This window comes from Equus przewalskii, chromosome 3 (assembly GCF_037783145.1).
Source record: "Equus przewalskii isolate Varuska chromosome 3, EquPr2, whole genome shotgun sequence".
Taxonomy (NCBI): domain Eukaryota; kingdom Metazoa; phylum Chordata; class Mammalia; order Perissodactyla; family Equidae; genus Equus; species Equus przewalskii.
Window position 1 is genome coordinate 82,029,637 of NC_091833.1, and position 72,089 is coordinate 82,101,725.

At 35.7% G+C, this 72,089-nt stretch overlaps 1 long non-coding RNA gene across 2 annotated transcripts; it reads left to right on the plus strand.

Moving 5' to 3' along the window:
* Positions 1-6,369: 6,369 nt before the first annotated feature.
* LOC139082662 (uncharacterized) lies at positions 6,370-45,378 on the plus strand. Of its 2 annotated transcripts, none has more exons than XR_011538870.1 (4): positions 6,370-6,412; positions 42,963-43,040; positions 44,389-44,427; positions 44,856-45,378. It is a non-coding gene; the product is annotated as an uncharacterized lncRNA (long non-coding RNA). The 2 variants fall into 2 exon arrangements; XR_011538871.1 differs by lacking the exon at positions 6,370-6,412 and adding an exon at positions 24,435-24,509.
* Positions 45,379-72,089: the final 26,711 nt, after the last annotated feature.

Consider the following 72,089-nt stretch of genomic DNA (forward strand, 5'->3'; position numbering starts at 1 on the left):
GTCTGGAAGTTTTCTGTTTCATACCTGATTATGTAGTCTTATAAAAGAATATAGGAAAGGAATATAGCAGAACAATGAAAATATTTTAGAGGATAGTTCTTTGAATCATTTGTTGGCCCAATTGCTTTTCAATGATAGATACTTATAGAATAATAGATGGAGCTATGCCATCTATGGTATGTTTCTACTCCGTGTCACAGTAATAACAATAATAGTTTCAGTTAATAACGTACAATATTTTAAGTTAACTAAATGCTTTAACATATCATTTACTCCTCACAGTAATCTTTTGTGTTTAGTGTTCTCCACATTTAAAGATAATAAAATGAAGAAGAGAGGCTCAAAAATCATAGCTGTTGATACTAATAATGAAAATGATAATAATAGCAATAAGGATTATAACAAAAATCATTTACTGAAGTGCTTGCTATGTGCCAGTCCTTCAGCTCATTTAATCCTAACAGTTATAAGTTATACGACAGCTGTTTACTATTTTTCATATTTTACAGTGGAGTCAATGAAGATCCAAAAGCCAGAGATTATACAGGTGTTAATTCATAGAGCTGGATTCAAATGCAGGTCTTGTTACAGAACCAGGTTTGTTTTACCTGCACCATGATTATGCCAATCACCGAGACAATGAGTTTGCAAAAAGAAAGGATTTAATCACAAGACAGCCAAGTGAGGACGTAAGAGAATCTGCCTCTCCAAAAATGAAGACTCAGGGATATTTGTGGGTTAGGCGGCAAGGTGGTGCAAAGTGTGGGACTGGATGATTGGAGGTAAGGAGAAGCGAGGTAATTGACGATCCGTGCCTGTGTAGTCCCACTTCATGGCTCTTCATAGGATGCATGTTTACAAAATGGCAGTATTCTCATGATCTGAAGGTGGAGTTTTTAGCTTCCTCATGTCAAAGGGTAGGTTAAGGGTCATCCACACAGGCCCAATTGATGAGTTGGTGGTCTCAACTGGCCTGAACTGGACAAGGAGTCTACTCTCAGTTCCTGAAAAACTTGAGCACCCCACCCGTTACCATGGTGACCCAAGCCTCAGAGATGTTATCTGCAGGGTGGCCTTTAGTAATGCCTTATCTGACCACTTTTGCAGACAGGCAACTACGCATAGTTAAAGCAAGTTGGCCCCAGTTTCAGTTTCTGAAATGGTATAGAAATTACTCAAACACAGGTTTCAGACTGCAAATTTTCACACTTTCCACCACACTGTACTGTCTTTTCTGTTTGTACTGCAGACGTTACATGATTTATTGACTGTACTGTGAGTCATCTTTTATGTGTATTCATCTCCTCTTCAAAATAAGACATTCAGCTCTCTGAAGGCAGAAACCATGCCCTAGTCACCCTTGTATCTTCACAGTTCCTAAGCTGGTATCCTTAATAGTATTAACAAGTCTGATTCTAGCCACGTTGGGGGAGTCCCGTGGAAGCGCTGAAGATCTTATCATCTTATAGTAGAAATAAACCACTACACACTTAGCCAAAATCAAGTCATACAGGGAAAGATATGATAATATCAACTGAAGTCACTGTCATTACAAATATCATGAAGTGCATTTTGTGAGGGTTAATTTTATGTGTCAACTTGACCGGGCCATGGAGTGCCCGGATATTTGGTTAAGTATTATTCTGGTGTGTCTGTGAAGGTGTTTGTGCATGAGATTAACATTTAAATCAGCACACTGAGTAAAGCAAATTGCCCTCTTCACTGTTTGTGGCCCCATCCAATCAGTTGAAGGCTTGAACAGAAAAAGACTGACCCTCCCAGGAGCAGGAGGAAATTCCTGACTGCTGCACTGGGACCTCAGCCTTTTCCTGCCTTCGGACTCAAACTGAAAATCTAGCTCTTCTTGGGCTTTGAGCCTGCTGGCTTTCAGACTGCAACTTACACCACCAGCTCTCCTGGTTCTCAGGCCTCCAGACTTGGACTGGAACTACACCTTGGCTTTCCTGGATCTCTAGCTTGCTGACTACATGTCTTGGGACTCCTCAGCCTCCATAATGATGACCCAATCCCTTATAAAAAATCTCTCTCTATACACATTAAAAATTATATGTATGTTTATAAACGTATATATGGCAGAATCTGTTGGCCCTGTGTCTCTAATACAGATTCCTTTGACAAACATTAGTTAAGCATTAACTCTGTTTAGGCACTGCCTTAAACGAATCTAGTAAATACATGCCATGTGTAGGATTTGCGTTAGGATCTGGAGAAACAATCAGAAGGCATTCTCCCTGCTGTCAAAGGATATTACAAACCAAGTCAAGGCCACAGAACACACACATAAAATATAAGCAACAGCCAGTAGCATATGCTGAATGTCAAGTAAGTAAAACCTGCAGTAAATACTATTGGAATCTTGAGAGGATTTTGCTCGCTTCATGGATAAGGTGGCCATCCATCCCAGTTTAGCAGGGACAGGCCAGTTTATGCCTGTTGTCTCAGCCCTATTATTTATAGCCCCATTTCAGTCTCCACAGTGTTCCAGTTAGACAATAAACTATAAGGTCACCTTACTCACAGATGGGGATAGAAGAAAAGGTATCTTTAAAAGGTGAATTGTAGGCCATGTCTTAAAAGAAGTAACAGACGTGAATCACAGATCTGGCATTTTGAAATGCATCTTTCATCATTTCCTTAAATTCGTGCCGTGAATTGCTTCAATCCTGCTGTCTGCCTTCATTCTAGGGAGTCCTAGGAGAAAACAAGACATATTTTACGTGAAGGGAACAGAATGTTTCATGGATGTCTTAGCTGTCCTTCTCCCGGAGGATGAGAGTTCAAGTTCGGCCTCCCTGTGCCTGTGTGTGTGGTAGGGAGGCATGTGGTACCACAAGTTCCTTCATCTTTACAGTTGCTGAGGCAATTACTTGCTAGGAATTCATATTAACCAGAGTAAATTAGGTAAAAATTGACGTATTTAACTTCCATTCACTCAACATAATTGCTTGCTAAATTAAAATTGGCTCACATTTGAGAAAATAATGTAAAAATGTCTTTAGTGGACATATTTGAATGCTTATCAACACAGATGAAAAGAGGAAACATTTGGGGAATGCTAATATAACATTTAAGTATTATTGCATGTAAATCATGTTCAACTTTTCAGAGCATTATGAAGATGCAACCCTTGGCAACTAATGCCACACCCTCTGAGAGAACTGGCTCTTGCATTAGTGTTCGATAAGGGCAGACTTTTTAAAATAAAAGAGAAGTAGCGGTCATAGATACATATTTCATGAAGGGAAAGTGGTGTATTGTAGTCTTCATGGCTACATTTATACAAATTTTAAATATAGATTATACGATTTCACAGTGAGAGGGCCAAACTACCTCCCAGATCGATGGGTGTCTATTTTTGAATGTGAACACTTTCAGAACAAATGCCACACCGTATTCATCTTGGTATTTCTCATATGTAATAGAGAGCCTGACATATGTTAGTTGGTTAAAAACTGTGTTGAATTAACTTGACTGAATTATGTATTTTTTAATGACTAAACTATGCACAAAGGTAGGTATAAGTGATTGATTTCTAAAATAGATTCCTAAGAATTTTCTGTGCATATATTTGACTTTTGGACATATGAATTATACTTTTGAGTCATATATGTACTTACGTATCATGTACTTATGATCACCAAATCAAATCATTGAACTTCTCTGAGCCTCAGTGTGCCCATCTGCAACATGTTACTAAGATTGAGGATTGCTCTAAGGATCTCCAGATCTTGCAAAATTAGAAAAGTTCAGAAATTTCAGGAATCTGACCATTGAGTGATTGAACAACAGATAAGTAGCATGTGTGACATCTTTCAGTAATGTATAGTTGAAGCAAATGAAATAGAAATGTATTCTTCAAATATTTAAATGATAATTCATATTTTAATGTGCTTGGAAAAGATTGGAATTAAATTTTCGTAATAACAGTTTTCTAGCTGTTAACCTTAGTTAATTAGAAATCCAAGAATGTAAAAAACATTTCATCAAGGAACAAATAAGACTTGAATGAAGAAGTTAGAGGCTAAAGCACTAACATAATTTACTTTTCTAATTATGAGAATAGACTAACTGATAACTATGGATTAATGTGAAAAGCTTTTCCCAGGATGAAACTGAGGCTGAATTATCTAGTTTGGCAGTATATCATGAGGAAACACAGCAGAGAATTGCCAAATATTCACATCACTTTTGCTGTCATAGCACATATAACAGTAACTCTTGGCCTTTTTTAGATAACAAATCTCCTTTGAGAATATGATCAAAGTTACTGGCCAGTGTATTAAGCATCTTTTGTTAGATTATGCTATGAACAACTCCCAGATTTGAAGGCCTTATGTGAAAACATCTATTTCTTGCTCAAGTTTCATGAGGTCTGTAGGGCCACTGTGATTATGTTCCAGACTAGTGACCAATGATAAATCTGCACTAATATGCTTTCTCATTTTAGGACCCAGGCTGAAGGATCTTCAATTATCTGAAGCTTGCTATTCTCAGAGCATAGGGCAGTAACACAAGAGAGCCTAAACTAGACCTTAGAATAATGTTAAACTTTCTGCTTAACATGGTCAATATCACATCTACTAACACACTCCTTGTGAAGACTATATCACATGGTCAAGCCCCAAATAACAAGGCAGGCATATGTACTTTTCCCACGTAATTCATTGGCAAATCTTAAGACAGTGGGCAGCTGTTATCATATTATCATGGACAGGGTGGGGTTGTAAACATTGGAAACAGTAATATAGTCTACCACCATCTCCACAGGAAAATGTAACTGCAAACATATATTCAAAATTTCTAGGAGTTCCAAGCCACAGGTTATCTCTCCTTGGCAAATAGCCAAATGGCAAGGTAGTACTTTTCTTCTCAAATAGTTCAACATGTTTGGCAAATAGTCTTGAAAAAGATTACATTATGTAGGACTTTTCAAAAGATAATTTTTTTCCCTCAATTTACTGACTTAGTGAATTATTACATTTGTGAACATTTCCATGGAAAAGATTGGTTCTTTGAATGAGATATTATATAGATTTACAGAAGGGAAAAGACTGATAATTAGGTCTACTTGAAAACTTTTTGAGTAACAATGAGATTGTTACAGAACTAGGTTCATTTTTGCCCGTTATCTGGAAAGTCAAACACCAAGATGACGAGACTGCAGCATAGCGAGGATTTTAATCACAAGGCAGTCAAGTGAGGAAACAGGAGAGCGAGTCTTCAATCCACCTCCCTGAAAATGGGGACTCAGGGATATTTATGGAGTGGGGGCAAGGTGGTCTGAAATGTGGAGAGAGGTGATTGGAGGTAAGGAGAGGTGAGGTAATTGATGATCTCCGCAAGCATAGTCAGACTTCAGGGCTCTTCATAGGACCAGTGTTCACAAAATGGTGGCACTAGCATGATCTGAGCCTGGGGTTTTTAGTCTCTTGACATCAAAAGGCCACGTATAGGGCATCTGTGTGGGTTCAGTTGATGGGTTGGTGGTCTCAACTGGCCTGAACTGGACAAAGGTATCCTAATTCCTGAAAGACAATTCAAACAACAATTACCATGGTGACCTAGGCTCCACGAAGATGTTATCTATAGGAGCCTAGTGGGAGTCAGAGAGCATATTGCCTAACCAGCACAGTTATCCATGGGCAGGTGAATAACTAAAAGCAGTAATCAGTAATTGCAAAAAAGGAAAAAAAATTTTTAGTTACTAGCAGTTAATTATCAATGGCTAACTGTTTATTGGTTTCAGCATCTTAATTTAACCTTATAAAGTGAATTGTGAATATTTTATTCACATTGTTTTTCTAGCAAACATGAAAAGGTGGTGTGCTAGTGAGCAGGTTAGTATGATCTAACAGAACTTGGATTAACCCCTAGTCTCACTAACTTTAAAGCTTGAAAATCATTTTTTATCATACTCTCTCTGAAGGGAGTAATGGAATGATCTTATGTAGAGCTGGGGTGAGGGGAGGGTGGACAAAAATAAAATCAAACAAAAAACCAAAAAATAGTTGAATAAATTGGAAACTCAATAGCAGTGATTCCTGTCAATAGGGGTCAATGCTAAAGTTAAAGGCTCAGTATTTCCAGAAGACAAAGAGTGCAGGGAAAGGACCAGGCCACACCTCCAACATGGTTTACTGACTCTAACAATAAGTAAACCAGGCTTATCACATGATTTTTGAAGTTATGCCTATACTATGAGGTGCAAATGGAAAAAATGACTATTTTGTAGATACAAAGGGCAAAATCAGGCTGGCCTATACAAACTGAAGAAAGACGAGTTTTGGCTTAATGCTAGCATTTGCTAATTATTAACCTGTGTAACAATTGCTATGTTCTTCCTCAGTAGGAATGGCTCACATTTTCCAAGAAGCCTTCTTTCATTGACTGGGTAGGTGGCTGAGTGCGATGACTTCTTAGACCACTTTTACTACTGAGATTCTATATCTCAATTTCTCTCTTTGTTTTTTCTTTCCCATCCTCTCTCTCCCTTCCCTCCCTCCTTCTCTCTCTTTCTTCTTCCGTCTTTCCTCACTCCCTCTCAGCTTCCCCCAATTCCCAGTTTCTTTCTTTCTTCCATTTGTCTCTTTAAAAATTAAAGCAGAGGGTCCAGCCCGGTGGGTAGTGGTTAAGTTCACGTGCCCCACTTCAGTGGCCTGGGGCTGTGGCTTCGGATCCTGGGTGTGGACCTACATGCTGCTCATCAAGCCATGCTGTGGCAGCAATGCACATACAAAAAATAGAGGAAGATTGGCACAGATGTTACCTCAGTGACAGTCTTCCTCAAGCCAAAAAGAGGAAAATTTGCAACAGATGTCAGCTCAGGGTTAGTCTTCCTCCCAAAAAAAAAAAAAAAAATTAAACCTAGATGAAAATGCATTTTTTTCTCCTCTCTGAGTTCATCTGTTATTTTGGTATATTTTGATCAGATTGTTAAGAATCTTTCTTCAAATAGTATTTTGTTTAAACATGAAGCTTTTGTCATTTCTTTTATACTACCTGTACAGAGGGATATTTCCCCTTAAATAATTACTTTTAGAAATCCATTTTAAGTTTCCTATACATTTAATTGTAACTGTATACTTTAAACATTTAGTTATAAATAATTCTATTTAAGTTTTTTAAATGAATAAACATGAATATGAAGAGAATTCCCAAATCTTATCTTATTGATTTGACAATACCAGGTGGGTCTTCACTTGAAGACAAAAGAAAACTCAATGCTTTAGCAGCGCGGCTTTCACCTTGAATCGTAGTATTATCCAATGAACTTAATAATATAATGGACTTGATTACTATAACCTGACCACAAAAGATCCAATTTATTGTTCTTCCCTTGTGACACTTATATAGAGTCATTATATAAACAAATCATATAAGCACCTTAGGAAAAGAAGAATTTACAGGTTTTCTAAGAACTGTGTAAGCCATTTTAAACTGTATTCATTGTATGTAAATCTTTAAAGGAATTTTTTTCCAGGTAAATGAATATTCTACTCAATTAAGTTGCTTTATGTTAACTACATGGACCAGCAATTTCAAAGACTTAGAAATCGATAAAATATACTTAATAGTAATTAATTCTGAATGTTTTTGATGTCAAAACACCTAAAAAACCTTATAATTAACATTACAAAGTTCTATAAAAACACGCTCTATTTCTTTCCAGTTGTTTATATTCTTGAAAAGTGAATTTCTATCCTTTGACCGTGAACGAAGATATTTTTTCTTTTAGTCTTCGTCTCCAATACTGATGTGTCTTACAACATTCTTAGCTCCCCCAAGAACTTGATCCAAACCTAGACAACATCTCAAATTATGAATCTTGTTAATCTTTTTCCTTTGATATAAAGTGTGGCAAATATAAATGCTTACGTGGCCAGATAGGTGAGGGAATGTGTTTAAGGATAATACACGAGGGAGCAGTGGAGGCTGTGGTGAAACGGGAGCTTGCTTGTCCCATCTAAACAGGAAAGTCACTACTCAGTTCTACCTGACTGTCTTCACATAGACAAGGGGACCTTTGTTGTAAGATAATCAATTTTTCAAAAGAAGCCACAAATATGGAATTTTATATGAAAACTTCAAATAATAAATATCGCCCACTAGCATTTCTCTCTTTTTATCTTAGTTGTACAAGCTAAAGGATATACATTTAAGGCAAAATCCAACTGCCAGTCTGAGACATCTACTTTATACCCACATTCACATTTACTTGCTCAGGGTTCTAGTGTCTTGGGATTAGACCTTATGTCTTATGATGACATTTAGATAATGAGATGAACCAAGCACTTGTGGCTATAATAACATCAATCAATTATTACATATGCAGCCCAATAGAAATGACAGCATGTATATTCAATTAGTTATTGAACGTAGATGCTCTGTAGTTTGAATGCTAATTTGGAAATTATTGGAACTAAAGTGGTCACACTCTATTTTTAGATATTTGTCAATCTCCAAGAATGAGTGCAAATCAGTTCCCCATTTTGATTGACTGTGTTAACATTTTTCTGGATTTAAACGATGAAGGGTACTAAGGCCACAGCAAAGTTCAAAAATCTTAACAATAATGTTTAATTTTAATGTTACCCCTTGTGCCTTCAAATTCTTTGAATCATTAACAATTATATCATGATAGCATAAGATTAAAATAAATTTTAAATAAGAATTTTGGGTTTCTATTGGACTACCAGGTGCTTGAATAAATCCCTTGCTAAAATTAATTTAAATGCTGGATAAAATTTAAAATGTATTATAATTTAAAAATATTCATTTTTTTCTTTTAATGAACCTATATGTTGTCAAAATTTGAAAAATATCCAGGACAGGGAACTTAGAATCTTAGGAGAGCGTGTAATCAGGCTTCACAGTGAAACCATTAGTGGCACGGTGGAACCTGATTGTTCACTTTCTTGGCTTATGGTGCTTAGTGGACACGGAGTGATTTAGGGTCCTCAGAACACTTCTCTTGTCTTTTTCAGAATGACGCAGTAAGAAATATTTCTAAATGTGCATTTGCAATGAAGTTTATAGTTTACACAGACCCAGGCTTAGTGAATTCATTATAAGGTGTGTAAAATTAATAAGTGGGGTAAGTTGTCTCGCATCCATATTCCACGACTTGGCTCATGTTTCCTATTTGTCCATAGATTTCACTTGCAGTATAGAGTTTTTATTGAAAGGAGCAATCACTTTAGATATGACTCTGAATATCCTAAGAAAGTAGGAAATGAGAAGCTACAGATTTGAAAAATAGATAAAAGACATTATTTAGTTTTCAGAAAACTCCTTCCTTCCATAAAGTCAACAACCTATACACATTTCTTTTATAAATAACTTTCTCCCTTGGAGTTGAGCATTTATCTAAGGATGGAGGATTACTGGACAGTGAGGAAGAGGACAGAAAATCTTAAAGCATTAGGAGTAACAGGAAACTCAGTCAACAGATATTTACTGAGCATTTATTTTCCATGAATCACAATGTGGTATGCTATCGGATATAGAAAAGAAACTAAAGACTTGTTCGTAAAAGATTGACCATACAATTGAGTGAGAAAAAACTTCAAGAAGGTTGAATAATAATACAAGAAATACAGAAATAAGTAATATGAGTTAAGACAAGAGAAAGAAATGTTGAAATGACTAAAGAAATAGAATTAAGCTAAACAGATGTTTTAGGCTTGAGTCCTCCCCAAATTCATATGTTGAAATCCTAACCCTTAGTACTTTAGAATGTGACTATACTTGGAGCTAAGGCCGTTAAAGAGGTAGTTAAGGTAAAATGAGGTCATCTGGAGGAGGCTTAATCCAATATGACTGGAGTCCTAATAAGAAGAGTAGTTTAGGACACAGATACACACAGAGGGAAGACCACGCGGAGACACAGGGAGAAGATGGCTATCTAAAAGCCAAGGAGAGAAGCCTCAGGAGAAGCCAACACTGTCAACATCTTGATCTTGAACTCTAGCCTCCAGAATTTTGAGGAAATACATTTCTGTTGTTTAAGCCACCAAGTCTTTGATAATTTGTTACGGCAGCTTGAGCAGACCAATACAGCAGACAACTGGATACAGAGGGCAGAGAGGCCTCACCTGAGAGATCTGCTGACTCTTAAGAGATATTTACCTAGAAAGAGGACTTCAGGGAGGAGATGAAGTGGCAGAATATAAAGAATAGGGACATTGTGTTTACAGCAATGTAAGAGAGCTTCTAATGTGGAAACAAGGAAGCTAAATTGCATTAAAATTTATACTATAGAGGAATTGAATAATATGACGATTCAATTCATATTTATTGAATTGAATGGTTTGTTCTTTTATTTCCATTTTCCTTTTTGCTAATGAACATATTTAAAGCATTGATTTTTTTAGTATCCAGCTTTAGCTGAATTTTCTACATTTTGAAATATGCATACCTAATTCCTTTTGTTTCTTTTAGCATTCAAATCCTCAAAGGCTCTTTAAATTAAAGTAAGTCATGAGGTGAGGTATGACTGAATGAAAGTTACCGATGATGGTGTTACAGAAATGAAATGGGCTTTGCTTAGAATCATTTTGGCAACATAGAATAGGATTGTTATCTTGAACTTGTCTTTCCAAATTAAATATCCTAAGATCAGATTAAAAATTACTAAAAAGAAACCTAAGTCATCGAGGAATAAAATGGATAAATGGTTAAATAGTCTTGTTATCTTACAATTATTTAAGTTATAATTTGGCATTTATTGTGACATTGGTTTTCTACAATGCCAGATTACTAGAAATTTCCAGATTACTGGAAAAAATTTAAGTTCATTTTGATTTATTAATATTTGAAGGTACTTTATTAATTAACGCTCTGTCGTTGAGTAAAACCATTGTACCTCTTAGTGAAATACAATGTTCTATATTCTTTGACTATTTACTTAGCATTGAAGTGGCCCAATTGATAACAAAACCAGAGAACTATGCATTAGAATGCCGTCTAAGATACCTGACTTTCTTCCCAGTAGAGGAATCTTTGTAAGCTTTGTACACAGCTGTCTAACTGATGGGTGATTAATTATCCAATGTCCAATAGGAAATCTGTAAGGATGGAGTTTTTTCACTATATCACAATTTAGCCCTTTGAACATTTTCTAAATCCTGAAATTTATAGCATCAACATAAGGTAAGCTGCTCATGAGATATACCATGGTTTATTTGTTCCTGTATCTCCAAAGTCTATTCCTGGCCCATAATGGGAGCTCAATAAAAATGTGTGTGATTAGGTTGAATTGAATAGCCCCAGATTATCTATTGTTCACAGTTCAGTAAAGATTTTTACCTTGGAGCAAAGCTGAGCGTTTCTCTTTTATCTGTAAGAGTTCCAACTATGTGTTCAAGGCCTGGGGTTTCTACTCCATTCTTAAATGTCTTTGGGATTCTAGCCTATTCTTAATTCATGCCAAGTCAGAACATTTACTGATCAAGTTTTAATGACAATCTTAAAGGTGTTGAAAATAAGTCCTGAGATAGTGCTTTGTTTGGCTCCTTTCAGACAGCGTTTGGGTGCCCTCTTGTCTTCCAGGCTCTGGTGGTTTGCGTTCCCTCCCTCTCTTGGAGCTAGAGGCTACATTTTAAAGGACCTTTGTGGTTAATGGCAGGAAGCTTACAAATAGATATCAATACATAGTCTAGGAGAGTCATTAAGGGAAATATTTCCACTTAATTTTAATCATCAGCATAACTATTCTTGTGCCCATGACATAATGACTTCTCCTTGAAAAAGGTAAACACTTTTACAAAGCATGTTGAATTCTGAGAGACTCCTGGCCCAAATCCTTGCATATTTTCTAGAGAAGGAAAACAACAGGTTAGTAGGAAGACTATTTCAAATGAGGCCTTTGAAGAAAATCCCTAATGGATTAAAATTCTATATCTGGGCCAAGTGAATGAAGTACTAATAAAGTGATATACAGATTGAAACACTCACAGATTAATATTTAGGAGGTGAATTTAGTTCAAAAAGAGGAAAAAAACAGCAATGTACTATTTTCAATAGGTAAAAAAAGCAATTGAGCTTAAGCGTATACTTGTTCCAATGCTAGAGATGTTATTCAAACAGTTTTGGAAATTATGCTATACAGAAAAATGTGTACTAGATGGCAGTCTAAGTACCCTTTTCATTTATGTCTCAGTCTGGTTTTTGGATTCCTATCCATAAGTGGAGGAGAAAAGAAAGTATTATTCATTATTTCAGCAAATAAATGCTTGTATTGTTACATAATAGCATAATGTTTAAATAATTAAACATATGAGTTGGGATTCAAATTTAAAACGTCATAATGCATCTTTTACTGGTACGTCATCCAGAATTGTAATTGCATCTAGATGCAAAAATGCCCTTTGAGACACCTTGACGCAGGTTAAAATTGTGTTTGTTAGATCCTTAGCGCCCTTTCTTTCATGCAATTCCTCATTGCTTAGCCTCAGTGTCTGATTTTAAATAAATCAACGATAAACTGAAATTAGAAGCAAAACTCATAGATATTTTAGAATTTTTCAGGAACTTCAGGATTCTGAGGGTGCAGGTGCAATCAACTTGCTGCCACATCTTAGATTATTAGTGAGTGTTTTAATTATGTATGTGGATTTATGCTGTCCTTACAGCTGAAAAACTTTGTTTATTCTTAAAATCTTATGTTCATTCTCAGTCTCTCTTTCCAGACTGGTGCAGAATGTTTAACTCTTACTTGCTTTATATATTTACCTTCTTTTCAGGTGTTTTGTCTTTTCCTGAAAATTATACAGGACCAAAATATATTTAAATAAAAAGTTAAAGTCGTACCTGTGGAATTTTATTTTGCTTTTACTGTATTTGATCATGGTCTTGTCTTTTTGGTTTTTTGTTATTTTTATAGAAGGTGTTTGTGAGTGTTGGAATCATTTTCTGGTATGTAATCCAAGCTGGCTGTTTGAACCCAATTTACATATTTGTTTTGAAGATGTCTAGAAAGCCATAGACAACCCCTCTATTTCCATTTGTGTAAAAGCCCCAAAGCTCCAAGTTACTGGGTAGTTGGCAAAACTGGAAACTAAGTGGCCCGGGCTATTGAAGAAGCTGAAGAATTTAGGGGGAATGATAGACCTTTAAGCCTGTAGCTGAGAAGGTATTAAAAATAATAGCTAACACCACTTTTGAACTTACTAAATGCCACGTACTACACTAAACTCATTAAATGGATAATTTCATTTAACATCCAATCCCTTGAGGTAGGCACTGCTATTGATCCCACTTTATAAATCAATAAACTGAGGTTCAGCTTGGTTAAGCAACTGCCAAATGTCATGGAAGTAGTAAGTTCTAGACCCAAAGCTTGAATCCAGGCAGTCCAGTTTCAGACTCTGAACCACTCCAGAGATTTTAAGCACAAAATTATACTGTCATAGTTGAAATTACAGGATTCAAAGAGCTATGAGGTTCTAGGTAGAGATGATACTTGAAATGAGTTTAAGTAGCATCCTTGTGGTTCCTGATAGTCCTTTTCAAATAGGGCCTGAATATTTATGTAGATTGAGGATATAATGTCTAATCCCATGGACTGGTACTAGTAAGATTTATGCAAGTTGACTGACCAGCCAGTTGACACTTTTTAGCAGGAAACACAATTGCTTCTCAGGAATCCAGGAAGTGGTCCATGCACATATATATAGCTACCATAAATACTGATGCTAGTTCTACAGCAAATGATTAATTAGAAGACTCACATACTATCCATAAGGCAGGTTTTCGTATATTCTGCACACAATTTAAAGAGAGAAATAGTTCCATGGGCCTTGTTCCACAGCAGCAGTATCACCATCCCGCCCCACGCTTCCTATTTCACAAAAGCAACTATTTGCAACTCTCATTCTTTTAGTATTCCCTCTGTATCTCTACTACTTCTTGATTTTCCTTTTTTTGCATTAGCAATTTACTTCCCAGTATGGAAGAGGAAGATTAACTCTTTTTCATGCAGAACCCCACCACCCTCCCCTCCCTTTCTATCTCCCCATCTTGCCATTATCATTATATTATAATTTTGGTACCATCTATATTTAATATTTACATTATTATAACTTTCATGATTATGTAGCTGCCTTCCCAACTGAGCCATATGGTAGGACATGATTACGTTTCATTCGCGTAGTTTTGTTTTTCTTCCTTAGAGATAATAATTGCCCTTATTAAATGCTTGGTTAGTTTTCCAAACACTTCTCACTTACGTATTCCCAATTTGTTCCCTAATTTTGTAATTTCCTCTCATTTCATTTAGTCACATTAGTTATTCTATCAGTTTCATATTTTTGAAGAAATTCTTTCCAAAAGTTTCTTGTTCCAACCTAGACTGGTTCATTCCTAGGTCTGATGGTTTTTATATTAATATCTCCATATACCATCACACTAAGAATTCTATTCTTTGCTCCCTTAATTTGAATCTCCGGTTTCCTCGATCCCATGATATCCATAGTTCTGTTTTCCTTCTTGATATTGCTGGATCAGATACCCAGGAACATCCTAAGCACATGGAGGTACATTTGTTGACAGCTTAAGTGTATGAAAATATCTTTTTTGTTTGTTTGTTTGTTCTATGCTCACACTTAGTTGTTTGAATAGGATTCAAAGGAGGAAAACATTTTTCCCTTACAGTTTTTAAGATTTTTCTCTGTTGTTTTCTGGCTTCCAGCATTGTTGTTGAGAAATCCAATATCTTCATGTGAAGCCTCCTCCCCTCTCAGAAATTTCATGGGCCCTTCCCTTTATCTTGCTTTCTGAAACTTCACAATGACGTAGATTACTGAGAAGGGCCACTGTACTGCAAAATTCCAGGGCGCCATTACAGAAGATGCATGTTAAAGGATGTTCCTTCTCTTTGTTGTCTACAATTTTACCCCTAAAGTTGTGCATTTTACAACCTGTATGGCCATATGAGACAATCCTATTTGGTGGTGCTATATTCATCATTGCACTGGATACCAGGTGAGTGTTTCCATATGGAATCTTATGACTCTGAGCTCTGGAACATTTTCTTGAATTGTTTTGCTGTTTCTTTTCCTTTCTCCCTCTCCATTTTTCTGTTGTTTCTTTTGAAACAGGATGTTAGGAAACCTGGTTTGGTCTTCTGGTTTATTTTATTTTCTTTCCTATTTTTTTTTTTTTTTTCGGTGAGGAAGATTGGCCTTGAGCTAACGTCTTTTGCCAATCTTCCTCTTTTTGCTTGAGGAAGATTGTCACTGAGCTAACATCTGTGCCAATCTTCCTCTATTTTATGTGGGATGCTGCCACAGCATGGCTTGATGAGTGGTGCTAGGTCCACACCCAGGACCCTAACTTGCAAACCCCAGGCCACTGAAGCAGAGCACGAGAACTTAACCACTATGCCACCAGGCCAGCCCCCTTTCTTATTTTTTGTGTCATTGTTCTACTTTCAAGGAGATTTCCTCGCCTCTATCTTCTATTTATCCTATTGACTTTTTTCATTTCTAATATATGTTTATTTTCCAAAGATTTGTCTCTTTGTTATCTGTTCCCTTTTTCTCAGTATATTCTTATTCCTTTTATTTCTCTGAAAATATCTAAATTTGTGTGTGTGTGCAATTTTCTTCTCTCTTTGTAATCTCTTTTCTGTTATTTATTTGTGTTTGTCTTGGCTTTTGTCTTTAATGATAGACCTGTGCCTCAGATTCTGTTCGTTTTTGACTGTAGACTGATATTTAAGAGGGATACTAAAAAACTGATTGGGTGCTGTATTCATGTGGCAAAGACTAAGGGCTTCCTGTAGGGTCATCCAGCAGGGCTGCTTACTGGGGAAATCCTTGATGTTATTACCTTCAGGACTTTTCTCTTGGGCTGGTCAGTCTCCCAGGAAAACCCTTTCAAGTGGCTTGTAGGACATAAATTATGGCTTTCAGTTCTGGGATCCTGGTAAGATAATATATTTAGTGTCTAAATTTGCCCTCAATTTCCTTGTTTTTAGTATAGCACTCTAGTGTTCAACTTAGATCAAAGATATTCTAATTTGCCCTCTTCTATTAACAAACCACCAATCATCTGCCTAGGTGGTGTGTGTGTGTGTGTGTATGTGCATGTGCATGTGTATAAGGTAGCAGATCCTTAGCTATGCAGAGGAAGGGAGGTGATCTGGGGGTCTAAAGGGACTTTCAACTGATCTTCCTGATTTTATTCTACTACCTTTATTCCAATTTTCATAAGTACCTGATACAGCCAACCCCTGAGTCTTTGGTTCTTTAGTATGTATTGGGTCATCTGAGAGATTTGCAGTTTTCATTGTTGCATTAGGATTCAGCTTTCTTGGATCTATTTAATCAATTACTACTTTTCCATCTGGTTTCAGCTTCCAGCATGTTTCTCTCTTTGTTGGTTGAATTTATTCCTTTTTTAAAAATAGCTTTTTAAAAATGATATTTCAAGAAGGATTGGAGGCTACTGCTTTAGGTAAACTTGTCTCTTTAACCAGGTGTTGCAGTTCTTTTTTAATTTACTGTGTTTGAATAACAAAGATAGATCATAACAGTGTGTCTTATTGTTGCTTTTATTAATTAGGGATATATTTTGTATTGCATGTCAAAACAACATTAAACTATTGTAAGCATTTATTTTCATAAGTTATTGTGGTATACTCATCATATATAGCATTTCCTTTTTATATAGTTTCCAAATCTCTCTTGAAATTTTCCATTTCTTCATGCTTGTTGTACATGTTTTCCACTAGGCTCTTTGGACTTTTATCATTTTTAATTTAAATTCCACCTGGGCCATCTCTGTGTCTGCTTTCATTCACTGTTTCCTCTCTTGATCGTGGATCACATTTTCTTGCCTTTTGTTTTGTTGTTGCTCTTTGCTTAATTTTCTTGAGGATGGAAAAGACGTAAATATCTTCTCTCCTGTAAAGAGCTTGGGACTTTTTGGAATTTATTTCAATTAGGATTCTTTGTGTCGTTAGCTCATCATTGAATTTTTATAATGATGATTTTGTGGCAATTGTCTCTTGAAATTTTTTGCATTCAAATGGGGGCATGAATCTTGTAAATTATTTTGAAAAAGTGATTTTGAATTCAACATGTGCTACCTGCAAGTGTGCAAACATATTTTCACTTGAAGGGTGGTGATGCCTGTAGCCTTTGTAACTTTTGAGGTAGGATGGCACAAAATAGACAAACAGATCAGTGAGAGATTAACTTTTGTCCCTCAGTAACAACATGAGTGCCCACAGTGATTTTGAAGAATGACGTTGTACTGGAAGTACAGATTGCAGAACAGCTTGACAGAGAGGATTTGCCACTAGAGATGTAAGCTGTTTGTGCTTCTGTTCATAAGTGTTCATGCTCATAAAGGTTTGCTTCAGGTTTCCAATATTACAAACAGCAGTTGGAGCTCTTGTTTGCATGCCTTTCTTAAGTGTCAAAGAACTGATGTTGATTTGAATCATATAGGGAAATATTTTAAAAGATGAAAAAACCTCTATGCATAAATATTTATTTTGTAAAAATAACACTTTTAATATTGAAAAATCTGAGTCAGAAAAAAATTACAGCATTTCTGAATCAAGTGTATAACATTCTTTTATCACAGCCCAAATAATGGCCTTCTAAGCTCTTTTCAAATGCATCAGCGATATATGTGAAATTGGAATTAAAATAAGAGAACTTAACATAATTACATACTTCAGCTAGTTCACTGAGCAGAAATTGTTGGCACCATCTTGCTTGATTTTTCAAACTAAAGCTGCCATGTTTTGTATTATGAGCAGTTCAGCAGCTTTGGGCATCTGTCCCTCCCCTCCAATTTAATTAGACTGTCTGTTGCAGACAAATCAGACTGTGTTTTTTTTTTCTTCTTCACCCAACTGCTATAAATGCCAAGTCAAAATATGAATAAGAGGAAAACAAGATGTTCTGCAAACACATGCCACTGTATTGAGCAAAAACATGATAGGTGGACCTGCTCACACTCTCCAGGAGAGATGGGAGAAGTGAGGCCTGCAGAACAAGGTTATAAAAGGGTCAGATTGATGCTATGGTCTTTGTCGGCTCCAATAGAGCAGGGACTTGATTCTTCCCCCAGTGTAATCTTGCTTTGACACTGCAGCCAACACAGATTTATGATTACACATTTTCCTATCATGAAGGGAGTGAGAATCGCAGTATAAGAAATACAAGAGACAAATAAGCTGGAGATTCTTTTAGAAATTTATAGTCTTATACGCTTTGCATGCCTGTGAATGGTTTGAACCATTATGCCCTAATAGGTCACTATAACATCACATTTTAATCATTTTAATAATCTGTAGTAAGGTTGAAAAATAGTTGCTTTTACATAAGGAAAATATCTACAAGCAGCCATTAGTTATATTCTGTGGAGGATAATAGCTGAATATGGGATGCCTTTTTCTAGATTACTGTCTAAGTCAAACAGCAATCCATAGAAAAAACTGAGTCCTAAAGTTAAGTGTCACAGCAGGAGTAATGCAAAGTTAAAGCCTTAAAGTGGAGAAACTCTCAACAGGTAAGTAAAAAGCAGTGGGTGTCAGGTAGATAAGTGATAGGGAGCAGGAGCATAGACACAACTGTGAACCTAGTATAAATGAGGTCAGGCAAGTCGAGTCCAACGCTGCAGGAGGGTGTGGAAAGCAAGAGGGTCTTGATTGCTAGAGAACGGTGACATCAGAGTTGTGAATACAGTTCTTCAGTAAATAAATCTGAAAAAAGATTTACATTTCCATTGGACTTTATTAAGAAACCCTGAACAACTGGGTCCTCCTTTTTGAGAACTCAATGCTGTACTTGACTAGCAAATTATTTCACTGCTTTCTTGAAATTATTGTTTTTCCTAATAATTGTAATGTACTTCATGAAAACTATCCAAGCCTTTATTGTTCAGTTTCCATTGGCATGTTGGTAAAGAAGCTGATTGAAATTGAGGTTTCATTTTGCACTCATGCGAGAAAATGTAAATAATTTGTTCATCTTGAAACTTACTATCTTTTAATTTGTCTTCGTTGTATGTTTAATGCACTTGGCAGATGAGCTCTTTGGACCCGAAATATGCCTCCTGCCTGTTTGTTTTTGGTAAACTTCTTCTTGTCACCAAACAATATGGTACTTCCTCTTATGAGCTTTCCTGATTCCCAAAGAATCAATTACTCCATAGCAATTTTTGCATATAATTCTATTATAGGCACTATTATTTCCAAAAGACCATTCACATTAAGAGTTGTGATGCCAGTACAGTTCTGAGTTCATGTGAAGGAGATAGATATCTGAATGGCTCTGGCATCCTGAGGACTGAAAATTGCACACCCCAAGCTCAACTTACAGGAATAGATCTTTTCATTTGTATAGGCTGTATTTCTGTGCAGAGACCATGTCTTCTACACCAGCTTCTCATCTTATCCCTCCTCCAATCACCATAACAGACTCTTAGGGTGAGTGTCAAGAGAGGCGGAAAGGAAGAGCTTTTGACATTTCTTTCTGAGAATTCTATCTTATTTTCTGATTTGAATTCTGTGAGATCTTGGCTCTTCTTATTACAGACAACACCTGGACATACAGCACTATAAATGTTCCCAGGGGAGCAGATACTTCCAATATCTTGGAAGCAAGTATTAAATTAAATCCATTTGTGTCCAGCCTACACACATCAAAATATGAATGTGTACTCGATACAATCCTTCATAGCCAATTGAGGAAAGTTAAAAATTTACAACTCAAATAAATAATTATACATATTTGATTTGCATCATATAGAAAGCTATGAAAATTCTCTGGCTTAAAAGAGAATGCAGAGTCCCACCAAGGAAATGAAGATGTTTGAGAAGAGGTTGTCTATGGTAAAGGCTTTTTCTCACCTGAAAGACGTGAGAGAATAAAGTAAGTTAGTCTTAGTATCCTACCTTTTAAATCTGCCTTTCAGTTTCCCTTAGTGTGGGTATCGAAGTAATATATGTATGGGACTATGGTAGTTTTTAAATAAATCTTTGTGGAATGAAGGAATTGGTAAAGCTAGACCAGGAGGACAATTGGGAAGCTTTAGACATGTTATTCTTTCTTTATATCAAGGATGTAACAGTTTCTATTATTTTCAATTTGCAGGTAGAGGGCTTTGTAAATTACAAAGCTGTTGACCTGAGACCAATTAAAAGCAAAGTTATGGAGATTCTTTCTATCATTAAAACTGTGATAATAAATGTCAATCTCTTTAACAGACAAAAACTGAATTTAAAAAACTGAATATTAATAGCTCCATTACTTGAGATAAAGGGTTTAGTTCTGCCAGGTCCATGGGTTTGCTCATTAAAATCATGTGCTGAAATATTTGAGATAATTATATTATCAGAATTCTGGCACTGCTTCCTGAACAAGAAAAACAAAGCACATATGCTAGGCAATGTGCTGAAAATCCTAAGTTTTGTGGCTAAGTTTTGCATGTTAAGTATATACCACATATTTTTCATACACCACACAGGCCACAAAATTAATCTGTAGAACGATAAATGAGTGGTGGTTTTAGCATTCTTCAGAGAATTCAGATTTGTCTCAAAATGCAAATTCTTAAGAAGGCATCTCCATTATATAGAAAGTTTCCTATCAAATTTTATACAATGGTGAATTGATCTCTCCTTGAGTAATTGGTTTTGTTGTGCTTCTGTGATGTCATACAAACTCTTGAAAACAGATATTACTTAGGAAAAATATTATTTTACTTTAGGGAAGCATAAACAACTTTTTGAAGATGCTAAAAGTTTAATTCTGCCTTTCGGAAAGCCCTAAGAAGAAAAGAGGAGAATGTTGGATAATGAAACTTACTTGTTATACTTGCTTTTAAGGATCTCTTTCATGTGTTCATTTTAATGACAAGAAACTTATTTTAACAATGACATTTGAGCATTGCATTTCTAATAATACCTCAGTATGTTTTTCTTCAATCTTTTTATGAATTTTAAATGATTGTGTTCTCTTTTTGATGACAGAATTCCGAAATTTGACTTCCCATCTCTCTTGATATCAGATTCTTCTGTATGAGTTGCTTTGACGCAAAACTTCTCCCACTAAACACCTATCATTTTTCTAAACTCCGTTACATTTTCCATTAGTTTTTTTCCTGGATAGTCCAGTATGATTCTCCAGATTCACATTTATTTCCTTGTACACTTCTGAAATGGAACTGTGTGGGTGTTTCAATTCTGAATCCAACTTTCTATAATGGACCACCCAACTTAAATATATTTTCACTGGTGACTAACGACGTGGACCTTTGTCTCCCACTCCTCCTCCCTCCTTCCCAACACATGGTTCACCAGATTTGCTCATTATGTCCTGCATTGTTAGATCTAAAATGTAGTTAAACACGGAAACAAAACATGGTCTATGTATTCAGAAGAGAAAATGAAATGATCTGAGGATGTAGTCTTATACCTGTTACTAAAAGTCATGGTATAAAAGTAGATCATATACTTTCTGAATTTGTTCTCAAATGTATGACACCTTTTATAATTTTTTTGGAACACTGCTTTTTTTGTTCAAGATTTACTTACCTTCTTTTAGTTTCAGGAACAGCCTTGACAACTTCCCACAAAAGTGGGCATGAGGTCTAGCATGTTCTTATCCAAGCAACCCGAGTTCTCAAAACACGCTTCAAGTGGACCCAGTCAGAACATATTGTGGAGACTGACAAGTTACATGGTGAGGAATGTTCTGAAACAAAAGCACTAAGGATCACTTTAATCTTGAATTTCCAGGAGACAACTTTGCTACCACAGGGACATAATCAAACATAGCGTGAAGCCAACAAAGAAAGCAGACTTGAGAGATGGAGAGAAAATTTCAAGGACTTGCTGAATCTCTGGATTCAGCTTTACTTGAAAATTATTCTTGAACTTTTCAGTTATATAAGCCAAAGAATTCTTTTTTGTTGTTATCTAAATAGATTTCTGTCACTTGTAACTAATATTTTAATAACCAAGATTACTCCAATTGATGATGATGATGATAAAAGCCACAAAATAATAGAGATTTGCTTAAGGAATTGTTCTTCTTCCCTTGTCATGAAAAGAATATTTACAGAATTTTTATCGTTTTTGTCATATTTGAATCATTTTTTCCTAAGCTGAATTTGCAGAGCCATTGCCAGTGAGTTCCCATAACCAATTAAACATTGTAGTGTGTAAAATATTGCATATCATGGTCAATTCTCCCACAGCAGGGGTATCTTTAGCACATGAATGTATAGTTATTCATTCTGAAAGTTCAAGGAAAGAGTGTCAAAAGTATGCTACATTTTTTCAGACGTCTCAACTCAGACTGTAATCCTATTTTTATGAAGAAAAAACCCGCAGAGACTTAATTGTAGATAATTTTTGAGAAACTTTGTGTAAAGTCCTCAGATTCTGTCTGTGTTTTATCACCTGTAAAATAGGGGATAATATCTAAATGACAGAGGGTTAATACAGATTAAATGAAACAACATATATGGAAGCAATTGTGCACTTGACACATAGTAGGCACCCAACTGAATTTTACTTCTTGTGGATCATTGAGATCAGAACCAATCTGAAGCAGAGGTATAGCACAAAAGAATAACATTTGCTTTTTAATACATAGTTAATGTCCAGGTCACAGTTTGTAATAAAAAGATGGATTTATTTTCAGCCTATATGATCTGTATTCTCAACTACAAACAGAGTACTTCTACATTGAAAGGTGAACAACGCAGCATTCTTAACAACAGCCGAAATATTGCCCCTATAGGATCACATTCAGGCTTTAAAATGATTGATCCATTAGGTCTTTGCACATAGCTGAAAAGAAGCAAAACAGGAGAACAAACGTCTTGTTACATCACAAAGTAAGCCATGTTAATTGCATACAGAATTTACAAACTTTAAAGACACTTAGAGACCAGCTAGTAAACTTCTTCCTCACTTCCCACTGTCTACTACTATAATGACTCTATTAAAACATAAAATAATGTATCCAGTGCTCTGATTTCTGAAGGAATGGAAGAGCTTCCAAAGTAAATTAGGCTATAAAATATTTTTAACACTTTGGACCATTAAGACCTGAAGAAAAAGCTCAGCAGAGCCTGTAAACAATATCCCAGGGTTTATACAAAGTCAACAATGAATAATTCATCATCAGAAGTAAAACCTATTCCACTTTCTTTTGTTACCTCTAAGAAAATACGTACAAGATGAGGTAGTGTTTAATGGAACCAAGGCAAATCATTCAGGTTATAGGCTCACCTGGTGTGAGCTTGTATGTTCCTTGAAGTCAAATATGTAAATATAAATCTCATCTCAGGATTACTTCTCATAGGAGGTAGGCACATATAGATCTTTACCAGAATAGATTTGGTCTTCTGGAGAATATTAACAGTGCCCCTTTCGTGATCCCTTACCTACAAAAGTGTGCCTGAACATTTAGAAATGCAAAATTGCCTTGTTGATTCCTACAGACAGAGCAATGATTTAGCACGTTTACCAACATGGATGTGTCACATGTACTGTAAATTACTGTGTCATATCCATCTGACCTTGCAGGATATAAAATAATACTAATGTCCAAAAGAACACTTACATAAGTACTTTATCATCTGCAAAGAGCTTTCACATGTGTTACCTCACTTATCTATAAATATATCACAACTGGTCAAAAATCTCCACATAGTTCTCCAGAATCATTTTTTTAATATAATGTAGTTAATTATTGATGTCTCACTCTTGTATCAGTTCCATTCAAACAATATTGATATGAGCTTATTCAAAGGACTATGTATTGGAAGAACGTGAAGACGATAATGGTATCTGGATTATATAATAATGATCATGATGCTCACAGAGATGGTCATGCTGATTGTAGCATTTATTGAACAACTTCCATGTGCTATGTTCTCATATATACTAGGACCTCTCATATATACTAGGACCTATTTCTGGATTATCTAGTTTGTTTCACTGCTTTATTTTTCCACTTCAGTCCCAGTGATGTGTTAAGTACAAAAGCTTTATCATATCTTGTGATATCTGATAAGGAAGCTTCTATTCACTATCTTTTTCTAAAGTTTCTTGGTGATTCTTAGGCATTTATTTGTCCATATAAACTATAAGTTCCGTTTTTTTTAATTCCTCTCAAACTCCCTCTTTCCTTCCCTAGAAGTTCAGCTCTTTTGGGATTCTGTTATGACAGTATTAACATTTGCTCTTTAAATTTTGGAATTAATTAATGGTACTAAGTCTTCCTGTTCAAGCCTATGATATGGTTTTAATTGGTTCATTGTGTTTTATATCTTTCAATAAGATTTTATACATGTAGGTCCTGTGCCTTTTCTATTAAATTCATTCATGTGCATTTTATAATTTTTGTAGCTAATATGATTGAAAAATGTTTTCTTTTCTTTCTTTTGCTAGATATTCATTGCTAAATTAGAAACAATATCGAATTGCTGACTTCTGTTTATCAAATGTGCAGGTACTTTATTGTCTTATTTATTCTATTAATTTATTCTTTGACAAGAGTTCTTTGTTTCTGTCTACTTAAAAAATCAAATCATCCATAAGTCTTATTTCTTATATTTCATTTTTTATGAATATCATTTTATTTTATTACATGATTGCATTTGCTAGAAATGTTGAGGCAATGTTGAAGAATAATAGTGATGGTGGGTATCCCTACATAGTTCCTGAATTTAAATGAAATGGTTTTGGTGTCTATCTATGGTAACAATTTTGATATTGGTAAAGTCTTTATTCTTCTGCTGCAATTTAATTATAATTTTTATTAGAATTTCTGAAAAAATTAATATATGTGTGTTTATCACATGGTCATATTAATTTTATCCCTAAACATGTTGATATAATGAACTATATTGATAGATTTTATGATAAAATTCCTGAAATTAACACTACTTGGACAAAGTATAATGATATTTTGATATATTAGTAGATTTCTTTTGTTAGTGTTTAATTTAGGAGGCTTGGAAGGAAGCTGTGGGGTGTTACTGGGAGCACTTACCAAGAACACCAGGAAGTCTTACCAGGCTCTGTAGGCCACTCTCCATCCTGCCATGATGGTGTGGAGGCCATCATACTTGCCTGTCTAAACACCGAGCCTGGAGAAATGCAACACTCCACCTGGTCTGCGCCTCGTCTGAGCCTCTTTATACTTTTTTATTCATGAACACTAACCTCCAGTAGGCTCTTAGTGCTCCCTGCAAATCGTACTAGTTTCCCTAATCCATTCGCTCTCCTGGTTGTCTAGTTTATACCTCCTCCTATCCCCCTAAATGTAAAATCCTCTCCCAAATATTCATCTCAGATAGTTTAGATTTCATAATGGAAAGAAGAGCTGTTACAGTGAGGTCTCAGTAGTCCCAGACTTTCCTGCTCACAAATGCTCCAGGATCATTTATAGGTTGCTTATTCTCATATGCAGACCATGAACAAAGGGACATTGCAGTAGGACATGATTTGAGGAAAATTGAGGCATACAAGCAATGAGAAAAGAAATTAGTCTCTCATTTATTTCCATCATTTCAAACAGGCAGAGCAGTCTTCAAAAGTTTGAACAAATGTAATTTCAAGAAAATTGAAGGCAAATTTGACAGACAATAGCTAACACTGAAACAGCGCTTTGTATGAACTGGCACTGTTCTGACCGCTTTATATATAACATTTGGTTTAATCCATATAGTAACTTCATAAATTAGAAACTATTAACATCCGCATTCTATACATAAGAAATAGAAAGCACAGGGAGGTTAATTAATTTTCCTGGTGTCGTGCACTTACTACGAGGTGTTGGCAGGATTTGAACACAGGTAATATGGCTCTTATTCCTTCTCTGTGAGGAGGCATGAAGGGAGGGAAGCAGTGCAAGAGGTGAGGAACATTCAAGGGAAATCCTCCTGATGAAAGTCAGGAGTGGGGAAAAGAGCTGCTCTGCTCTTTACTCCCATAAACACGTAAGGTTTAGCAAAATGGGAGTTTATTGTCTCTCTCAGGAGAAGTGATCAGAAGTGTATTTGGAAAGTCTCCCATTTTCAGGGTGTCACTCCCACATTCTAGCCACTTTTCTTTTGAGCATTTTCTTGGTATTATGTGTGGATAATATAAAGTTTCCTCCAAAGTTCTGAAATGGATCAGAATCATGTATTAATTACACCCAATCCAAGGCCACTCAGCCCCTAAAGCCCAATTTCACCCCCTGTTCTATTCCTTATCCAGTAATATTTCCTGCCACATAACATAGTATATTAGGGATTCTGCAGTGAGATTAAGTAACATTAAGATATTCCAAGATGCCAACGTCAAGATGTTAATATTTGAATGCAAACCCCTACTAATTTTGTGGAAAGAAATTAAAGACTAAATATACAACCTACTTTCATACTCAAGAAATCAGGTTCTCCGACTCTTTTAAACAAAATTCAAAAAGACAGAAGTGCAAAATTCATCCTCTCCAACTTCTTCAGTTCAGTCCCAGCTAGAAGGATTCTTCACACGTGGGAAGCCCTGGGTTCTATCAGGAGATAGAGCTCACACTGTTCCTCTCTGGAATGAGTCAAATTCTTTTAATGGTCTGAGAACCTGTGTTAGTTCAACTACAATTTGTAGGCCCTCATTTTTAAAAGAGTTAGTAAGACACAAAAATTATCGTACTTCTTACATTAAGGTACCAAGCCAATCCTCAGTTCCAAAAACAGTTACGCCAGAAAAAAAAATGTTCCCAGAATCTGATATTAATAAGGCCAAAGACCAGAGAATAAACTCCTTTTGAGTGAAGGAGAAAAATTTCTTAGCTGTAGCCCTGCCAGGACACCACTTAGTGTGTTCCAGGTGTTCTAAATCCGTGCCATGTGAATTTAAACTCAGTTGGGAGAACTCTTCGAGTAAGAAGTTAATTCGGGTGCTCCGCACTCACATTTCTGAGGGGATAATCCATTTGTGCACCCAGCCTCCTGTCTCTGAGAGTGACGCTTAGCCTGCTTACAAAGTTCTGAAGTTTGTAAAGGTGGCAGCTCAGGGGCCAGGTGCACACTCTTCTAAATATGCATTTTCAGTCCCCTACCGTAGTGGACATTTCCAGTGCCTCTTGCCAAGAAACCTGCCTCCTACCAAAGTTTTCTCCTTCAACCCGGAGTTAACCAGTCTAGTGCCACCCTGAAACTAAGAAGTAGGAAGTGATTATGAATTTGTGGACTATCCTCCTACAGTTATTTTCTCGGCCCTACACGCAGAATGGAATTTGGCACATCTGGTCCAGAGATGGCTGGCAATAACAATCTAATGCTAAAACCTCACTCGTGCTGAGAGGCGTATGCAGGACTTCACTCCCTGGCAATTTGAAAGCAGTAAATATAGTTTTGCCCACTGAGATCTAAGAGACCTGTACTCTTCCTGCAGGAGAACATTGGCCTCAGCCATATCTCCTTAGAAAAACTTGTGCCCTCAGAGGAGACTGCAGCTTCCCCACTCTGGAACTCAAAGCCCTGGAGCTTTGAGTCTTTGCCCGACTCTGCACCTCTGCTGCGAGCTGAGTGACCTCATCCCACTTCACTGAGGTGCTCACATTCTCTCCCTCATTTCAAACCATCTCTCACAGTCCCCCTCTCATTAACATCCCCCCTTGAGAACCTTTCCTGAAGCCCAGGGGCCGTTTTTAAATCTCTGCCTCCAGGGAAATAGCTATTTGCTTTTGGACAAAAAGACCACAAGCTACAATCATCTACCACAGCCCAAATAACATAAAATTGGGTTAAAATATGTAAAACCTCTCCTGAACCTAAAACTGGCCTCTACAAATCACCAAGGTCAGAACATGAAGGCCAAACCACACATCCTTAAACCACCAAGGCTTCTCCATGTACATACTTTGCTGCCCCAAATTCTGCGATTTTGGTTTTAATTTTCAATATCTCTAGCCAATGCATTTAACATTGGCATTTTGACAAACGTATCATAAAATTACTATTGTCCTCCCTTACCCTGATGTGAATCTGAAGAAGTCAAGAAAAAAAAATTAAGGCCACAAAATGGAGGCCAAAATAATACCAGAGACCAGGTTGGCAAGTGTTGCTCTCAATTGGTTAACCAAATGCTGCTGCTAATCCTGGATCTCAGAAGTAGGCAGATTTACCCTCCATTCATGGGCAATATAGAGGAATAGAGGAAAATGTGTGGTTTTTGAGGATAGGCTTATTAGCAAAAGAGAAAGGAGTGAAACTAAATCAAGCATGCAATTATTCTTCCCAAAGTAACCAAGTGGTTATGTCACTTCACTTCTACTAGAGTGGAGTGAATGAGGCAGTGACAAAGGGCCAGAGTGTGCAAAGGGAAAATACCTGCTCTTGGAAGCCTGCAGTGGGAAGCAGCATTGCCCTCCAGGCCAGGAAGGTCAATATCATGCCAATGTCACATAACTCACACGAGGAAACCAGGGATGTCTGATTCTAAGACCCCTGCTGTTTTCACAGAGACCTGCTGTCTTTGTCTCTTGATAACTTAACAACTTAGTCGTGTAGCCTTATTGGAATTTTTTGATGTTTTTACTGGGGCTATGAGATTACATTTCAAGTATGGGTTCAATAAATGATAGCTACTATTACTACTAGTTGTCATTGTTATTATTATTATTAATGTTTAAACGTCTAACCTAAGGGTATTGTTGAGCTACTTCGGGAAAAATGTTACATGTAGGAATATTTGAATTAATTCATGAAAGAGTATATTTGTAGAAAGATCTTACTTTCCCTTTAATTTCTGGTTATCTCAGATGTTAACCTCTCTAACGCAAACAAATTCTTTGATTAATATATGCTAAAGTGTTGGCAACACTTTCTAGATAATGTCTACAAGGCACTCTCACAGTTAGTGTTTGATCCTTTTCACTCTTGCATCCCATTATTTACCAGTAAGCTAACAAATTAAACTAATACAGTTTTCAAAAACTGTCTCTTAGTATACCCAGTATGAAACTAAAGAATTGGAAAACATTTTAAGGATGGTGAAAGAATACTGACATTGGTAGTATGCCTGCTTTGTTCCCAGAACATTACACATGGTCACTCATGTTACTCTGATGTTGAATTTAGTGGTTAGGTATTATTTCCTCCACTTCATGGAAAAGGCACTTGAGGCCAGAAAGGTCAATAACATGCCCAAAGTCATATAATTCACATGAGGAAACCATGAATGTCTGGTTCTAAGACTCTTGCTGTTTTCCCAATGACCTGCTATCTTTGTCTACTAGTACCTTAACAACTCAGTCTTGTAGCCTTACTGGAATTGTTGGTTGTCATTACTGTCGTTATGAGATTACATTTTGAGTATGAAATTCTACATATTTACTTATAGCTCAAGAAATGCCTTGCGAAGATTACTTCATTTCCTATAATAGCATGCTCTGAGGCCACTGGCAAATTATAAGTTGAAAGGCAGAATTATCCATTCAATTATTTTATCATATGTTTTTGCTTATTTCATTGACCAATAATTAAAATCAATTCACTGGGGGTTAGGCAACATACTGGAGATTCTTAAAATCATTGAAATTATTTGCAATTACAGTATTCCTTATTCAAGAATTATTATAGGAGCCCCCAATCATAAAGTTTTCAAAATTACATCAATTTTAAATTTTTAAAAATATGATTAACATATTGATCTTATAATAATAATGCCTAAGATGTTAAAGAATGCATTCATACACATCCACTTTGTTTAAACTTTATATCACTCTGTGAGATAAGTGTTACTGTGCTCTTTGTCAATGGTGAAAACTGAAGTTAAAAGGTGGTAAGTGGTTCCCCAGGGCCATACACTTAAGAAATGGCAAAAGGCTTAAACCTAGATGGTTATGACTTCTAAGCTCATGTTGTTTCATTAGACACCTTCCTCTACGCCACGGGCAAAGAGGGACCCACATGGGCTGGCTGAGCTCCATAGACCTGATTAATGTCGAGTTCTGACTAACATGAGGTGTGTCCTCAAATCGCACGCTCCTCAAAGTTCTCTGGCAAGTTAGACTGTTAAGTGGTGGTCCAACATATCCATAAAGATTCATTAATGCATGTTTAAAAATTTCTTCTAGAAAGGCAATGCATTATTTCTACTTAGAGGCATAAATTTCATATTATATCATTAATAGAACCCAAAAGCCTAGACATATAATAGGTTCTACTCAAGGACCAAACAAACGTGGTGTCTATTTTCTAGCACCTTCCCAACTGAGACTCTTCCACAGTAATGTGACTGAAGATTTAGTGTAAATAAAAATTACCAAAAATTAGTATAATAATAATGAATCTTCTGCATCATTGACATTAGGTAAAATGCTCTCTGGCTTCTTTATCATTTTCAGGTTTTCTTGCAGAAAGCAAACAAATTATGAAACATCAAATGCAAAATCTAAATGCATTTATGTTTCAAAAACTCCAACATCAGAGAGAGATTTCTCACAGGTGAATAAAACTCTTATTACTTAAAGTATTCATCACAGGAAGGTAGGGTCTTGGGTTCAAGTCTCAGCTCAGCAATCAGGAAGAAACCTGTGAAATTAGTCGTGGCACTACATCTCTTTGGGTCCTAGTTTGCTGGTTTATGATGGAGTTAGAAGCAGAGTCATTCAATGCCCTCAAATGTCTCTTCTATGATTTGCACATGGAGCACTGTTGCCATTGTTTGGTATTTCTAATTGACACTCTATAGAATCAAGAAGGAGAATGCCATTCTCCTATGATCATTGCTTTTTTTTATTTGTCTCCACTTAAAGGTAGAATTGCAACTACAGCTTAACGTGATTATTGCAGAAAAATATAATGGCCACACATTATCTCAAGGGTCATTGAAAACAAGATAAAAGAATCATGTGGCTTTAAATGTTCATGTGAAAAGAGAGATTTCCAGATGTGGAAAGTCTGTATTTCCTATACCACTGTACCAGTAATGATGGAGACAGGAAAATTGTGCCCCTTAGAGAGAGAGAAGAAGGCTCTCTTGAAAAGGACTCCTCTCTGAGGGTATTGAGTCTGCTTCTCTTACTCACCATCTTTGATGCTTAGCATCTAAATATTTTTTGTTTGTTTTATGTAAGGGGAAAATAATGATATTTTTCTTGGGATGTGATTGGTAGTTTGTTTGTTTTTCCATCAAACTTATTTTATGGAAGAATCTGCAGAAAGCATGAAGCTTTTAAAATTTCTAGATCGCTGAATGGTGTAAAAGGATATTTATCCCATTGCTATCTTTCTTTCCCACTTTTTTTCACATAGTTCTACTCTCTTTTCTCTCTCTATGATGTCTTCCCTCACTTTTATTGATGAATGAATATTGAATGAGCCAATGAATAAATCTGACACTGTGGAATGGAATGGAGGGAAAGAAAGTGGGGAAAATGTTACCTGAAACATAGTTGATAGCGGAAAGTAGAGTTGGAGTGCCTAGGTATTAGAAAGAAGGGAAATCTGTTTATATATAATAGAAAAGTTATAAATCAGATAGATCAGTGCAAAGTACTGAAAAATCTCCATGAAAAATACAGTACCAGGAGCTGTAGTTGCCTTATATATACCCATAAAGATAACAAGAAATGACAGTCAAGGCATGCGCATCATTTAATACGTATACTTGCAATACCAATGATATCAACAAACACCTCACCATTTAGCTTTCACATCACTGCTAAACACAAAATGGTAAGAGAAGGGTCATCGTTTTCTCTTTGTGTTGGTTTTTCTCACTCAGCTTTATTCAGCATCTTTCTCTATCCTCTCAAGAGACAGGTTATATACCTGACCCACATTAGAAAAGTTAGCAAGTGAAATGAGATTTCCCCTAAGCCACTAACTGTTCTTTGGAATATATTTGAAAGCTTATCCTTTAATATAGTAATATGCCTTTCTCTATGCTTTCATTACTTTGCAATTGAATCCAATCCCCACAGTCAGCACAGAGGCTCACAATGAAACAGCATCTCACTACATCATGAAGAAACTCATTGGTGTTCTGACACACACACATACCTACACACATTTTCTATATACTGCCAAGGGGTTCACCTGGCAAATGAGGAAGGAGAAATTAGATCCAGACTGAGAATTTTGATGTAATTAGACCTCAGCTGCGTACACCCTACTACTCTCAGTGGAGCTCAACTTACAAGACATTTATGTACCCACCATTAATCACAGATTTCCCTCATCTAGGACAACCTTCCCAATCATTTTCACTTTCTAAGTCCTATCCATCTTCAGAAACCAACTGTATTTCTTTACAATCCATGAGACAGCTCCAGACCAATCCGAACCCAGACAAGTCTTTCTTTTCTGAACTTATGGCACTTCTAGTTTTTATCAAAATCAATCATTTGTAAATGCGTCAGGCACATTCTTGTGATACCCATGGAACTCTTTCAAATACTGTTCTATTTAATTTTAAATTGTATAAATTGGAGTTTATTGGCTTCTTCCCATATATATTAGTCTTTGAGTAAGATCCACTGCTATAAGCCAACAGTTGTGTCATGAGTAATAGCTCCAGAAAGGTGTTTTCTAAAGCTCATGTGGTGTTGAGCTTTACATTTTTCACTAGAGCAACAAAAGGAAAAGGAAAGAAGAAAATATTAATAATGCAGGTATAGAGACCTAGGCAAAGAATAAAAGTCTGCTCTAGATAAGATTCAAACTTCAAGTAAGGGCAGTACTCAGGAGAGTGGAGCACAGAACTGAGAAGGTATGAAGGAAATGGAGTCAATAATGGGTCCCAGGGAGACAAGAACTGAGCCTCAGTGAGTATCTAGCAGGTAACAGGAACAGAAGTGCACAAATAACTCTGGAAGTAGGCTGGATTGAAAGGGTCTCTGCCCTCAGAGACTGTAAGTGATGGGAATGGATATATAAAACATTGAGGTTTAGCAGAACTTAGAGTTTATACATTTACTCTCTTGAATTGATTTCTGGAAGTTTTTTTCTCCTAATCTTTCTTTCACCTTATGTTAATATCATTTGTAAAAAAGTGATTGTTTTCTGTTCAATATGGCATATTTCTCAGACACGCTGAGTACTGCAGGATCAGGCTTAAGCAGTAAGCTTTTCCTCAAGCAACTTGAAGGTTATGATTCCACACAGTTATGCCTTGTCTACAACTCGATAATGAAATCCTTGTGATCAGCAACTATTTTTGGTCATCTGTTGTGGACTGAATATTTGTGTCCCTCCAAAATTTGTATGCTGCAACCCTAGTCACATTGTGATGGTATTTGGAGGTGGGGCCTTTGGGAGGTAATTAGGACATGAGAGTAGAGCCCTCCTGAGCAGGATTAGTACCCTTATAGGAAGAGGTCAGAGAGCTGTTAGCTCTCTTTCCAACATGTGAGGGTACAATGAGAAGTCAGCCACGTGCAACCTGGAAGAGGGCTTTCACCAGAACCCGATCATGCAGGTACCTTGATCTCTAACTTACAGCCTCCAGAACTATAGAAATAAGTTTCTATTCTTGATAAGTTATCTAGTTTTATGGTATATTGTTATAGCAGCCCAAGTTGACTGAGACATCATCCTTATATTCCCCCAAAACCTATCACAATATGTTTAATATGGTAGATAATTAACATGTCCTTCTTAATTCTACATGCTTACTATTTACATATTATGAATATTCAAATATTCTTTCCTAAATGGTGTAACCTTGTTCAATTAATTAAAAATCATTAAAAACTCAGTCACGTCATTAACACATCTTGAGTGCAATGAAAAGTCAGAAGGGTGGAACTGATACTACACCAAAGGCTGCTTTTTCACCATTATTTCACAGTTTTGAGCTGCGTGTGGAGTTGCCTTTGAAAACATTTGTACTTCTCATTTAGATGAGCTCTATGACATGCAGAGACAGATGAAAAACAATCTCTGTGTGAAGTCGCATATGAGGGGTTAGTTCTAAATTTACCAGCCACTAATTCCTTTGAGTGATCATATTTGTTCTTTGATTACACATAACCTTACTGATTTCAAAGCAAAAGAGCAGGAGGAGATGAAAATGCTTGAATCACACAGCAGCCTCAGGTGGTGCCTCTGGCACTGAAGAGCTGACATTCCTATTCCAAATCTCAAAGCATATTAGACCTAACTAGGCTTTGGGCAAATCTGATACAGTACCAACAGCTGTGGCAATACAGGACTAAATACCAAGCAGAAGACAGTATGTTTAGTGTGTATAGGAGCCTATGCATCCCAGACAAGGAGCATGAAGGGATGAAATAGGAACTCCCTGACTTATGGTTTCCTGGGGAAAGTTTAGTAGTGTTGCACAGGAAGTACCATGGTGGCAATGCCCCTGAAGCATGGGAATGCTCTCTGCCAAGCAAGAAGGGAATCCTCCTTCAAAAAGGGGATTAAAACTCTGGCTATTATTGATTGAATAAAGAACTATGTTCCCATAGAGTGGCTCGAGATAGACAGAGCAATCTAGTAAAAAGACAGAAAGCTGCAGAGCATGCTAGAGAAACTAAAGTCTCCCTGAGAAATTAACAGATACAGATTAAATAGTTAAAGCCTTATGTCAAGAAAGCACATAAAATTATACATTAAATCATTTTATTCTATAAACATAAATTTATTCATTTTTGTTTTATATACTGGTTTACATTTATTGAGTTATTACTGTCTGCCGAGTACTAAACTGAACATTTCACAATTTTATTGCTTTTAAGCCTCATTCACAATCATAGGAAATATGTACAATTACCAACCTCATTTTTTTAAATGGATAACTGGAGCTTAAAGAAGTTAAGTAAATGGCTCAAGATCATACAACTACAATTTCAAGACTGAGACTTGAAGCCAGTCTGACTAACTCCATATCCCACGTTCATAATTACTAAACTGAACGATCTCCGAAGCAAGAAGCAGACATTTTAGCGTGGACTGTGATGGTCTCCAACAAAACTATGCACTACGGAGAGAATTCAGATGGGGCAAAATCCATTTCTTTATAATGTGGCACTGGAGACCTCTATCAGGAATTACTGTATGTTCCCCTTCCACTAACTGTATATGTATATCATGTGTCTCAATAGACATACTCAACTATAGTGTGTCTCAATTTGGGTTCAGTCATTCTCAAAAAAGAAAATTATCTTTATAGGTTCTTGAGTTAAAAGAGACCTACCAGATATTGTCGTATAAGGATGCTGTGATGTTAATTTTATGTGTCAACTTGACTGGTCATGAGATGCCCAGATTAAATATTATTTCTGAGTATGTCTGTGAAAGTGTTTCCAGATATGATTAGCATTTAAATCAATGAACTCAGGAAAGTAGATTGTCTTCCCCAATGTGGGTGGTCATCATCCAATGTGTTGATGACTTGAATAGAGCAAAAGGCAGAAGAAAAAGAAATTCACCCCCTTTTTTTCTGCCTCACTGTTGGACCTGAGAAGCCTCATCTCTTCTTCTGCTCTCGGACTAGGATTTACACCATTGGTTTCCTGGGTCTCAGGCTGTTGAATTTGGACTGAAATAGACCATTGGCTTTCCTAAGCTGCAGCTTGCAGGCAGCAGATCATGGGACCTTTAGCCCACCATAATTCTGTGAGCCAATTCCCCATAATAAGTCTACCATCCATCTATCTATCCATCTATATGTCTGTCATCTATCATCTCCTATTGGTCTATTTATCTATGTATCTATCTACCTATCTATCTATCTATCTATCATCAACTGTTGGTCCATCTGTCTATGTATCTATGTATCTATGTGTCTATCATCTCTTCTTGGTCCTCTTTCTTTGGGGAAATTTAACTAACACAGACACTTAGGTTAGGGGATAAAAATTTTGATGCCCAGAGAAGATAAATTAAGTAAACAACAATACTTGCGAATCCTGCCTTAGCAAGGCATTTTTTCTGGGAGTGCTGTGAGCTACAGCTACAAATGTGAGTAGTCAGTCAATAGCATTTTTAACAAAGTCTGCTATGTTTTGTAGCAATTCAATTAGAAAGAAATTCCACATCTTTTTCTTTTCCCCTTTTGGAAACAAATTTCCTTCATTTTACTAAACTTAAGACTGGTTGTTCCAGGATATAAAAGCATCTTGACATTGGCGAATTGTATTCAAGTCTTCAAATCTTGCCAACCTTTTGTGGAACACATTGCATTCATACGTTAACTCATCTATTCATTCATTTAGTCATATCACGAGAACGTGTGGAATGCCTATTCCATGTGAAGCATGCTTTACTTGTTAACAAAGAAGCGATGTGCAAACAGGCAAATTCCTTGTGCTTGCAAACACATAAACAAAAACGCAACATAAGGTCAGTTGTAAGTGATAAGAGAATAAATAAAGCTGAGTAAGGAGAGAGAGGGCATCTAGGAGATTGGGGGTGCTATTTAAAATAAAGTGTTCAGAGATGGCCTTGCTGAGGAAGTGACACTTGAGTAGCATCGAAAACAAGACAAGGGAGCAACAGAGCATAGCTCCAGGGTAAGAACATTCTGGGCAAAACAAAAAAAACACCAACACCCTGACGCGGAACCCTACTAAGTATATTTAAGTTTCAGAAAGGAATCTAGAGTGCTAGAACAAAGTGAGAAATAAGGAATGAAGTCAGAATAACAAGCAGGGGCCGGATCACATACAGGCCTGCACACTGTGGATTTTGTTGTAAGAAGAACAAGAAGTCATTGAGAGTCTTGAGTAGGGTTTGGCGATATCTGATTTGTGTTTCAAAAAAACATTTTTATTGTGTAGAATATATTGTATGCTGTATTGATAGGCCTCTACAATTCTGGAGTTAAAGACTCCATACACACTCATTACTTGCCTTTCAGAAGAATGTTGGGGTCATTTTTAAGTAGAATTATATCATTGTCAGTTGCTCTATTGATGAAGTTCTTTTTCTTTCAGTTTTGTTGAGTATAACATGCATGCAGAAAAGTACATAGGTCATAAACATACAGCTCAATGAATGATCATAAGGTGAATAAATCTGCATAGCTATTGTCTATGTCAGCAAATAGAGATTTCCATTACTTTCAGAAACACTACTTGTGTCCACTTCCAGTCATACTCCTTCTCTCTTCCTGAAGGTACTACTATCCTGACTTCTAAAATCTTAGAATGGATCTGTCTGTTTTAAAACTATGTACAGATGGAATCATCTATTATGTACTGTTTGGGCCTGGCTTCCTTTGCTCAACATTGTTTTTGTAGGATTCATCCATGTTGTTGTGTATAGCTACAGATTATTCATTTTCATTGCTATGTAGGATTCTGCTGTATGAGCACACACTTATTTATTCTACTATTGATGGACATTTAGGTTGTTTCAAATTGTTGTCCATATTGTATAATGATATTGAATATGTCCTTCAGAGCATATGTGTACATATTTCTGCTGGGTAGGTACATTGAATTGGAACTGCTGATTCTTAGTTTATTCATATGTTCTGCTTGAAGAAATGCTGTGAAAGTGGTTGAACTGCTTTAAACTCCCACCAGTGATACAAGAGAATTCCAATTACATCACATCCTGACCTACATGAAAAACTATCAGACTTTTATTTTTTTTTAATCTGGTAAAATTTACATACAATAAAATTCACAGAGTACAAATTGATACATTTTAATAAATATATATGGTAGTTAACCAATTAAAATGTAGAATTTTTCCATTATCCCAGAAAGTTCATTCATGTCCACTTTCAGTCAATCTCCTATCCCTTCAGAGGAAACCTTTTTTTTTTCATTTCTGTCACCATAGATTAGTTTTGTCTATTTTTGAAATTCATAGAAATGGGATCATACAGAATATAATGCTTTGTATCTGTCTTCTTTTATTTAAAATTGTATGTTTGAGATTGATCCATGCTGTTGTATTTAAGATTTTGGTAAGCCTTAAAATCAGGTAATGTATTTTCTCCAATTTTATTCTTTTCCAAGATGGTTTTAACTATTCTAAGTTCTTTGATTTTCCACTTAAATTTTAGAATCTACATGTTAAGTTTGTTTGGGATTGCATTGAATCTATAGATCAGTTTGGAGAGAACTGATATCTTAATGATATTGTCTTCAGTTTATGGAGATAAAATATATCTCTATTTATTTAGATCTTCATTGATTTATCTCAGCAATGTTTTGTGGTTTGCAACGCAGGAGTCTGGCATAACTTTTGTTAAATTTACTCCTAAGTATTTGAGTTTTATGATGTTATTACAAATGATATCAAAAATATTTTCTAATTGTTTGTTTCTAGTATACAGAAAATAAAATTGACTTTGCATATTGGCCTGTAGCCTGAGATCTTGTTGAATTCGCTTATTAGTTCTAGGAATAATTTTGTAGGTTCCTTAGGATTTTTTAAATAAATAACCATGTGTTATCAGAATAAAAAAGTTTTGTTTCTTCATTTCTAAATTTATGCCTTTAAATCCTTTACTTGCTTTATAAGAAATTGTGATTTCAGATGTTAAATCAATTTTGCATTCCTGTAATATTCCCACTTGGTCATAATGTTTTATGATCACAATGCTGCATTTAATTTGTTGATTTTATGTTAAGGATGTTTGCATCTATGTTTATATGATATTCATCTCTATTTATATATATAAAAAATATATTTATTGTGTATATATGAACATGCGATATATATGGACATATATGTATATATACATATAGTCCATGTGTACATATATATATGCATTAATTGAAAATTCATGAAATCAATTGATCAGTTTGGAAAGCCTTGAAAGCTATCATAATCAATCTTCAACACCATTAGCAAGTATATCCCTCCAATTACTAAGGCTACATTTAAATTATCTCTAAATCCTTTCAAAGTTTTCTGTAAAGGGTTTCTTGCACAAATTTAATTAGGTTTATTGCTAGATTTTGATTATTTTATTTTACTGTAGATATTATTTTTTAAAATTTTATTTTCCAGCTTTTACTGGAAATGCAATCAACTTTAGAGATGACTTGTATCCAGCAACCATACAATGTTAATTTTAAGTAATTAACATGCAATATTAATTTTAATGCCATCTGTGTAAAATAATGAGATTTTTATTCTTTGTTTTCTAATGATAACAGGAAATGTTGATCCTAGGCATCCTTGCTGTATTCTAAGTCTCAGAGAAACAAAAAATCCAAAATTTTATCATCACATATGACACAGTGTAGGTTTTTTATAGATTTTCTTTATTAGATGAAGCAGTTTTCCTTGTAATTCTAGTTTGCTAACTGTTTTTTGTCAAGAATGAGCAATTAATTTTATCAAATGATTTTTAAAAAATGTTTTGAGATGATTATCAGTTTTTTATCCTTTGCTTTGTTAATGTGGTGAATTACATTGTTGAAATTTTGAAGACTAAACAAGACTTGCATTCCTAGGGTAGAACCAACTTGGCTATTATATGCAATATGTATATGTACACGTATAAGAAACGCAGACAGCATTATTTCTATAAAATATTATCATTCATAATATATATCACTAATATGTTAGCATATACCTATCATATATTATCATACACATATATTCTTAATATATCTATTAGTATATACACATACATCTATATCTTATATATTAGATTCTTGCCATCTATGCTTGGGAGAGACAGCATCCTGTAACTTTTTTACTTATCAGCTCCTTGTCTTGTTTTGGATTAAAGTTATGCTGGATTCATGAAATGAGTTGGGAGGTGTTTATTTTTCTTATATACTCTGGGAGATTTTATGTACACTGATGTTATTTCTTTCTTGAATATGTGATAGAATTTTCTGTTGAAGCTATCTGGCCCTGGGATTTTCTTTATAAGAAAGTTTAAAATTATAGATTAAACTTTTGTTTTTTTAGTGGTTACAAGACTATTTATACTTTTCTATTTTCACATTTGCCTACTAAGGTAATTTTAAACATGAATTTGTTAATTTCATCTAAATTTGTAAATTTATTTTTATAAAAATTCTCTTTTGATCTTTTGAATGCATATAGGATCTGCACTATTTCATCATTTTTATTCTTGATATTAATTATTTGTATTTCCCCTCGATTGTTCTCAATAGGCCTCCCTAGACATTTAATGACATATTAGTCTTTTCAAAGATCTACATTTTGTGTGGTAGATTCATCTCCATTACATTTTTATTTTCTAATTTATTAGTTTATCTTCTTAACATTATTATATTTCTCCTATATTCTTTTATTTTAAGTTCTCTTTTTAATGCCAGAGGGTTCATTTCCTTTTCTCTCTTATTCCTAAAATGTAGCCCTTTTGGAGCCTGAACCAAAACCTAGGGAGTTTGTCACAGCCTCTCATCCTTAGTGGGCTCTGGGCTCTGACTTTTGCCTTTGCTGTACATGAACTTGTCAAATGCCCTGCTTGGCTTCTCAGTCTCTCAGTAATCTCCTCTATAACTGGCATTTATATCTAGAGGAAATATGGCCCCATGTTCTGGCTTTGTCTCCATAGGCTTTCATTCTCTCCCAGATCTGGGCCTGGCAGTTCTTCTCTGCCTTGGGAACTACTTGGTGTTCACCAAAAAAATTATTTTTTGTTCCAAATTTTCTAGTTCTTCTTAGTGAGAATGTAGATATGAAGTGGGTTCACCTTTACCAGAACATTTTGATAAAGTTTTGATCATTTTTGAAGATAGCTAATATTCTGAATGCTTTGAATTTACTATAACTGTTGTCACTAATTTAAAATTCTATACATAATTTTTAAATGGAATCCTCTTCATTCACAAATGTAGTAGCTTTCCAACATAGTTAAAAACTGAAAAAAGAATAAATTATAAAGGCTTATTTTTACTAATTTTGTTCTGGAAAAGCTTTAGGAAATCACATATAAGATTTCTAAATGCTGAGTTTAAAATTAGGTTTCTTTGAAAAGAAATGCAGACTCTTAGCATAATTTCTATGAAGTATTTTTATCATTCAGAAATAAATTAAATACTGACTATAAACCAATATGACTTGACGGAGAGAAAAATCTTATATACTAATTTAACACCTGAACGAATATCTTGGAGAGATCATTTACATTTAGATGAAATATGTTTATAAAGTTATTTCACTTCTATTATCAATTATTTTTCTAACTTCATAACTAAGGGAGGATAAGTGACTTCTCTATGTCACACAGCAAATATGTAACAAAGATGGGCCCTAGACTCTCCTGACGGCAACAAATATTGTCAGGGTCTCACACCTTCCCCAAACCTTCTTTAACTCTTCACTCTTGTCTAGTTACTATCTTCTCCCTTCTCCATATTTCCAAAAAAAAATTCTTCAAAGTGAAAGAGCAATGATTATTTTCTGAATTTCTTCACTTTCTGTCTTCATAGTGTGAACTACTAAGGATCATTCACATTTCCAAGATTTTGGAAATTTGTAAAACTAAGCAAACAGACAAATAATAAATAACAAGTCAATTGGTCAAGATATTAAAGAATGGATTCCTGCTTTGGCTGAAAGGTTGAACAAAGTTATTTCAAAACTACTTTCCAAGTTCAATATTATATAATGTATCTTTGAATTGTCTTATTATTTAAAAATAACTTGATGGGGGTTGCACCAGTGGCTGAGTGGTTGAGTTCACATGCTCAGCCTTGGCAGCCCAGGGTTTCACTGGTTCGGATCTTGGGCGTGGACTAGCACCACTCATCAGGCCATGCTGTGGTGGCATCCCACGTAGCAGAGCCAGAATGACCTACAACTAAAATATGCAACTAGGTACTGGGGCTTTGGGGTGAAAAAAATAAAAGAGGAAGATTGGCAATAGTTGTTAGCTCAGGGCCAATCTTTAGAAAAAAAACAAACAAAAAATAAAAACAACTTGTAAAATAATTTTAAAACATTTGAGACAGTTTATAGTAGTGACTGTTTTATTCAAATATATGTAATGATAATGTACAAACTACTTTTAAACCATTTTAAATTTGTATAAAGACCATAAAGCTCTACAATGATTTTCTTATTTGCCACTTACATTTCTCTTTCTAAAAATTTGTAATGTGTTTTGCTATAAATAGTCTATCTTTTGAGCCTAGCCAATATGGTATCTGATAATGGCTCTCTGACATCAATCAGGTGTGAACTTCTCTGAAGGAAATATATAATCTATATGTAATGCGTATTGTCTTTGTGGTGCAGAAGTGTCTATGAGGTAATTAAAGCAAGCAGCTAGTGCAATCATGGGTTATTAGGGGGAAAGGCTGGTGATTAGAAAGAAAAGATTATTGTTGTGTTAATATTTCAGGTAGTGGAGTCTGTCTGAAGGGAAGCTATTTCTGGAAGGACTCTGGGACTCTGTCCTTTAGATGCACATGCTAATCCCAAATCCAGTAACTAGAAACCTAACTACATTTATCCAATGTGAACCTGCATGACTCTTCCCACAGACTAACTTGAGATTCATTGGATACAGAGAGAAGAGAGGGAAAGAGTAGAGTGTGGTACTCTAAGGGGAGCATCAAATCAATCAAATAAATACTGAACACTTCCATCTATGCACAAAGGAAAATGCTAGGTGCTTTAAGTTATAGACAAAATATCATATGCTCTCTGACCTCAGATAGCCTGTATAAGCAAGAAGGCAAAACTATGCACATGTTTTTTCATTGAACATCACAATATAATACTGTATTAGTTTTCCATTCCTGCTGTGACAAATTATCACCAACTGTGGCTTAAAACAACACAAATTTATTATGTTACAGTTCTGTAGCTTTAACATCTCACCAAGCTAAAATAAAGACATCTCCAGGGCTGCATTCCTTTCTAGAAGCTCTAGGGGAGAATTCATTTCCTTGCCTTTTCCAGCTTCCAGAAGCTGTCTACATTCATCTGCTTAGGGCTCTGTTACTCTGTCTGCAAAGTCAGTAATATTGGATTTCTCTCTGACCCTTCCCCTGTCATTGCAGCTCCACCTGATAGAAGAGAAAAGTTTTCCACTTTTAAGGATTTGTGTGGTTATATTGGGCTCACCTGGATAATCCAAGGTAATCTATGTCTATGTTCTTAAGCTTCACTATAATTGCAAATTCCCTTTTGCTGTGTAAGGTGACATATTCACAGGTTTTGGGCATTAGGGTGTGGACATCTTTGGGGGCCATTACTCTGCCTGCCATAAACATTGGAAGAGGAGTTTTGAAAAAAGCTTAAACTAAGATTCAGGGAAAGAAGAAAGATCATGTGGGCAGAATGCTAAGAGAAGGATTTATCAAGGACGTGGGGCATAAATTGATTTTGAAAAGTAGATTATTTGCTTCCTGATGTTTTCTTCTGCCTCTTGCATCAATTTCACTCCCAGAAAATCAATTATTTCATCAAGGTTTTCTGAGTTATTAGCATAGATAATAACATTATTTATGTTATCTCAAATTATCCTCAAAACAAACTTATTAGGGTGATATGATTATTAGCCCTTTTATACAGATAAAGAAAAATAGGGTTCAGCAAATTATCCAAAAGTATATACTTTGTCTATATTGAAACTAAATGCAAACCTGCGTAACTGGTGCCCATGCCTACACTTAACTGCCATACTCTGTACCTATGGTTTTACATTTTCCTTCAAATTTCTAATATTTTGCTGTAGTATTTTCCTTTTTAAAAACAGATTAATGTTTATTTTTTGTAAGAATAAGATACTACATTCTAAATTTATTTGCTATTTTTATACTTTATTTTCAAATGTATCGATTTCTCCTTTCATGTTTATAATTTTCCTATTCCATTTTTCTTAAAAATTATTTTTGCTTCTAACATCTGGTGTTGAATGCTTAATTATTTTCTTCAAAAAGTGCAAAGCATGGAATTAACTTCTGAGTATAAATTTTACCGCATCTCAAAAATATTGAAAGGCGGTATTTTCATTTTAATTATTTTAAGAAAACAGTAATTAAGTTTTTGAAGTTTTTCCCCAAGGCAATTCATGATTATTACAGACAAATAAAAATCAAGAAAGCAAAACAGAAAGTAAATAATGTTAGCACCTAGAGACCTAGAGTTCTCAAGATAGTTCTGATTAGTTGTTTGGTAAGCAGCCTCTCAAGACTTTTTTTGGCATATATTTACAAAAATAAGATAACAATATGTAAATTGTTTATAATGTTTTATTTTTGTTGTAGAAAAATATGAAGGATATGTTATCATGCCAACAGATCTATCTTTTTATGTCGTCATTTTAGCTGATTGCATAGTAGGCCTTCCATGAGCATATTATAATGTATTTAATCTTCCATAGTGAAACTATTTTTTTCCCCAGTTTTGCATTACACAACGCAGCCATGAGTATCTATATACTTCTAGCTCTAATACCTACCTATTTATTTGTTCTCTCCATAGATCTTATTTGCCTGTCAGTCTGATTATATCCTTTATAAGGTAAGAGAGTATATTGTTAAGTATGTGAATTCTCATCTCAGCTTTCCTGGAACTGAATCTCTTCTCTGCCACTCAATATATGAGTTTGGGCTAGTCGCTTAACCCTTCTGTGATTCAGTTTCCTCACGTGTGGCCAAGTATTGGTATTGACCTCATGGAATTGTGGTGAAGATTAAATATGACAATTCATCTAAACCACTTACAAGAGTGCCTGACATACATAGTCAATAAATGTTAGTTCTTAATATTTGGATATATCCCTAGAAAGTTCTAGGTCAGAGAGAATTCACACTTTATGGTAATATAAGACTACTAAAATTATACTGTTTAAACTCAGATGTTTAAAAGATAGCTTCTCATAAAATAAACAAGCCTCTTCTTAAAAAAATCATTAGAACTTAAGGCGTTTTTTCTTTTTGTGATTTTAGACATTGAATCAAAAGAACAATTCTAAAGTAATAGCTTATACAAGGGAAAAGTATCCAGAAGAAGAGATGGAAGATTCTGCCACTTTAAAAATGAAACAAAAAGCAATAAAATTAAAATCTAGAAACAGATCACTAATATTCAATATTTATTTCTAATTAATAACCATTGTTCTGTTCTTGTTAAGTTCTATTCTTCTCAACCCAGTTAGTGCCCATATAGTAATATGTGTATAAACATTATACTGTGGAGTCATTTCAATTTTTTTTGGTACAAGTATTAGGAGAATTTAAGTTTTAAAAAATGGAGTTTTATTTCAATTAATAGAATCATTGCATTAATAAAGGAGGCTTATATTAAAGTATTAAAATGGCATCTGTCTTTATTTTGTTAATACTGTTAATGCACTCAGCTACTGAATATTCTGTTGGCTACCTGTACTCTCAGGAAATATAGAATCATTTTTGTGGATAGGATATGATGTTTTAAAAAAATCACTTATAATGTATTTATTCATGCCATGAGTCCTACCTAATAATCTAAATAAACATTTCTTGGATTGAATATAATTCATTGTCAATGATTGATTGGTCCATCATTGTGGGTGAACTCTGAACTACTTCTGGGGACAGAGTGATTTATCGATATTGGGAAAGCTGTGTATCCAAATCCTGTTATATCCATTTGTAGTTCTCATCAATTTCAGCATATTTAGCATATAACACGATACAAAGTTTTTGTGGTTAGCCTATAGCATAATTCAATTTTACTTAACTAACCATAAAAAAGAAGTATATTGTGAAATGAAAGACATTTAAGTTAAAAGAGTATAAATAAAGAACATTAAAAGAAAACCTAAGTTTGCTTACTAAATAGCACAAGTGAACTTTGAATAGAGACCTAGGGCTTTTCCGTGTCATCTTCTCCGTTGTGTTAACATTGGATGAGTAAAATACGCTGATTCTATGGAGAAAACCATCTCTTTTATTCCTCAGTATAAAGTGAACCACAGTTACTTTGGTGAGCTTAAGTATGTCCAGGTGAGGCCAGTATCCAAGGCTTACTACTGGAGATCACCAGTATATGTCATTATCACCATGCTACATTGCCTATCTCATTTAAAAACTGTTATCAAATGACTTCTGCCACCAGCCAGGATGGAGTAACAGAGACTGGATCTACCCTCTCACTTGAAACAACTGAAAAGCCGGACAAAATATAAAAAAACAACAGTTTCACGATTGCATATCAGGCAAAAAAGGACAGTGATCCTTAAGTGTGGTGAGACCTATGATTGGTCAAACATAATACCCGCACAGCATTTCCAGGCTGCAGTCCAGGAATGGGAAACCAGGAGAAGGCCAGTGGTCTCCTTGCATTGAGGACATGGAGCTGGAAGTTGGTTTTACTCATTTACTGGGGAGAAGGTAGAGTTCACAGGGCAGAGTAGTAGAGCAGAGAGATGCACAGAAAGAAAGCCGTGAAGATCTCCTGAAGGTCATGGACTCTTAAGTCTTCAGCTGATCAGTACAGGTATGTGAACAAACTGGCCAAGGCTGGGGAAAAAAGAAAACACCCAAAACAATAACAGAGAGCAATCCCAGGCACTCACATGGGCCAGGAAAAGGGCATGTTCCCAGCAGCCAAAGTGGAATAACCTCATCATTCACGGGGTATTGGGAAGTGGACTCAGACACACTTTGCCTCAGTAAAGGGCCAAAATTAGCCTTAAAAGCTCCTCCCAAACAGACTAAAAGCAAGATCTGAAATGATGAAACTGTTCTCAAGTAATTTAACTGTCTTCTGGAATAAATCTCAATAATATTTAGGGATAAGTCCAAAAATATATTATATACATGCAAATATATATATATATACACAAACACACATACATATATACACACACATATATACACTATAAACATAGTCCATTTTTCTGCACACATATATAGACAAGTGATATTGTATGTTTTGATAAATAATATGTTTTCCAGTAGACAACTACATTACAGATGAGTACTTCAACAGAAGTGTGGTGCCTGTATTTAAACTTGCGTTTATTACTATCAATTAATACTCTTAGGATAATGAGAAAAAAGAGGAAGCCTACGTGAATTACACCTTCACAGAAAATGACATCATTATACATCACACAAAGGATTTACAGTATAAAATCTATTTTGGCAGAATTATATTTTTATCTGCCACACTGAAGCAAGAACACACTGAAGTAGATGATTTCATATAGTGCCACCATCAGAGTTTATCGCATTAAATTAACAATTTGCAGTATAAATTCAATTGGGCTGGTAGTTTTCTTTGCATTCAACTATAAAATGTTCTTTTACAGTTTTACAGCAGCAGTAAGCATAATGAGTTTATACCTAGTTTTATATTTGTACATATCAAATAAATAACTGAGACAACATGAGATTTTTTTTGAAAGGAGTCCATCTAGTAATTAACTTAGAAATTCACAAGTCTACTGTATTACACGGAAAAGAAATTCCCAACAGATCCAGTGGATCCAAATGACGTCTGGATACTTTTCACCTATTAACTTTGGACAAGACCCTTGAATTCAAAGTGCAAAAGATGATATCTAATCTGAATCTCTTAGTAATTTTATTATTTTCTTCCATTAAAATGCAACTGTTCTGTCTGGCATTTACTTTGGATATCAGTGCTATCTAAAGGAAAAAAAAACCCAGAAAACAAAACTTGTACCTTGCCAGAAATTTCAGTCCAATGTCTGTAGGGGAAGGAGGTCTGGGGGAGGTTGATCTCCCGTTTCCATTACTAGAAACATATTTCCCAGCTCATGTATTTCACTTGTACCGTATCAGAGCAAAGGAATACAGAGTCAGCTTGTATTCATTGGTTGCAAGTAAGAGAAAACAACCTCAGGCAAGTTAAATGAAAAGATGATATATTAGAAGTCTAAAATGACAAAAAGCTAAAAATCTGGCTTTAGAATTTTTAAAAAATGGGAATTGGGGCCAGCTCTGTGGTGTAGTGGTTAAGTTCTGCATGTTCCATATCAGTGGCCTGGGTTCAGAACCCTGGGTACAAACCTAGACTCAGCAGCCTTGCTGTGGCAGGTGACCCACACATAAAGTGGAGGAAGATTGGCACAGATGTTAGCTGAGGGCTAATCTTCCTCAAGCAGAAAAAAGAGGAAGATTGGCAACAGGTGTTAGCTCAGGGCTAATCTTCTTCAGCAAAAAAAAAAAAAAAAAAAAAAAAAGGAACAGCACCAGGGATCTAGGCAGACAGAGAGTGGGGACAATCACTTAAGAGCACCCCATTTGAAGTGAATGGGCTCCAGCCATGTTTTGGTTATTACGTTTTCATTAAAAAGTTATGCCAATACTTAGCAGCTTGGAACAATCATTGTATCATGCTTATGGAGTCTGCACATTAGGAATACAGACAGAGCCCCTCATGTTGGGGCCTTAGCTGGAAAGACTCAACAACAGGTTGAGGCTATCTATGGCTAGATGCTGAAATTACGTGCAGGCATCTTCATTATCAACTGATAGTTGACACTAGCTGTAGGCAGGGACCTCAGCTGGGCATGTCAACTAGGCTTCACATGTTCTCTCCATATGATGTGGGCTTCCTCATGGCATGGTGGCCTCAGGGTAGTAGGAAATTTTAAGTGGCCACTCAGGATACTATAAAAAATGTTCCAAGAAACAAGGCAGAAGTGTCATGGCTCTTTAAAATCTGGTTTTAGAAGTCATATAATGTCATCTCTGCCGTATGCTATCTGTTGAGTTAGTCATAAGCCCAACCAGATTCAAAGGGAAAAGATATAGACTCCACTTTTCAAAGGGAGGGTGGTAATATTACCTATTAATGTAGAAGACCACGTGGGTTGGGAAATGTTGTGGTTACCTTTGGAAAATATCTGCCAACAACTTTTTGCTATTTATACAGAAGCACATGTTTGATTCCAGAGTATATCTGAATGGACAAGCTTTATGTCTATATTTCTCTCCAAGATCTGACCTTCTTTACCAGGAGGAAGGAGCTTTGTGGAGAAGAAGGTCTTCAGATTAAAGAAAACAATGCATGTGAGGGAAATGGAGACTGGAGGTAATACCAAAGTATTGGAGTCCAACGTGCCTTCTGGTATTATAGATATCACGGCAGCAGGTAATGCAGAGCAGGGCAATGACTCCATGAACTCCATAGGACTCGCTAAAACTTTGAATTTCCCTAGGTTTGTTAGTGAATTCTTCTGACTGTTTCCCCAGTGGGATTTGAAGTAAAAACCTTAAAATCAAAAAGGCATGTGTTTGTCTTTGAGCAAACCAAGAAAATGTTGAGCTGGAGAGAGGATAAAACACTGAGGACTCAAATGTGGGAGGGAAAGGAGCCCCAAGAGAAAGGATGTGTAGTGTCAACAGTTAAAGAGGAAGAAAAAGCAGGCTTAGTCTCTGGGGACCACACAGGGAAAAAGTAAAGCACAGGAAACTGGCCTCACCTTAGACACAGCCGTGGGGATTTTACAATCTGAAATCCCTAGAAAAGTGACAAGATGGCTTAAAGCCAGCCTGCCATGAACTATGCCAGCTAAATCAAGACTAGATCCAAAAACTTAAAAGTGAAAAATAACAGGATGTAAATCAGAAACTATTTGCAGTGGCCAGTGTAGCATTACAATTCTTTTCTCTTGGGGTTTCCATTGGTTCAATTTTCTCCTTTTAACTCTCTCTTTTCTACGCTCCCCACAATTTTGCATGATTTTAGTCATTTTGGCCTCTGCTCTCCTCTTAAACTTAGTGAAAGTAGAAAGAGACAGGAAAATATTAAAGATCATCTAATTCAACCCTCTCATTTGAACAAAAAGAAAGCAGCCCCAGGGAGGTAGTGACATGCTGAGAGTCAAAGTAGGTCATTTAGTAGTAGCAGAATTGTGGATGAATGTTGCTCTACTGACCCTTCATTTGTTTCCCAGTATATGAGACTGCCTTTCCAGTCTAGCTTGAGGCTGAAGGCCCAGACAAGAAAAATTGTAAAACTATCAAAAGCTTCCTGTGTCAATCTGAGTTCTCTGGGAAGCTGATTTAGAGAGAATTAGAAGGGCATGAAACTTATTGGGGCAAGTGCCTATGAAGAATAAAGAAGCATAAAAGGGAGGGAGAGAGGCTTCAGATCATGATGCCAGTCTGACACTGTGAAGGAGAGGGGGAAATAAAGAAGAGACTCTGATTGCTATAGAGTTCTGAGAACACATCAGCCAGGTTGACAGAGTGCCCAGAGCAAAGATGGACCATTAGAGAGGTCCCACATTGGGCAGAAATGTCTTGGCTCTAAAATCACCACTTGTTTTTCAGTCTGTGGCTGAGAGCAGCTCTTGGGAGTTGTCGGGGGTATGGTGGGGGTGGTAGTGGGAACACTGCAGTGTGGCAGCTGCAGGCTTTTGGTTATCTACACTCCTTGCAGCAGGTTCTCTCTTGAAGCAGATCTGAGTCATACAGTCCAATGATGGCCTCAATTCCCTTCTATATAACTTACTTCAAAAAGGCCTGTAGTAAGGTGGGCAACTGTATTAGTTTTCTGGTGTGTAACTAATTACCACAAACATAGTGGCTTAAAACTGCCTGCATTAATTATCTCATAGTTGCTGTGGGTTAGGAGTCTGAGCACGGCTTTTGTTCATCTGCAAGGATGCAGTCCAAGCATTGGCCAGGGCTGGTGTTTCATCTGAGGCTCAACTGGTTGTCAGACTGAAAGCCTCATTTTCTTCCTGGCTGTTGACTAGAGGCTACCCTCAGTTCCTTGCTATGGGGCTTTCTCCACAAGGCAGCTCTCAACAGGGCAGCTTGCCTTTTCCAAAGCCAACAAGGGAGAGATTCTTCTAGCGAGATGGACATTATGATCCTGTGTAATGTAATCATGACATGCAATCACATATATCCCATCATATTTGCTGTATTCTATTGGTCAGAAGCAAGTCACAGGTCCTACCCATACTCAAGGGGAGAGGAATACAGAACAGCATGAGTAGCAGGAGACCGGAATTACTGGGGCCATCTTAGAATTTGTCTGCTACAGGAAGCGACTCTATTTATTTGGTCCAAAGGGCTATTGAACACTTATATACCTGAGCATTTGGGTTCTCCCCTCTGAGACTAAAACCTTGAGAGATTCAAACATAAGGGTGCTCATGATCTTAAGTTATCTTGAACATTCATGGGAAGAACTAGTTCATTCCTTTATTGTAAGTTATATACTTTATCAGAGTGGATCTTGTGGGAAAGTTGGGAGACAACAAGTATGTGAGTTTTCTAAGGACTGAAAATGTTTTTTCCCTATCCATTACACTCCAGCTGCCAAAATACCTTTTAGATTCATTGAAACTTGAATACGTCACTTAACATTCTTGAGCTTCAGTTTCCACACTCTTATTATCTCCAGCTCTCATCTTAGGAGCCTTAGGGACCTGAAGTTATTCCTTCAGCCATGAATGCTCTCCCCAGATATATGCATGACTTTGCAATCACCTTCTTCCCATCATTGCTCAATGAAGTCTATTCTACTAAGTCATTTTAAATTGCAACCCACCCCTTCCTTCAGCACTCTTGATTCTCTATACCCTGCTCAACTCTTGTTTTTTCCCATAATATTTATGGCTGTGAAGTACACCATATGTCATTCCTCACTTATTAGATTTCTTTTTTATTATCTGTCTATGCCTTCTAGAATACAAGCTCTACAATAGCAGAAATCTCTGTCACTTTTGTTCTTTCACGTAGCTCAAGTAACTAGAGAAACAATGTCTGGCAGATAGTAGGCACTCAAGAAAAATTACTCATAGAATGAATTAATGTCATAAAACAACTCTCTGTGATAGGTATCATTGTTATTACCTTCAGCTTACGAATGAGGAGACTCATGCACAAAGAGGTAAGTAATTTTCCCTGATTGTTCAACTAATAATTGGCAGAGCCTAGAGGCAAATGCAGATAGTATGATTACAAAATCTGAGCTCAAAAGCCATGCAATAGTGTCTTGCACCGAGAAAAAGGAAAACTGATATGCAAATCTGAAACTTATTGCCTGTAAAGACAAAGATAATTTCTAACAATTTTGCTTCTCTATCCCATTACCAGTTCTTCAGAAGTTTAAGCCCACACTTGTAGAATTTCTAGAAAAATGAGAGATAACAACAGCAAACTATTCTGTCACATGGATGCATATTTTGCATTTAAGTATTGTTAGATTTTCCCTTCAAATAATATAAGCAATATTTCCCCTCAGAATTCTAATATTTTTCCTTAGCAATTGAAAGTCTCAACACTAGAAAGGGAGTAAATACTACTGCTAAGTTTCCTTTTACTACAACATTCTAGATGACTCCTTAACAAGGAGAATGACTGAGCAGATTTAAGTGAATGACTGTTCAGAGGTTCTCAGGCACTTTATAGATCTCAATATTTGGTTTAGTTCATTATTCTTAATGGATCTTACTCTCTTTCACCAAAATATTCCTTTTCAGTTAAGTTTCATGTCAAAATTATCTAAGATTGACTTTGAAGGAAACCTCAAAGATGAGATAATTAACATGATCTAATCAGGGAATTCCTGAAGAAGTTGGTTCGCATTATGGAAAATTCCAATAAAAATGTTTCACAGGATAGTTCTCTAATCCTAAGAACTCATGAGAGTCACAACAAATCATGAGAGTCGTAACAGAAGAGTGCTGGATTAGGAGGCAAGATACCCAAGATCTAGCCATGGTGCTGCCATTGTCTTACGGTGTGGCCTCATGTAAATAATTTTTTCTCTTTGGGCCTCAGCCATATCATTCATTGGAGAGAGTTATAGTATGGCCTTCAATGTGGCTTCTAGCCTTAATAAGACATATGAATCCATAAAAAACGAGAAGTTCACCTTTAATAGTGAAGTTCCATGAAGCAGCATTCCTTGCTGAAACTGTGATTTGAAGTCTGCTACACCGGAATCCTGAATCTGACTGTGCCTAAAGAACTGGTGAGTAAATTCTCCTACTTGTCTACGGCTTCATTTATATTACATGAATGATGGAAGGGAAGTTTGTTGTCCCTTCATCAAGGACAGTTGATGTACGCCTTCTTGGGATACTGTATCAGTTGGCTATTATCAACAATAGCAAGGTATAACAGACCACCCAAAGTTCAGTGGCTTACAACAATAAACATTTGTTCAGATGCTCACATGTCAGGAGGTTGGATGCAGTTTGGCTGATCTAAGCTGCTCCATTGGGCAATCTGCTGTAGGCTGTGGAAAAGCTGAGTCAACAGTTGGGCTCAAGGCTCAGATCTATTCCATGTGGTTTGTTCTAGGGATCAGGTTGATGAGACATCAGTTACCAGGAAAAAATCCTCTCATGGGAGATTCCTGGAGCACAACAGGCAAGCAAAACAGTGAAAGGTCATTTAAGGCCTCTGCCTGTGTTACATATGCTGATATCACATTGATCAAGGCAAGTCACGCGGCCAAGCTTAATGTGAAGGAGCAGGGAAGTATACTCTGCACACTGTGAGGTATAGCATGGATGTAGATGTAGGGTAGTGAGAACTGACAACCATAGTTCAATCAGTCACAGAGGCAGGAGGAAGGGGGAACAGATTCTTGAAGCCAGCTTCATGGACTGTGTCTGAACCTTATGAAAGAAGAAACTTTTCCCAATGTTGACAAACTTCACAGGATTCATCAGAATTCAGTCCCCAGCAGAGATCGGAGGAACGAAGTGTCTTTTCCTTCATAGGAGATCATTACAGTTTTTTGTCCGATATGGAGGTGTTTGGGCACCACTGTGGGCTGGGAAGCAGTGCCCTTTGGGGCGACAGCAGCCTCAATGGCACTGTGGTCTGTGGATCTCAAGTGACTTTTTACGTGGTAGCCCTCACTGTGGAACACAGGACTTGAGTAGATTTGCTCCTAAATATATGCCTCATTTTCCTGAGAGCTCTCAAAATTAAATGGAGAAAATATCAGATGTTAAGGACTGAATTGTGTCCCCCTAAAGTTCATATGTCAAAATACTAACCCAGAGTATACCTCAGAATGTGACTGTGTTTGGTGATAGGGCCTTTAAAAAGGCAAATAAGGTTAAATGTGGTCATAGAGTGGGTCCCCAATCCCATAAGACTAGTGTCCTTATAAGAGGAAGAGACACCAGGGGGGGTTTGTGCACAGGGAAAGGCCATGTGAGGACACAGCAAGAAGGTGCCATCTGCAAGTGAAGGAGAGAGGCCTGAGGAGAAACCCATCTGCCAACTCCTTGATCTTGGATTTCCAGCCTCTAGACTGTGAGCAAATAAATTTCTGTTGCGTAAGCCACCCAGTCTGTGGTATTTTGCTGTGGCAGCCCTAGCAAACTAATACAGATTTTGGTACCAAGAAGTGGATGCTGCTGTAACAAATACCTAAAAATGTGGAAGTGACTTCGTGGAAGTGGATAATGGGTAGAGACTGGAAGAGTTTTGAGGTGCTCATTAGAAAAATCCTAGATTGCCTTGAAGAGACTATTGGTAGAAATAACAAAATTTAAAGGTGATTCTCATGAAATCTCAAATGGAAGAGAGGAACGTGTTATTGGAAACCAGAGGAAAGGTGATCCTTGTTGTAAAGGGGAAGAAGCACCTAGCTGAATTATGTTCTAGAGTTTTGTGGAAAGTGGAACTTGTTTGTGATTAACTTGGATATTTAACGGAGAAGATTTCTAAGCAAAGTTTTGAAGATGCAAGTTTGAGTTCTCCTTACTCGTTTATACGAAAGTGCAAGAGAAGAGAGACGAATTGAAGAAGAAATTATTAAGCAAAAAGGAAACAGACTTTGAATATTCAGAAAATTCTCAGCCTATGCATATTGAAAAACACAAAAAAGCATATTTTGGAGAGAATACCAAGGATGTGGCCGGAAAAATCCTTTGATAAAGAAATTATGGGTATGACTCATGGCCACAAAGATAGGAAACCAATCTTCCCTAGGGAGGATAGGAAAGATAGGAAAGAGTGATACTGGGGTTTGAACTCGGTGATCCCAGTTTCAGAGTTTGAGTCTTTAACACCAAGGCTCCCATAATTATTAGCATTTTAAAGACTCTGGTAAGTCCTTTTGAAATCTATTCACTTTTGCTTAAAATCTTCTCAAATTTATTTATGTATCACACTTTGTTATTTACAGAATCCATATGCATAATATTATATTATATATTTAATATATATATTGATTCCATGAGACACATGTTCGAGAATTTCCCCATCCTCCTGTGGAATAGATTTTAGAAGATAGGACATGTGAGGTTTTAAGAATAGTATTGGGAATGACTGGGATTGGGAGAGACATTTGCCAGCATGAGAATTTGTATCCATAGGCATGATGTGGAAGCATTTGGGATCTTGTGTTTCATGGAGTGAGTTGAGCAGTAACTTATGTTTGGTAGAAAGATGAAAGAGATTTCCATGTCCCATTGTGAATATTTCACAAGAGTTTTAATATACAGGAGCTGAGTATCATTGGAAACTGCTACAGGTGTCTGAAATTAATTGAAAACTGGGAAGAAACCTTTGTTTTTGCCAGTAGTAAGCTCCTTGGCAGCTTTTAGGAAAGGCATTTCAGTAGAATGGTAAGAAAGTTCCAGCTTATTGTTGACATGCATTAAAAGAGTGTACTCTTCTCAGATTTTCCTTGATTGTTTTGTTTTGTTTCGTTTTTGAGATTTTACGCATCTGGATTTTTGTGTAAAATTGCCATTTTTTAATGTTAGGAACTACTTAAAAATTAAGTACTGTGAAAGCAAAGAAAAATGTCTCTGCACTGCATTGAGAGGCAAAACCTCTTGTTTGTGATCTGTCCTGCACAGCCAAACAGTGATGAAAATAAAAAGAATAAGCAAGTCTCATTACAGACCCACGAGGCCTGGATATCAGAAATTTATAGTGCAGCCAATAAGCTTGGTCATGTTGAGCAGTTCGAGATCAGAGGATAGGAAACAGATAGCCCTATGAAACATAGAAGTTTTGCTGTGTGGGTTTGGCAGGAGACCAAGAGAGAGAACAGAATCTGCATACAGAGGGAGGGGTATTCATGGAGAATATGGTCAACAGGCTGAGAGCCTGGAGGCATACTTTTCTCCTTCAAGGATAGGTTTATAGAAAGAATAAATAATGGATAAATTGCCAGAGCCACCAAGCTGAGACTGGTGACACGCTAGAGTACAACAGTTAAGGAGTCACTCACTCTCTGGCTCGTGCAGATTCAGGGTGGGGGCTTGCGCAAAGCTAGGAGTGAGCGCCTCCTTACACTGTGCGCCCACCAGGCACACTTTGCCTCACCGTAGTGCTGGTTCTGGTGCTTACGTTATTTCACAAACACTTATTTGTTCTTTTCTTACTTGATATGGCAATATTTCAGGTTTGAGAATAGCAAATCTCAATGAAAAATAGTAAAAAGAAAAAAATCCGGACACTACTGACCCATTTTTTGAGGATGAAGAATTTGCAGCCATGTTTGCGTTTTGTCCCTACAAATCGATTTTTATTTTACATTTATAGATCTTCAGTTGTACCCCAAAACTATGTTAAGATTTCACTTTCCTGGTTTACATACTTGTTCCTTTAAAGCTATTTCTTGCATGCCTACCTAACAGGCTAGTCACTGTGCTAGACAATAGCTATATATCATCGGTGAATAAAAAAGGAAACGTCACTGCCCTCTTGGAGTTTCTGGAAATGAGAGAGTCAGAGACATTTAACATGTAAATGAATACGTACTTTTCGTTGTGGTAACGACAGTGAAAGAAACAAGATGCAGGAGGATCTACTATTCTTGGTTCGCATTAGAGAAGACAATCAAGGATCACCTCCCAGACCTGAATAATGGGGGAGACCAGCCACGGGCAAAACGTTTGGGGGATGCAATGTCGTTGGGGAGCATCCCTGCCAGGAGCCCTGAGACACTGGAGAAAGTAAACTATGTAACATCTCTCCTTTTTAAATATTAGAAATAAAATTAAAATAATCCATGCAGACTGTACAAACTTGGAAATTGTTTTTTAAAGTATATAGAAGGAAAATCAAGCACATGTGATTATACCACTAACATACTACTGTTAAGATTTTGTTATAATTTCTTTCTAGTTTTTTCCATGCCAATACTTTAATAAAATCCGTATTATTCTTTGATCACTTTTCTTCTCTTTCTTCTTTCTCCTTCATCTCCTCCTCCTCTTTTTGTTCTTATATATTTAGGGTTTATCTACCGTTAATTTTTTCACTAAAGCTACTCTTGGATATTTTAAGTTTCTGTTGCTGTTCTGAATGAGGTCTGGTCTCTGCATATTCTTTTGATAATTTTCATAATCTACATAGTCTAAACGTTTCACTGAGGTAAAAAGGGAAAATTTGAAAGAAAAAAACAAAAAGCACGCACAGTGAGATCTCTGGTAGTGTTCTCAGCGTAATCTTCCAGGTCTATGTCTCCATACGTAAAATAGCACATTTTTGTTGATCATACATCATTAGTGTATTTTCTAATTATTATTTACTTACGTAAAAGAAAGTGTTGAATTTTTCTAGATGTAGCTTTCATATGCCACCATCCTATCATGTCCAATCACTAAGATTTTAATCAAACACCTTATCTTCATCTATGGAAATAATCATTATTTTTATATTATACCAATTGATGAATACTGGATTAGATTTATGGTATTTCTGAGATAATAATGGCCTTGAGTTCCTAGGATAGAATAACCTGGTAGATTATTTCCATTTAATTTGCATAAATTTACATAGATACTTAACAAAATTTACTACAATTACAAATACCATATACATTATATGTCAAAACACTGTTCCTCTTTACTTATGAGAGAATCTTCTGGTAGAACATAACAATTTCTCTATTTTTTCTACTTTCATTCAAAGACAGCAATTTCTTTGAACTTTCCACATCTCACTCCATTCTAAAGTCAATTTATATAACATTAAAACATAATTTCCTATTTTTAGCTATCTTAACAGTGGAATTATATAGAATTTACTATTCCAAATAGTAGTCTGCTGGTAAATGTTTATCAACTGACTCTTCAGAAAAAAAAGGCTTAATTTGTAGCATTTGCTTGTTTCCATGGTATAAATACTCCCACCATGGCTGTTTTCAAGCTACAAGTGTGACATCACTGAACATGGATTTGGGAAGCAATGCACACAGTTGACCTTCATGAACTTATAGGATTAAGTTCCAGCGCACTACTGAAACTGATGGTGTAGAATTAGGCACTGAGATGGCTGAATATAAGAGAAGTCTTAATATCTATAAATGGAAATGGTCTTATGCAATAAGACAGAATTGTCCATATTTCATATGAATAATTCAAGAAGCTTTCGAAGGCTTGCTCACTCAACATATTGTAGTAAAAAAGTACTGGAACAGGAGCAGGAGACCCAGACACCAGTCTGAGCTTTACCACTGACTAGTAGTTACATACCTGAGAAGTAACATAAATTTTCTGGGTCTCTATATAAGAGAGAGAGAGAAATTGTGTGTGTGTGTGTATGTGTGTATTACACACACATATAAATACTTAACTCCAAGTTTCTGTGAGTGAGACACAAACATATTCATTCCTTCATAAACTACACAAATTAAAGTTTTCCCAACTGTTTGTAGAAATTGTAAGTACCTTTCAAGGTACTTACTTACTCAACTTCCTAAGTCCTTTGTCAAGCCTTTCCTGACTATATTAAAATTTCATCTTCATTCATTTCCTTCTTCTTTAATTCCTATACATTCATTTTCCCTATTACACAATGCAACATGTGTATATGTATCATCTGCATTATTCACAACTTCATGTGTCCTGATCTTTCCTTTTCAGATAGATTTAAACTCCTTAATGATTGGAATCATAAAGCACCCAAATATTTAGCATATTGTCACACACATAGTAGTTGTCCAATTAATAACTGTTCACTAAATATGAAAATAGAAAGTAATTGAACTTGAAAGAGCAAGAAAATAAAAATAAGTCCTTGTGTAATGATAATTTAGAGCTGTGTTGGTATTTTTGAATTTGAATTGTTTTGCCACATTTATTGTTGATTGCTTAACATAACAGTGTCTAAAAAATTATCATGCCTATCATTTATTAAGGGCTTCCTACAAGCCAAGAACTCTACTAGGAACTTTTACTACCTTCTTTCATCCTTATAATAATTCTAATAGATAGGTCATTTCATCACTTATTTTTGAAACAAGGAAATTGTGCCTTGGAGATATTAGCATTGCCAAGGTTATAAAGCTTAAATGATAGAGCCAGGAATCAAATCCAGGTGTGTCTGACTCCAAATCCCATTCTTAAAGTATTGCACTACAAGTGCTAAAAGCATCTTCCAGAAGTTCCTGTAGAAATTAAAAATATATTCAAATATACAGAAATGAGAAATGAAATGCTCTAGGTCTAAATAATACTAATGGTTGGTCATATAGGAAATCATAAGACAGCTACTTGAATTTAACCTTACCCTAGAAAGAACTCTAATTCTAGCCAGCAAAATTGAATCAGCCATTAATAATGCAAGGTGATGTGCAGAGAAAGACTCTTAGCCCATAAAAGTGATTCATTCACCCTCTTTCCGGAAACAGCATTCCATTGGGGCAAATCAATGCCGCAAGCTGCTGCTGAAGACGCTGTCTACATGAGCCAAAAATCACTGAGGTTCACTTTTATTCTTTGATTGTGATTCTAAAAGGTACTTGGCAAATGTTGCAGGATGTTCTGTACAAGAAGGCAAATGGTAATAATTGGGGAAAATTGGGTGTTGTACATGAAAGGACTTCTGAAGGATCCCTGGCATTAATTTTCTTTTTATTCCCTTTTATAAGTTTTAATTGAGGGTTAGCAATAAAACAATTTTATGGCAAAAAAGGTCATGTTGCCAAAATACCTGGAGGAAAGATAAAATAGATATTATAATAATATACATATATACAACAAAAACTTAAAATCTTTAGGATTATATTAATTCTTATTTTCCTTTACATAAATCAAAGATTTCTGTTATACTTAAGATTAGCATTGAGGTTTGTCAGCATCCAATGTTTGATAAATTTTGAGTGAACAGAAAGAAGGGGGGTAGGTTCCCATTTGTAAGTCACCCAACTTGCCTACACATATTAGTTATTCAATAAATATTTGTCAAGTGAATAAATTAACCTCTGCCTGTGAATACCTGCATGTGTGTGCATATGTACACATATGTATATACACACATATACATATTTCTGTATATGTATATATTTTCACAGGAAGAGTTATAAACACATATATTCACACGTTTTATGTATAGAGATATATATGTATACACACATATACAGACGTAAATATGTACGTGTGTATGTGTGTGTGTGTTATTGAAATAGAGAATCTGAGTAAGAAATATTCTGAATCCCTGGCCATTGTGTGTTCTGTGCTATTGGGGAAGAATAGATTTTAGAGATAAACACATTCGACTTTGAATCCTGGTTCTACCATTTTCCACTCTCTAACCTGGGCAATCTATCTAACGTTTCTAAATCCCAGTTATTACCTGCTAGTTCACATTGGTGCCTACTTTTTCAGATTTGTTGAGACAAATGCAGCAGATAAGGCTAGTACAGTGTCTGATACAGAAAAGTAGGAGAAAAAGTTTTCTTCCCCTTTTCGTCATATAAGAAAACTATTCAGTATAGTCTATTACATCTAAATGCATCAGTTTGGCAATCAAGTTCTTCAAATGGCTAACTCATTTTATCCTTCCCATGAATCTCTTAATACTGCCCAATATCGCCTCTGCACCATAGTGCTGTGAACATTCTATGAAGATTTCCTGTTTACTTTCATCCTGGAGACATCATTTATGCCTTTCCAACCGTCAGAAAAGTAGATACTTTCATACCTGCCAAGCTAAATTCTCCACTTTTTCAAGTTCCACCTCAAAGTTTATTTCAACTCTAAATAATCAAAATTTCTTTCTTTAAATTAATCCTCTCAGTATTTGTGTCTCTACCTGATTCTGTATAATTTTCCAGTGTGTTTTGGTGGGCTTTAGAGCATGGCATTTTTTTGTTACGTTTTCTTTCCCAACAACATGATTTATCTTAGCTCTTCAAGAAGATGAATGTGATCTCAAACTTTTTTGGTTTCTCTCAAAGCAGAGTGAACTGCTGGAATATGAGCAAAAAGACAAAACACTCCATAGATAATGACTGTGAACTTCCGTATTCCATGGGATAAGTTTGCTCAAGCAGCTACTTCCCAATTTCCTGGGTTTAGTCACTTCATACACTGTTATCACGGAACACTTGACTTTCAACCATTAACTATGTCTTGGATTGTCCTACTTGGGACTGGGTGGCAAGGATTTCCACAGAGATTTTATTCTAACTATCAGGCTAGGGCCTGACCCCTGGACTTGACCCTTTAGCTCACGTTTCTATGACCATGTATGCTAAATACATAATGCCTGGCATATAGAAAGAATTTAGTGTATGTCAACACTTCTACTTTTTGAAAAAACCTTGGGAAACATCTTACACTCAGCATTTATGCTTCCCTTTTGTCATGACAATACAATTTCATATATGAATATAAAAGAATCCATATGACCCCAACATTTTAATGTTATGTGGTCTTAAGTTTTAAATTTACTTTTGAAATGTTTCAGCGTTTCAACATAACCATTTGGGGCTTCAGTTCCCAAGTGTGCTTCATCTTTCAAGCAGGATATGGGGGTGTGTGATTCCCTCATAACGATATTTGTAATGAAATATATGGTATTTCATGAAATACAAGAGCATTATCAGAAGAAAAAGGCAAATATTGAAGCTATGGATCACTATAACTGAATTACCTTCACTTCAGAATTTCAAACACAAGATTATCATCTAATAGGCTAGATACGTATTGTTTATGATAAAATGCATAAGTTCCCTTGCTTGATTCTTTGCACACAACCTAGTAAATTCAGATACAATTTCCTTTTTAATATTCATGGATTAATTAAGTTGTTTCCCTGCTAGAGTTTAGGCTGCTTTTATTTTACTTTGTGATAGAGTGTGATTCCAGATATCCTACCAAATTCTGTGGACTTGGAGAGACACCAAATGTATAATGCCCTGGGAAAACAAACCTTTAAAGATAATCTAATAAGCTCTCAGAATTTTACAAATAGGTAGCAGAAGTTTGGAACCAATAAGTATGTACCATGATTGCCATTACAGAAAATTAAAAATAATGTAATTGAAAAACTGACTAACCATGTAAGTACCCAATAATAATTTTATTTTTTAATTAGGCAATAATTTAATTGGGCAATACTAATTTTCTTAATTAATCTTTTATTATGAATAAAAGTAGCATTGACAAAGCCCTAGTTCTCATTATATTTAATGAATCATTTCAAGTGTGTGTATACTTTTCTTAAGATTTCTAATTCCAAAATAGTAGACTGCACGCCTACAGCATCGCCCCCATATCTGTCAAACTCTGAAAGAATAGAGCCATTTTTAAAATAAATAAATGTATATCAGGCTGCAAAGTAAGAAAGAGAACTATCAATAAACAAGAAACTGAAATGAATTCCCTGTGAAAAGGAAAGTAGAAGGGAAGTACCATCTGTAATTTGTGACAAACGACCATCGGATAAAGAGCCAACTGATGTCACCTGGAGAAGCCCACAGCTATTTCACGAAGCTGCAGTTCAAGAAATGCAGAAGATGCTGCACAAATGTGTTCCAGTAAACTGAATAACCATATATTTGAGAGAATCCAAGTTTATGAAAGACTAACAAGCTCAACAAATAGAATTTTCCCTCAAAGAAAGAGGATTAATAGAAAAATTAGAGCCTGCCTTCATGATAAGTATATTTAATGTGTCAGAGAAATAAAGCAGGGACTTACACTCTTGGAAATAAAAACAGATGACTGTAAAACATAGAAAGATGTTTCTGGTAAAGAAGTCAATTCCATGTGTATGGACAATTTTGGAAATGTATTTTTATTTGCTTTGAAGGAAATGATAGTAAGTGGGCTTCGTTCTCCTTCTTCTAAATTCCAAGTTCCTTTTAGTAGTTTTGGTTTTCTTTTTTTGCCTGAAACTGAAATTCTTTTTTTTTCTATTCATTCATTAGGAGATTCCATGAATTCGCATGATCATTTTACCTCTGTGAGTTATATAGATTTTGGCTCTTACTGTTATTCTATATTCTGAATTTACAAATAAACAAAGGCTAAATACAGCAAATTAGACCCAAATGCTTTAGGGTGAACATTCTTATGCTTCCTATGACTACAGCACAATCAGCTACCTCCTTGAGGTCAGCCTCAACTTTAGTAGTCATTCCGTTTCTCTATTTCCTCCAACTTGCTCTTCTGTAGACACCGCTGCTTCCTCTGCAGTCCTTTTCAGTAAGTAATTTGCAAAACACAGACTCCATTTCAGACTAATTCTCACCTAAAGCTTGTGAAATCCCATTTTATTTTCCTAACTGCGCTGTCCTACATGTCTTCCTCTGGATAGTATTAGCTCATTTTACGGAATCCACATTCAGTGAAGATTTTGGTGCCTGCTCCACAGGCTCCTCCATTTCTACTGCTTCTCAATGCAAATGACATCTTTGCAGTATCACTCATTCATCTAATCACATCCTCACACAGTCACACTGTGGGCCTTGCAGTCACCCCATTCCCCTATTTCCAGAATTATTTATTGAAACATCCCATTCTCCAGCCCCTACATCCTGCCCTTCCAGGTTGCCTGTTTAAAAATTTCCACAACTTGTCTTTCTTTGGCCTCATTCGGATTTTTCAGCTCACTGATTTCTCATCCATCATGACTGCCTTTCTTCACTTCCTTCTACATATTCCTTTATCTCCATCACTGTCTTCTAAACCTGAAACCTGGCCTGTGCATCTCCACTTGGGCGAGCGAGCATTGCTGAAGGAAACTATACTATCAGACTGGAATGATATCATCTTTTGTTCACCAATGTAAACACTGTTTAAACTTTAAATAACATTTCCCTATTCAGTGAATTGTCCTACTTTCGACAATGACAATTTCAGGTTTCCATTTGACCCAGTCTCCCAGACTCTTCTACTGCACCCTATTCAACAGAGTTTCAGAAGTCTTTTACTTCCTATAGAAAATAAAAGCCAGCATTTTGGAACTCCTTCAACCTCCCACCACTAAACATAAATACCTCCCTGAATTGTCAGCTATCCTCCTTTTCCCTATGTTTAAAATAGAGGAAACATTCTTTCCTAAGAGCTGCCTAGAGCTTCCATTTTCTTTACATTTCTTTGTTCTTTAACCCACTACCATCCGATTTATTGAATTGAAAGTGACAGAACCACTTCAATAAAACTACTCTGGCTAGAGAAACCCAGGGAGTCTTAATTTACTAAGTTACTTAATTTTTCAGCACTATGATCCTTTGTTCTGTAATACACTCCTGGTTTTCTTCTTACATTTCTTTACTACCCAGTCTCGTCTCTTGGCTCTCTTTTTATTCAAGATCTTTAAATATCATAGTTCCTAAGTATTTTCCTACTTTCCTCTCTTAGCCTAACTTTCCCACATGAGTCCATTTCCAGGACTTCAATCAATATCCACAAACTGACCATTTTCATATATATATATCCAGCCAAGGATTTTTTCTGAGTTATAGATGCACACAATTATTTGCCTACCTGTCATTTACATTTGGATTTTTCAGAAGCGTTTCACATTTTATATAGCTGAAACGGAACTCATGACTCCGTACTTCCTCAATACTTCTTGCTTTCCACAGTTTCCTGTAACCTCCAAACAAGTCCTCAAGTCAGAAATATGGAAGTCCTTCTGGATGCTGCTTCCCCAGACAACTTTATTATGTCCTGTTTTACTTCCCTTATCACTGGAAGTCATCATGTCTCCTGATCTCCACCCTACTCATCTATCTTCTGAACTACTGCAATAACCTTCCAAATAGCCTATCTTTATTCAAATATTTGTTCAATTAATGACTTAATAATTGAAAGAATGAATGAATTATTCCAATTATCACTTTTGGATCAATAAACTTTCTACGTGGAAATTAGTTCCTACTCTAAGATCTGGGACCAATGTATTTCTTAGGACACCTAACAAATATTGTAGCTGTAATCCCTCCTTTTCTTGATATTATATAACTGTAGGGACTCCTTTTAGATTGGCTCATGAAGTTCTCTCTCATATCTTCACACTGTCTGTGGAGTGTGAGAGACAGATCTTGAAATCTCTGTAGTACCAGGATAACGGCATTCAGTGTTTGCTGAAGTTTGCTGCTCTAAGCTTCAGGATAACTTCATGCTATCAGAAAAATGGGTTCCAAGACCAAGATTAGTGAATAGGTCTAGTAGAAATTGTGCAAACTGAGCAAATAATATCCTTTCACAAAAGTTCCAGCTTTGCTCATCATTGTCAGGGTTTCCACATAGGTATATGGAACAGATGGTTACTTGTCCTTTCTATTGAGATTTAATATGCTCAGATAGAACATGGTTCTGCAGTTTGATGATTTAGGATTTGGCTACCTCTAACAACTGGAATTTATAAAAGTTCTCATTCTTCTCCATACCCAGCTCCTATACCTGTCTGATTTCATTTTTCTCCATCTTGATTGAGGTATGGTATCCTGAGACAATTCCTGGAACAAGAGTCCTGCCTTACCTCCCTCTCAGTGAGAAATGGAGTCATCTCTGAGACTCATGCCTGTCCATGATTTCTGTTGGACACTTTTGGCACTAAGTTCCTGCTAGGCTGCTCTTACATTCCACTGCACTGCCTGGTTTCTCTGCCTTTATTTATTACTGAAGCTTGCTTGGAACTTTTTTCTGGTCCTGAGGAAGTTAGTTTTGTTCATTTCATCACTGGGCCTAAGTTCCAACATGCTGGGCCCATAGTGTTTTGTGTTTGTTTATTTTGATCTGGTTAAGAAGATGATACTTATCCAATATAGAAAATTTGGAAGGTCTAGAAAAGCATTCAGTCACAAGTCATACAACACAAATACACATGTATACTCAATAGTCACTTGTTAGAGGACTAGCACTGAATTGAGGTGAAAATGTGAAAACCTTATATTTTAGGAAGATTTTGAAATCACTTGATGCTTTGATAACTGAAAATTCTGACATACAGTCTATCTCATTATTACTGCTTCTTATTGACCAAATGATATTAATATGGAAGTAATTTAATCAGCCAAAGGAAAAAAGACTCACTTGGTAGCCTCGTTAATACATGGATTATAAAATTATGATAAACATTATCAATATTTTATTGTATCCAAAATTTTTCAAAATTGTGATTTTTTTCCTTTTTGGCTGAATATAAACAATCTATGCCTTAAAAGGATAGATTCTATATATCAATGCAGTCTAAAATTTAATTTACATATAAAATAAAATAATAAAATCCAAAGTGAAATGATACAATCTAATATATAAAAGCAAATTCAAATAATGCAAAAGTCTATGAAAGAGTCTAGCCAACAAATTGATACTGTGTTATTTAAAGAATGAAAGGATATTTAACTGAAACTTACAATGGCATTTTAGGAAAATCTTTATGTTAAAATGGAACATTTGGTATTTGGAGAACTTATTTAAAGCCAAGGTTTATTTATTGAAAGAATATTGATCCTCCTGTCAAATACTGTCACACCTCTTAATGGCATGGCGTAAACTTACTGGGTTTGTCCCTTGCATTATCTTATGGATTAGAAAGTACAGTTTTTTTTCACAAGGCCAGATCCACAAGGTTTCAAAGTCTAAGTGATGACGAAGGTGTGCTTCTCATGGAAGTAGCACAGATTTTAGCAATCTCCCCTCTACTATATTTTTCTTCCAAGATCCTGCTCCCTCAATACATTTTCTGGAGCACTTTATTACTATATCTGCACTGCTAAAAAATAACTCACCTATTTCTTGAGGTAAATTATATTGCCTTTCCTACTTCACAACTGGGAATAACTGAACAGTAAATCAAATAGCCCAAATGGAGCTTTCAATTTGCTTCAGAATTATGCCAGCTCTTCCTGAGTATTAACTGCTCTCCTAACTGTTGTCAAATTCTCCAAATTGCAGTTTGAATTCTGGCTATGTTAGACCTAAAGCTAGAAAAGTTCCCAGATGTTTCACAAGGATTTGGAGAATTAACTTTCCAAGATAATAAGATTTACTATGCCCTAGAAGAGGAAATAAGTTAAATATTGCGTGTGGTTTAATAAGACCCAAAGAAGGGAAATGGAGCAAATATCTCTATATTTACATTGAAATTTCTTTATAACAGTCTCTACAAATGTAGTTTGTTTGCCAATTACCCCCATAGTTTAGTTCACCTTATCTTGATTCTGCTCACCAAAAAAACACCATCTAATCTATCCACTGGATTTTGTCTTTGGGTCCAGTGGTGGAGAGAAAATACTAACCCTGTCATCTTCTCTGTGAATCTCAGAGCAGCTTCATTTGAATTCAGTAATTGTTCCAAGTTCATTTTATTTCTTTAAGGCGTAGAGTAAGATATAAAATGGAGTCATGCTTCTCTCTCAACGGACTTTTTAATGAAGATTTTAAATACCGCACAAATTTGTGTTTTCTTTCTACCCTTACAACAATGACCTGAGAACAGCTAAGAACCTGTAACATGAGCTCACTAAACCCTGGAGAAGAGCTCATCATTGGCCTCATCTTCCTTTTTTTGGTTTGTTTTTGGCTCTCTGCTGATGCTCTGTGGGATAGGAGTAGAGAGATGCCAACATCAAATATGATTTTAGATTTCATTTTCACTAATGGCTTAAGTTCCCTATTTAAAAAAGTAACTAAATTACTAAAAAAAATGCTGACCAGGATATGTGGTGTGTTCAGCAATCTTTTAATTGATGTGATAGCACATTAAAGATGCTGAGTACATAATCCTGCGAACTTCCCTTTTTGTAATGATAAGATTGAACTTCAGGCTGACATAGCCTTCTTTCTCAAGAGAGCTCAACATGAACCTCACCTTTTCCTAGCAACTCCATACCAGGAAAGCCATTCTACCTATAACTGTCAGGTGCCTAACAGGATATGTACTTAAGCAGGATGACCATGAGATTTATTGCTCAAATAGGGAAGCTTTGGAGAGGAAAAGAGGATGTTATTAATAATTAAAGTGGACATAAATAGTATGTCTCAAGAAAATCAAGGCATAAAATGACACCAGAAATCAGGATAAAGTAGACCAAATAAATTACTAAACTTGAATTTTGGGGAGGGAAATCTGAGTTTCATGTTTACCAAACATGTATATGTACATATACATATATTAGAATTACTGAAGTGAAGCCCCAGCTTAACTATTCCACACTTTCAATGATGAAAAATATGCTCTAAAGTTGTCAAAGAACAGACCACGTTTTTGCTTGATTCTTAAGGATTTCTCCTTGCTCTTTTCTAGTTGGTTTCTTTGTTTTGTTTGTTTGTTTTAAATCAGGATTAGGGAGGTATAATTTACATACAATAAAATATACATTTTTGTACAGTTGTATGAATTTTTCCACCAGCATCATCAGGATGTAGGATATACCCATCACTCTATAAACTTGCTTTATGCTTTTTAGTAGTCGCTTTCTTCTGCTCAGTCAGAAAATGTCAAATACTTCTCCATATCTTTTTTAGAACACCGTATAAATGAAATTATATAAATGTAACTTTTTGAGATTGACTTCTTTTCCTATGCATAATGCACTTGAAATTTGTCCATGTTATTGCATGCATCAGTAGTTTGTTTGCTTTTTATTGATCTTTTTGCTAAGGAGATATTCCACTGTGTAGTCATACCACAGTATATCCATTCACCAATTGGGTAATTATGGTTACAACTACTATAACTCTTGTGTACAGACTTTGACTGAACATTATGTTCATCATCTCAGGTAAATACTTAGGAGCAGAATTGTTTGGTTGGATAGTATGTGTATGCTTAATTTTACAAGAAACTACCAATTTGTTTTCCAAAGTGACTGTAGTGTTTTTCATTCCCACTAGCAATATATTAGAATTGCAGCTGTTCTGTACCCTGACCGGCTGCTGATATTGTCATTAAATTTTTTTATCCATTCTTATAGATATGTATCTCATTGTGGTTTTAATTCGCATTTTCCTATTAGTAGTAAGGTTGAGCACCATCTCATGTGTTTATTTATCACCCATACATCTTTGGTGAAGCATCTGCCCAAAACTTTTGTCTATTTTTTATTGTGACTTTATTTTCTTATTGTTAAATCATATATTTTGGACATCAATCCTTGGTAAGAGATATGTTTTGCAAACATTTTCTTCCAGTCTGTAGTTTGCCCTTTTGTTTTCTTAACAGTGCCTTTTGAAGGGCAGAAATGCCAACTTTGATGAAGTCTAGATTGTGTTTTTTTTATATATGATTCATACTTGTGGTGCCCTATCTAGGAAATCTTTGCTTAACTCAAGGTTGGAAAATTTTTTCTCATATTTTCCTCAAGAAATCTTAGATTTTTACATTTTACTTTTACGTCTATTATCTACTTTATGTTAATTTTTGTATGTGGTACAAGGTATGAGTTGAAGGGGGTTTTTTGTTTGTTTATTTGTTTGCTTATGGATATCCAATTGTTCTAGCACCATTTGTTGAAAATACCATCTTTTCTCCACTTAATTGTCTTGGCATCTTATTAAAAGTTGATTGACCATTATGTGTATATCTGTTTTTGGATTCTTCTGTTTTCTTGATCTGTGAGTCTATGCTTTTGCCAATACTATACTCTCTTAGTTATAGTTAGTCTTAAAATTAGGTAGTGTGATTCCTCCTCCAACCTTGTCCCTCCTCCTCCTCCCGCTCCTCCTCCTTTTTCTTCTTTTTAGAATGAATATTCTAGTTCCTTTGCCTCTACAAATACATTTTCATATCAGCTTGTTGATTTCTATAAAACACACACATAAACAAACAAAAAACTTTCTTGAATTTTAATAGAAATATGTCAACTATATAAATAAATTTGGAGAGAATTAAAAAATTAACAATATTGAATCTTTATGTTATGAATACAGTGCATTTCTCCATTTATCTATGTCTTTGATTTCTCTTCAATTTTTTCTGGGTTTTAGTATATAAATCTTGATTACATTGTGTAAATGTATTTAGATATGAAAAATACAGATAGTATTTTTGATACAATTTTAAATGGTAATTGCTATTTCAATTTCTCATTACTACTACTTATACGTGAATTAAGATTGATATTTGCATATGCCGTTATCTCTCATTATACCTGAATTCACTTATTGGCACTAGCAGCATTTTTTTTTGGTAGTTTTTTTGAGATATTTCTAAGTAGATCAACAGGCTGTATGTGAATAGTGTCACTTTTTCTTTCTTTCTTTCTTTCCTTTCTTTCTTTCTGTTGGTCTGTGTCTTTTGCATTATTGCACTTTTTGCATTATTCCACCAACCTGATGTAGATTGCGAGTGGTGAGAGAAGACACATTTGCTTTGGTCCTGATGTAAGATGGGAAGCACTTAGTCATGTACCATGAAGTATGATTTAGTCATAGCTTTTTTGCTATTGTTATTGGTATTGTTGTTTTGTTTTTGTTTTTCTACATGCCCATTATCATGTTGAGTAAGTTTCCTCTCCTTCTATTCTTAGTTTGTAAACATATTTTTATTATAAATAAATTATTGAATTATATCAAAGGCATTGTTATTGGATGGCTATATGCTTTTCTTCAGTTTATTAAATGACAAATTAACTTGATTATTTTTAGATGTGAAACAGAGCTGCATTCCTGAGATAAGGCCCATGTGCCATGGTGTTTAATATATTTTGGGATTTGATTTATAGTATTTTTTGAGACGTTTAATGTCTATGTTCATGAAGGATGTTCATGGTCTATAGTTTTCTTTTCTTGTAATTTCTTTGTCTGGTTTTTGCATCAGTGTAATCCTAGACTTGTAAAACGCATTCTAAGGATTTGTACGAAAGTGTTCTCTACTCTTCTGTTTTCTGGAGTGGTTGTATATCGTTGATGCTATCTTCTTTAAATGTTTGGTATAGTTCAATAGTGAAGGATCTGGGCCTAAAATTGCTTTTGTTGTTGTTTTGTTTTTTGCTTCTTGAAGGGGAAAAGTTATTAACTAGCAATCCAATTTCTAAATATTGGATTATTCTGGCAATATAGTATTCTAGTAGTTTATGACTTCCTGAGTAATCTTTGGTAGATTGTGTCGTTCAAGACATTTTTTCATTTTGTCTAAATTTCAGAATTTACTGGCCTCAAGTTGATCACAATATTCCTCTATTAACCTAATGACATTAGTGTGACATATTGCTATGTCCCCTCCTTTCTTGCTAATATTGCTTATTTTACGTTCTTTCTTTCTTGAACAATACTGCTAAAGTTTATTGATTATATTGATCTTTGTTAATAATCAGTAGTTGGTTTCATTAATTTTATATGTTGTTTTTCTGTTTTCAATTTCATTGTTTCTGCTTTTATCTTTATTATCTTCCTTTTGTATGATGCAGCTTTCATTTGTTCTTCTCATTTTAGTTTCTTAAAATGGAAGTTAATATCATTGTTTCATCAGCATTTAATAGTATAATTTTCCTATTTATTAGCCACATAATGCAAATTTTGATACATTGTGTTTTCATTTTCAATAAAAATATTAAAAATATTTTCTAATTCCCTTTGTGACTTCAATTCATGGGTTATTTAGAAGTATTTAGAAGTTGTTTAATTTTAGGCCTACTGATAAGCTGATGGAAGATACTCTCATTCCTCATTATCAGAGTTTTATATTTCTACAATTTTCACTTGATTCCTCCCTAAACTTTCTAATGTTCTGTAAAACCTCCCTGTTCATCAATGATATCCACCTTTCCCATAATAACATTTAACATATTAATCATAGTTATTATGAATTCTTTATCTGGTAGTTTCAACGTCTGGTCATCTTTGAGTCTTTTTCTACTGACTGGTTTGCCTCTTGACAAAGCGTTGTTCTTTTTTTACTTGCTTCTGTGTCTTATAATTTTTTTAAATTGAACACAATATATTTTGTAGAACAGGAGATGATATGGTAAATATTAATACCTGGAAATGGACATGTGTTTTCTCTGGTAGTTAATGTAAAGGATGGAGTCAATCTAATTAC